Genomic DNA, 50,647 nt, shown 5'->3' with positions numbered 1-50,647 from the left:
TATGGTAAGTATGGTTGATAATTTGTTTGTTTGTGAGGCCCAAGGAAGAGGGAGTAGTAGTGCAATTTCTAGGTCAAATAGCAAGAATGTAATCGCTACTAAGAAAAATTTTATAGAGAAAGGCAGGCGGGCGGATCCTATGGGGTCAAATCCACATTCATAAGGACTTGCTTTTTCTGCATAGATATTTAGTTGGGGTAGTCAGAATGCGATGAGTGCAAGTAGTGTGGCTAGAAGTGTATTGGTGAGCAGGGCGAGTATTACGTTTATTATTCCCTTTCGGATTATACCGAAACTGGTTGATTGGAAGTCAACTGTACTTGTTAATACTAAAGGAATAGGATCCTCATCAATAAATAGAAACGTATAGGAATAGTCAAACCACGTCTAGGAAATGTCAATATCAAGCAGCGGCTTCAAATCCAAAGTGGTGGCTCGATGTGAAGTGATCTTTTCGTTGGCGCAAGAAGCATACAATTAGGAAGGTAGAGCCGATAATTACGTGTAGTCCGTGGAATCCTGTAGCCATGAAGAAGGTGGATCCGTAGACTCCGTCTGAGATTGTGAATGATGTTTCATAGTATTCGGAGGCTTGGAGGAGGGTGAAGTAGACTCCTAGGGAGATTGTAATAAATAGTGCTTGGAGTATGTGTTTTCGATTCCCTTCTATTAAACTATGGTGAGCTCAGGTGATTGACACTCCGGAAGCTAGAAGTACGGAGGTATTGAGTAGTGGGACTTCTAGGGGGTTTAGGGCAATAATACCTGTTGGTGGTCAGCATCCTCCCAATTCAGGAGTTGGGGCTAGACTTGAGTGGTAGAAGGCCCAGACAAAGCCTGCGAAGAAGAATACTTCTGAGGTGATAAAGAGAATTATTCCATAACGGAGACCGAGACCTTTTTGAACGATGGGTGTGTGGTGACCTTGGAATGTGCTTTCCCGAATAATGTCTCGTCACCATTGATATATAGTCAGTAGGTTAGTGGTTATACCTAGGGTCAATAATAGTATTGACTTGTAGTGAAATCATATGGCCAGACCTGAAGTTATCAGTAGGGCTGAAAGGGCTCCCGTAAGTGGCCATGGACTGGGGTTAACCATATGGTATGCGTGGGTTTGATGGGTCATTAAGTATTGTCATGTAGACACAGGCTTACAAGTAGGGTAAAGACGTAGGCTTGGATTAGAGCCACAGCAAATTCAAGGATTGTCAGTAGGATGAGGATAATAAAGGTAATTAAAGCAACAGAGGTACTAATGTTTGCTAGGGCCAGAGCAGCTCCTCCAATTAAGTGTATGAATAGGTGGCCTGCAGTAATGTTAGCTGTAAGTCGTACGGCCAGAGCCACGGGCTGGATAAAAAGGCTAATGGTTTCAATAATTACAAGCATAGGGATCAGGGGGATTGGTGTTCCTTGTGGTAGAAAAGTGGGCCAGGGACGCTTTAGTTTTGTGGCGAAACCCGGTGATTACGGTACCGGCTCATAGGGGAATAGCTATTCCTAAGTTTATTGATAATTGGGTAGTTGGAGTAAATGAGTGAGGCAGTCGACCTAACAGGTTTGTTGATCCAATAAATAAAATGAGAGATATGAGTATTAGGGCCCAAGTTTGTCCTTTGTGATTGTGAATGGCTAGTATTTGTTTTGATGTTAGTTGTACTAATCACTGTTGAAGTGAGACTAAACGGTTATTAATTAGTCGGTTAGGTGAGGGGAATAGAATGCTGGGGAACATAATAATTAATACGACAACAGGCAATCCTATTATTGTTGGGGTAGTGAAAGAGGTGAATAGATTTTCGTTCACTTTTTTTCTCAAGGGTTAGGCTGTTTTAGTGCAGCTGTAGATTTGGGTTCCGGGCTTGAAGGATACAGGTGTTTTGAGATTTTTAGTTGAAATATAATAAACAGTGTTATAATTATTGAAATAATAGTGATGAATCAGGTTGACGTATCTAACTGTGGCATGTCATTAAGGGGAGGTTTAAACTCCCAGTTTTTAACTTAAAAGGTTAACGCTAGTTTAGCTTCTTAATGAATTTACAGTATAGACGCAGATCATTTTTCAAAATATGATAATGGGACTAGTTCAAGAACAATGGGCATAAAACTGTGGTTTGAGCCGCAGATCTCTGAGCACTGACCATAATAGAGTCCAGGTCGTGTACCCATTAGGGTTGTTTGGCTTAGTCGGCCTGGAATAGCATCAGTTTTTAGGCCCAGGGATGGGACGGCTCATGAGTGTAGTACGTCTTCTGATGAGATTAACACGCGAATGGTCACTTCTATTGGTAGTACTACTCGGTTATCAACTTCTAATAGTCGGAGTTCTCCGGGCTTTAGCTCTTGAGTGGGAATTATATAGGAGTCAAAGCTTAGGTCTTCATAGTCAGTGTATTCATAGCTTCAATACCATTGATGTCCCATGGTCTTTACAGTAAGAGAGGGGCTATTAATCTCGTCTATTATATAGAGAATTCGTAAGGAGGGTAGGGCAATGAGAATTAAGATGATAGCTGGTAAAATGGTTCAGATGGTTTCTACTTCTTGGGCATCCATTGTGCTTGTGTGCGTGAGTTTGGTTGTTAGTATTAGTGAGATGATATAAAGGACTAGGGAGCTAATTAGGAATACAATTATTAGTGTGTGATCATGGAAGTGTAGGAGCTCTTCTATGATGGGGGATGTAGCATCTTGAAAACCTAGTTGGAAGGGGTATGCCATGGAAGTACATAGGGCTTAAACCTATAATTTAACCCTGACAAAGTTATGTAATTGTTTTACTAATACTTCTTGATGGAGAAAGACATAATGGTTATGGTGTTGGCTTGAAACCAGTCTAAGGAGGTTCGATTCCTTCCTTTCTTATTTTAACAGCACATAGGTTGGCTCTTCAAATGTGTGATATGGAGGGGGACATCCATGCAGCCATTCAAGATTAGTTGTGGTTAGTTCCACTATGGCCACTTCTCGCTTTGATGCAAAAGCTTCTCACGCTATAAAAACTATTCATATTACTGCTGTTAGTGAAATAAAAGAGCCTATTGAGGAGATTGTGTTTCAAGTTGTATATGCGTCTGGGTAGTCAGAATAACGTCGAGGCATTCCGGACAGGCCTAGAAAGTGCTGAGGGAAGAACGTTATATTGACACCTACGAGCATAATCGTAAAATGAATTTTTGCCCAAGTATTATCGAGAGTATACCCTGCGAATAGGGGGAACCAATGGACGAAGCCTCCCTGTGAGAGCAAATACTGCTCCTATTGACAAGACATAGTGGAAGTGGGCTACTACGTAGCATGTGTCGTGAAGAACAATATCTAATGAGGAATTTGCTAGTACAATTCCTGTTAAGCCTCCTACGGTGAATAGGAAAATGAATCCCAGAGCTCATAGCATAGCAGGGGACCATTTGATATTACCTCCATGAAGAGTGGCCAGTCAGCTAAATACTTTTACCCCAGTGGGAATAGCAATAATTATAGTAGCTGATGTAAAGTATGCTCGTGTGTCCACATCTATCCCCACAGTAAACATGTGATGGGCTCATACGATAAAGCCCAGAAAGCCAATTGATATTATAGCTCAGACTATTCCCATGTAGCCAAAAGGTTCTTTTTTACCTGAGTAGTAGGTAACAATATGTGAAATTATTCCAAACCCGGGTAAAATTAAAATGTAGACTTCTGGGTGACCGAAAAATCAGAATAGGTGTTGATATAAGATAGGATCCCCTCCTCCGGCGGGGTCAAAAAATGTGGTGTTCAGATTTCGATCTGTCAGCAGTATAGTGATGCCTGCTGCTAAAACTGGTAGTGATAGAAGTAGCAATACAGCAGTGATTAAAACCGATCAGACAAATAGGGGTGTTTGATATTGGGATAGAGCAGGGGGTTTTATATTAATAATAGTAGTAATAAAATTAATAGCACCTAAGATTGAGGAGACACCTGCTAGGTGTAGTGAAAAAATAGTTAGATCTACGGATGCTCCTGCATGAGCTAGGTTGCCGGCTAGAGGTGGGTATACTGTCCATCCAGTCCCTGCTCCAGCCTCTACCATAGATGATGCGAGCAAAAGTAGGAAAGACGGGGGAAGGAGTCAGAAGCTCATATTATTCATTCGAGGGAATGCTATATCGGGGGCTCCAATTATTAGTGGAACCAATCAGTTTCCGAATCCTCCAATCATAATAGGCATTACTATAAAGAAGATTATTACAAAGGCATGGGCGGTGACGACTACATTATAAATTTGGTCGTCCCCTAGTAGCGTGCCAGGTTGACCCAGTTCGGCTCGGATTAAGAGACTGAGAGCGGTCCCTACCATACCGGCCCAGGCGCCAAATAGAAGGTAAAGAGTTCCAATATCTTTGTGATTGGTTGACAATAGTCAGCGGTTTATGAACATAGGTAAAATGGCTGAGTAAGCATTAGACTGTAAATCTAAAGACAGAGGTTCAGTCCTCTTTTTACCAAGTCCTGCAGTGAATGCCATATTGAATTGCAAATTCAAAGAAGCAGCTTGACGCTGCCGGGGCTTCTCCCGCCTTTTTTTTCTAGACGGCGGGAGAAGTAGATTGAAGCCAGTGGACTAGGGTATTTAGCTGTTAACTAAAATTTCGTGGGGTTGGGGCCCACCAATCTAGTAAGGGCTTAGCTTAATTAAAGTGTTTGATTTGCAATCAATTGATGTAAGATAGATTCTTGCAGTCCTTAGGATTAATTGGTATGCAGAAGTTAAGTCTGTTAGGGCTTACTTAGAGCTTTGAAGGCTCTTGGTCTAATTTAACCTAAACTTCTAATCTAGGATGGATAGTATTGGTGCGAGTGGTAGTAGCATGGTGGATATTACAACTAAGGCGGGGGGGGGGGGGGGTAAAAGGATTGTTTTTTCTGTGCACTCGAATCGTCATTTTATTTTTATACAGTTGTTTGAGGGGAATATAGTCAGTGCAGTGGTATACGTTAGTCGTATGTAGAAGTACAGGTTAAGTAGTGCTGTTATAGCTAGTAGTGTGGGTATTATAATTATTTCGTTTTTCGTTAGTTCCTGAATGATTATTCATTTTGGGATGAAGCCGGAGAGTGGAGGAAGGCCGCCTAGAGACACTATTAGTACTAGGATAAATGAGGTGATTAGGGGTGTTTTGTTTCATGTTTGTGATAGGGAGGATGTTGTTGTGGTGGAGTTGTGTATGAATAATATGAAGGTGGTTAGTGTTATGATGATGTAGATGGTCAGGTTTAAAATTATTATTGTGGGGCTATATATTATGATGGCTGCTATTCAGCCTATGTGGGCAATTGAGGAATATGCCATAATTTTTCGTAGTTGGGTTTGGTTAAGTCCTCCTCAGCCTCCGACTATAACTGATATGATGGCTATTGTTAGGAGTAGGTTGGGATTGATGGTGGGTGAGATTTGGTATAGGATTGATAGTGGAGCAATTTTTTGTCATGTGAGTAGGATTAGGCCTGAGGATATGGAGATTCCTTGTGTAACTTCGGGCACTCAGAAGTGGAATGGGGCTAGTCCTAGTTTTATTGCTAAGGCGGTTGTTATTATGATAGATGCTATGGGGTTGAGATCTTTTGATACAGTTCATTGTCCTGAATGCAGTAGGTTGATGATGATTCCTATTATTTTTTTATGAGGATGGGAATAATGGCTAATAGGTTTATTTCGAGGCCGATTCAGACTGTAAGTCAATGGGAGGCTGTTATTACGATTATAGTTCCTGAAATAACGGTTGATATAATGATAATAAAACTAGGGGGTTTGATTAGTATGGGAAGGGTATAAACCAACATTTTCGGGGTATGGGCCCGATAGCTTATTTAGCTGACCTTACTTTAGAATGTGGTGTAATATTGGTAGCACGAAGATTTTTGGATTTTTGGATTCTTAGGATTAGGTTCGATTCCTATAATTCTAGAAATAAGAGGGTTTGAACCTCTAAGTTTTACTCTATCAAAGTAACTCTTTTGTCAGCCATATTTCTTATGTTTGAGGTGGAATGCTTGCTGTACTGATGGGTAGGGAGACGTGTCATATACATAGGGCTAGGGTAAGGGGTAGAAAGCTTTTTCATAAGAGGTGTATTAATTGGTCATATCGGAATCGTGGGTAAGATGCTCGGATTCATAGGAAGGTGGTTGAATGATTGAATGATTAGGAAATTTAAAGTCCCTGTTGTGTTTTGGATGTATAGTAGTGCGACTAGGAGGGGTAGTGAGCCTACCAAGGTGTAGAATAGAAAGTATAGGCCAGCGTTTAGTCGCTCCGTTTGATTACCCCATCGAGTGATAATAATGAGGGTGGGGATTAATGTGGCTTCAAATAGAATGTAGACTATAATTAGTTCTGTGGCGGTGAATGTTATAATTAAGAGAAGTTGTAAGATAATAAGTATTGTGATGTATAGTTTTTTTCGGGCTAAGGTCTCTTTTGACAGGTGTGATTGACTAGCCATGAGCATCAGTGGTAGGAGTCATGTTGTTAATACTAGTCGAGGTGCAGAGAGTGAGTCTGAGAAAAATAGTAATGAGAGATTTAGGCTGTTGTCGCCTAGTTGATTTAAATAGGAGAGGCTAATAAGGCTGATCAGAAGGCTATAGGTAGTTGAGTTAATTCAGATTATGTTGGGTTTTGATAGTCATGTTATCGGTATGAGTATGGCAGTAGGGACAATAATTTTTAGCATTGTAGGAGGTTTAAGTTTTGTACATAGTCGGTGCCATATGTGTTTGATACCATTACTAGTAGGGATAAGCCCAGTGCCGCCTCGCAGGCTGCAAATACGAGCAGGATGATAGGAGTCATGCTAGCTAGTGTGAAGTGATTATTTAGAATTGCCACGGTTATCATGATAAATAGGGATAGTATTATGCCTTCTAGACATAGGAGGGAAGATATTAGGTGGGATCGGTACATCAGTAGTCCTATAAGTGACATGATGAAAGCCAGGAAGATATTAATATAGACTATGGACATCTGATAATTATAGGGTAAGCTACAATCTAATGAGTCGAAATCATTTGTTTTAGTTTAAACTAATTATCATATTCAGTTCACTCTAGTCCTTTTTGGGTTCATTCGTAGGCTAGGCTTGCGGCTAATAGAGAGATTAGTAGAAGAGCTATGGTAAGTATGGTTGATAATTTGTTTGTTTGTGAGGCCCAAGGAAGAGGGAGTAGTAGTGCAATTTCTAGGTCAAATAGCAAGAATGTAATCGCTACTAAGAAAAATTTTATAGAGAAAGGCAGGCGGGCGGATCCTATGGGGTCAAATCCACATTCATAAGGACTTGCTTTTTCTGCATAGATATTTAGTTGGGGTAGTCAGAATGCGATGAGTGCAAGTAGTGTGGCTAGAAGTGTATTGGTGAGCAGGGCGAGTATTACGTTTATTATTCCCTTTCGGATTATACCGAAACTGGTTGATTGGAAGTCAACTGTACTTGTTAATACTAAAGGAATAGGATCCTCATCAATAAATAGAAACGTATAGGAATAGTCAAACCACGTCTAGGAAATGTCAATATCAAGCAGCGGCTTCAAATCCAAAGTGGTGGCTCGATGTGAAGTGATCTTTTCGTTGGCGCAAGAAGCATACAATTAGGAAGGTAGAGCCGATAATTACGTGTAGTCCGTGGAATCCTGTAGCCATGAAGAAGGTGGATCCGTAGACTCCGTCTGAGATTGTGAATGATGTTTCATAGTATTCGGAGGCTTGGAGGAGGGTGAAGTAGACTCCTAGGGAGATTGTAATAAATAGTGCTTGGAGTATGTGTTTTCGATTCCCTTCTATTAAACTATGGTGAGCTCAGGTGATTGACACTCCGGAAGCTAGAAGTACGGAGGTATTGAGTAGTGGGACTTCTAGGGGGTTTAGGGCAATAATACCTGTTGGTGGTCAGCATCCTCCCAATTCAGGAGTTGGGGCTAGACTTGAGTGGTAGAAGGCCCAGACAAAGCCTGCGAAGAAGAATACTTCTGAGGTGATAAAGAGAATTATTCCATAACGGAGACCGAGACCTTTTTGAACGATGGGTGTGTGGTGACCTTGGAATGTGCTTTCCCGAATAATGTCTCGTCACCATTGATATATAGTCAGTAGGTTAGTGGTTATACCTAGGGTCAATAATAGTATTGACTTGTAGTGAAATCATATGGCCAGACCTGAAGTTATCAGTAGGGCTGAAAGGGCTCCCGTAAGTGGCCATGGACTGGGGTTAACCATATGGTATGCGTGGGTTTGATGGGTCATTAAGTATTGTCATGTAGACACAGGCTTACAAGTAGGGTAAAGACGTAGGCTTGGATTAGAGCCACAGCAAATTCAAGGATTGTCAGTAGGATGAGGATAATAAAGGTAATTAAAGCAACAGAGGTACTAATGTTTGCTAGGGCCAGAGCAGCTCCTCCAATTAAGTGTATGAATAGGTGGCCTGCAGTAATGTTAGCTGTAAGTCGTACGGCCAGAGCCACGGGCTGGATAAAAAGGCTAATGGTTTCAATAATTACAAGCATAGGGATCAGGGGGATTGGTGTTCCTTGTGGTAGAAAAGTGGGCCAGGGACGCTTTAGTTTTGTGGCGAAACCCGGTGATTACGGTACCGGCTCATAGGGGAATAGCTATTCCTAAGTTTATTGATAATTGGGTAGTTGGAGTAAATGAGTGAGGCAGTCGACCTAACAGGTTTGTTGATCCAATAAATAAAATGAGAGATATGAGTATTAGGGCCCAAGTTTGTCCTTTGTGATTGTGAATGGCTAGTATTTGTTTTGATGTTAGTTGTACTAATCACTGTTGAAGTGAGACTAAACGGTTATTAATTAGTCGGTTAGGTGAGGGGAATAGAATGCTGGGGAACATAATAATTAATACGACAACAGGCAATCCTATTATTGTTGGGGTAGTGAAAGAGGTGAATAGATTTTCGTTCACTTTTTTTCTCAAGGGTTAGGCTGTTTTAGTGCAGCTGTAGATTTGGGTTCCGGGCTTGAAGGATACAGGTGTTTTGAGATTTTTAGTTGAAATATAATAAACAGTGTTATAATTATTGAAATAATAGTGATGAATCAGGTTGACGTATCTAACTGTGGCATGTCATTAAGGGGAGGTTTAAACTCCCAGTTTTTAACTTAAAAGGTTAACGCTAGTTTAGCTTCTTAATGAATTTACAGTATAGACGCAGATCATTTTTCAAAATATGATAATGGGACTAGTTCAAGAACAATGGGCATAAAACTGTGGTTTGAGCCGCAGATCTCTGAGCACTGACCATAATAGAGTCCAGGTCGTGTACCCATTAGGGTTGTTTGGCTTAGTCGGCCTGGAATAGCATCAGTTTTTAGGCCCAGGGATGGGACGGCTCATGAGTGTAGTACGTCTTCTGATGAGATTAACACGCGAATGGTCACTTCTATTGGTAGTACTACTCGGTTATCAACTTCTAATAGTCGGAGTTCTCCGGGCTTTAGCTCTTGAGTGGGAATTATATAGGAGTCAAAGCTTAGGTCTTCATAGTCAGTGTATTCATAGCTTCAATACCATTGATGTCCCATGGTCTTTACAGTAAGAGAGGGGCTATTAATCTCGTCTATTATATAGAGAATTCGTAAGGAGGGTAGGGCAATGAGAATTAAGATGATAGCTGGTAAAATGGTTCAGATGGTTTCTACTTCTTGGGCATCCATTGTGCTTGTGTGCGTGAGTTTGGTTGTTAGTATTAGTGAGATGATATAAAGGACTAGGGAGCTAATTAGGAATACAATTATTAGTGTGTGATCATGGAAGTGTAGGAGCTCTTCTATGATGGGGGATGTAGCATCTTGAAAACCTAGTTGGAAGGGGTATGCCATGGAAGTACATAGGGCTTAAACCTATAATTTAACCCTGACAAAGTTATGTAATTGTTTTACTAATACTTCTTGATGGAGAAAGACATAATGGTTATGGTGTTGGCTTGAAACCAGTCTAAGGAGGTTCGATTCCTTCCTTTCTTATTTTAACAGCACATAGGTTGGCTCTTCAAATGTGTGATATGGAGGGGGACATCCATGCAGCCATTCAAGATTAGTTGTGGTTAGTTCCACTATGGCCACTTCTCGCTTTGATGCAAAAGCTTCTCACGCTATAAAAACTATTCATATTACTGCTGTTAGTGAAATAAAAGAGCCTATTGAGGAGATTGTGTTTCAAGTTGTATATGCGTCTGGGTAGTCAGAATAACGTCGAGGCATTCCGGACAGGCCTAGAAAGTGCTGAGGGAAGAACGTTATATTGACACCTACGAGCATAATCGTAAAATGAATTTTTGCCCAAGTATTATCGAGAGTATACCCTGCGAATAGGGGGAACCAATGGACGAAGCCTCCCTGTGAGAGCAAATACTGCTCCTATTGACAAGACATAGTGGAAGTGGGCTACTACGTAGCATGTGTCGTGAAGAACAATATCTAATGAGGAATTTGCTAGTACAATTCCTGTTAAGCCTCCTACGGTGAATAGGAAAATGAATCCCAGAGCTCATAGCATAGCAGGGGACCATTTGATATTACCTCCATGAAGAGTGGCCAGTCAGCTAAATACTTTTACCCCAGTGGGAATAGCAATAATTATAGTAGCTGATGTAAAGTATGCTCGTGTGTCCACATCTATCCCCACAGTAAACATGTGATGGGCTCATACGATAAAGCCCAGAAAGCCAATTGATATTATAGCTCAGACTATTCCCATGTAGCCAAAAGGTTCTTTTTTACCTGAGTAGTAGGTAACAATATGTGAAATTATTCCAAACCCGGGTAAAATTAAAATGTAGACTTCTGGGTGACCGAAAAATCAGAATAGGTGTTGATATAAGATAGGATCCCCTCCTCCGGCGGGGTCAAAAAATGTGGTGTTCAGATTTCGATCTGTCAGCAGTATAGTGATGCCTGCTGCTAAAACTGGTAGTGATAGAAGTAGCAATACAGCAGTGATTAAAACCGATCAGACAAATAGGGGTGTTTGATATTGGGATAGAGCAGGGGGTTTTATATTAATAATAGTAGTAATAAAATTAATAGCACCTAAGATTGAGGAGACACCTGCTAGGTGTAGTGAAAAAATAGTTAGATCTACGGATGCTCCTGCATGAGCTAGGTTGCCGGCTAGAGGTGGGTATACTGTCCATCCAGTCCCTGCTCCAGCCTCTACCATAGATGATGCGAGCAAAAGTAGGAAAGACGGGGGAAGGAGTCAGAAGCTCATATTATTCATTCGAGGGAATGCTATATCGGGGGCTCCAATTATTAGTGGAACCAATCAGTTTCCGAATCCTCCAATCATAATAGGCATTACTATAAAGAAGATTATTACAAAGGCATGGGCGGTGACGACTACATTATAAATTTGGTCGTCCCCTAGTAGCGTGCCAGGTTGACCCAGTTCGGCTCGGATTAAGAGACTGAGAGCGGTCCCTACCATACCGGCCCAGGCGCCAAATAGAAGGTAAAGAGTTCCAATATCTTTGTGATTGGTTGACAATAGTCAGCGGTTTATGAACATAGGTAAAATGGCTGAGTAAGCATTAGACTGTAAATCTAAAGACAGAGGTTCAGTCCTCTTTTTACCAAGTCCTGCAGTGAATGCCATATTGAATTGCAAATTCAAAGAAGCAGCTTGACGCTGCCGGGGCTTCTCCCGCCTTTTTTTTCTAGACGGCGGGAGAAGTAGATTGAAGCCAGTGGACTAGGGTATTTAGCTGTTAACTAAAATTTCGTGGGGTTGGGGCCCACCAATCTAGTAAGGGCTTAGCTTAATTAAAGTGTTTGATTTGCAATCAATTGATGTAAGATAGATTCTTGCAGTCCTTAGGATTAATTGGTATGCAGAAGTTAAGTCTGTTAGGGCTTACTTAGAGCTTTGAAGGCTCTTGGTCTAATTTAACCTAAACTTCTAATCTAGGATGGATAGTATTGGTGCGAGTGGTAGTAGCATGGTGGATATTACAACTAAGGCGGGGGGGGGGGGGGGGTAAAAGGATTGTTTTTTCTGTGCACTCGAATCGTCATTTTATTTTTATACAGTTGTTTGAGGGGAATATAGTCAGTGCAGTGGTATACGTTAGTCGTATGTAGAAGTACAGGTTAAGTAGTGCTGTTATAGCTAGTAGTGTGGGTATTATAATTATTTCGTTTTTCGTTAGTTCCTGAATGATTATTCATTTTGGGATGAAGCCGGAGAGTGGAGGAAGGCCGCCTAGAGACACTATTAGTACTAGGATAAATGAGGTGATTAGGGGTGTTTTGTTTCATGTTTGTGATAGGGAGGATGTTGTTGTGGTGGAGTTGTGTATGAATAATATGAAGGTGGTTAGTGTTATGATGATGTAGATGGTCAGGTTTAAAATTATTATTGTGGGGCTATATATTATGATGGCTGCTATTCAGCCTATGTGGGCAATTGAGGAATATGCCATAATTTTTCGTAGTTGGGTTTGGTTAAGTCCTCCTCAGCCTCCGACTATAACTGATATGATGGCTATTGTTAGGAGTAGGTTGGGATTGATGGTGGGTGAGATTTGGTATAGGATTGATAGTGGAGCAATTTTTTGTCATGTGAGTAGGATTAGGCCTGAGGATATGGAGATTCCTTGTGTAACTTCGGGCACTCAGAAGTGGAATGGGGCTAGTCCTAGTTTTATTGCTAAGGCGGTTGTTATTATGATAGATGCTATGGGGTTGAGATCTTTTGATACAGTTCATTGTCCTGAATGCAGTAGGTTGATGATGATTCCTATTATTTTTTTATGAGGATGGGAATAATGGCTAATAGGTTTATTTCGAGGCCGATTCAGACTGTAAGTCAATGGGAGGCTGTTATTACGATTATAGTTCCTGAAATAACGGTTGATATAATGATAATAAAACTAGGGGGTTTGATTAGTATGGGAAGGGTATAAACCAACATTTTCGGGGTATGGGCCCGATAGCTTATTTAGCTGACCTTACTTTAGAATGTGGTGTAATATTGGTAGCACGAAGATTTTTGGATTTTTGGATTCTTAGGATTAGGTTCGATTCCTATAATTCTAGAAATAAGAGGGTTTGAACCTCTAAGTTTTACTCTATCAAAGTAACTCTTTTGTCAGCCATATTTCTTATGTTTGAGGTGGAATGCTTGCTGTACTGATGGGTAGGGAGACGTGTCATATACATAGGGCTAGGGTAAGGGGTAGAAAGCTTTTTCATAAGAGGTGTATTAATTGGTCATATCGGAATCGTGGGTAAGATGCTCGGATTCATAGGAAGGTGGTTGAATGATTGAATGATTAGGAAATTTAAAGTCCCTGTTGTGTTTTGGATGTATAGTAGTGCGACTAGGAGGGGTAGTGAGCCTACCAAGGTGTAGAATAGAAAGTATAGGCCAGCGTTTAGTCGCTCCGTTTGATTACCCCATCGAGTGATAATAATGAGGGTGGGGATTAATGTGGCTTCAAATAGAATGTAGACTATAATTAGTTCTGTGGCGGTGAATGTTATAATTAAGAGAAGTTGTAAGATAATAAGTATTGTGATGTATAGTTTTTTTCGGGCTAAGGTCTCTTTTGACAGGTGTGATTGACTAGCCATGAGCATCAGTGGTAGGAGTCATGTTGTTAATACTAGTCGAGGTGCAGAGAGTGAGTCTGAGAAAAATAGTAATGAGAGATTTAGGCTGTTGTCGCCTAGTTGATTTAAATAGGAGAGGCTAATAAGGCTGATCAGAAGGCTATAGGTAGTTGAGTTAATTCAGATTATGTTGGGTTTTGATAGTCATGTTATCGGTATGAGTATGGCAGTAGGGACAATAATTTTTAGCATTGTAGGAGGTTTAAGTTTTGTACATAGTCGGTGCCATATGTGTTTGATACCATTACTAGTAGGGATAAGCCCAGTGCCGCCTCGCAGGCTGCAAATACGAGCAGGATGATAGGAGTCATGCTAGCTAGTGTGAAGTGATTATTTAGAATTGCCACGGTTATCATGATAAATAGGGATAGTATTATGCCTTCTAGACATAGGAGGGAAGATATTAGGTGGGATCGGTACATCAGTAGTCCTATAAGTGACATGATGAAAGCCAGGAAGATATTAATATAGACTATGGACATCTGATAATTATAGGGTAAGCTACAATCTAATGAGTCGAAATCATTTGTTTTAGTTTAAACTAATTATCATATTCAGTTCACTCTAGTCCTTTTTGGGTTCATTCGTAGGCTAGGCTTGCGGCTAATAGAGAGATTAGTAGAAGAGCTATGGTAAGTATGGTTGATAATTTGTTTGTTTGTGAGGCCCAAGGAAGAGGGAGTAGTAGTGCAATTTCTAGGTCAAATAGCAAGAATGTAATCGCTACTAAGAAAAATTTTATAGAGAAAGGCAGGCGGGCGGATCCTATGGGGTCAAATCCACATTCATAAGGACTTGCTTTTTCTGCATAGATATTTAGTTGGGGTAGTCAGAATGCGATGAGTGCAAGTAGTGTGGCTAGAAGTGTATTGGTGAGCAGGGCGAGTATTACGTTTATTATTCCCTTTCGGATTATACCGAAACTGGTTGATTGGAAGTCAACTGTACTTGTTAATACTAAAGGAATAGGATCCTCATCAATAAATAGAAACGTATAGGAATAGTCAAACCACGTCTAGGAAATGTCAATATCAAGCAGCGGCTTCAAATCCAAAGTGGTGGCTCGATGTGAAGTGATCTTTTCGTTGGCGCAAGAAGCATACAATTAGGAAGGTAGAGCCGATAATTACGTGTAGTCCGTGGAATCCTGTAGCCATGAAGAAGGTGGATCCGTAGACTCCGTCTGAGATTGTGAATGATGTTTCATAGTATTCGGAGGCTTGGAGGAGGGTGAAGTAGACTCCTAGGGAGATTGTAATAAATAGTGCTTGGAGTATGTGTTTTCGATTCCCTTCTATTAAACTATGGTGAGCTCAGGTGATTGACACTCCGGAAGCTAGAAGTACGGAGGTATTGAGTAGTGGGACTTCTAGGGGGTTTAGGGCAATAATACCTGTTGGTGGTCAGCATCCTCCCAATTCAGGAGTTGGGGCTAGACTTGAGTGGTAGAAGGCCCAGACAAAGCCTGCGAAGAAGAATACTTCTGAGGTGATAAAGAGAATTATTCCATAACGGAGACCGAGACCTTTTTGAACGATGGGTGTGTGGTGACCTTGGAATGTGCTTTCCCGAATAATGTCTCGTCACCATTGATATATAGTCAGTAGGTTAGTGGTTATACCTAGGGTCAATAATAGTATTGACTTGTAGTGAAATCATATGGCCAGACCTGAAGTTATCAGTAGGGCTGAAAGGGCTCCCGTAAGTGGCCATGGACTGGGGTTAACCATATGGTATGCGTGGGTTTGATGGGTCATTAAGTATTGTCATGTAGACACAGGCTTACAAGTAGGGTAAAGACGTAGGCTTGGATTAGAGCCACAGCAAATTCAAGGATTGTCAGTAGGATGAGGATAATAAAGGTAATTAAAGCAACAGAGGTACTAATGTTTGCTAGGGCCAGAGCAGCTCCTCCAATTAAGTGTATGAATAGGTGGCCTGCAGTAATGTTAGCTGTAAGTCGTACGGCCAGAGCCACGGGCTGGATAAAAAGGCTAATGGTTTCAATAATTACAAGCATAGGGATCAGGGGGATTGGTGTTCCTTGTGGTAGAAAAGTGGGCCAGGGACGCTTTAGTTTTGTGGCGAAACCCGGTGATTACGGTACCGGCTCATAGGGGAATAGCTATTCCTAAGTTTATTGATAATTGGGTAGTTGGAGTAAATGAGTGAGGCAGTCGACCTAACAGGTTTGTTGATCCAATAAATAAAATGAGAGATATGAGTATTAGGGCCCAAGTTTGTCCTTTGTGATTGTGAATGGCTAGTATTTGTTTTGATGTTAGTTGTACTAATCACTGTTGAAGTGAGACTAAACGGTTATTAATTAGTCGGTTAGGTGAGGGGAATAGAATGCTGGGGAACATAATAATTAATACGACAACAGGCAATCCTATTATTGTTGGGGTAGTGAAAGAGGTGAATAGATTTTCGTTCACTTTTTTTCTCAAGGGTTAGGCTGTTTTAGTGCAGCTGTAGATTTGGGTTCCGGGCTTGAAGGATACAGGTGTTTTGAGATTTTTAGTTGAAATATAATAAACAGTGTTATAATTATTGAAATAATAGTGATGAATCAGGTTGACGTATCTAACTGTGGCATGTCATTAAGGGGAGGTTTAAACTCCCAGTTTTTAACTTAAAAGGTTAACGCTAGTTTAGCTTCTTAATGAATTTACAGTATAGACGCAGATCATTTTTCAAAATATGATAATGGGACTAGTTCAAGAACAATGGGCATAAAACTGTGGTTTGAGCCGCAGATCTCTGAGCACTGACCATAATAGAGTCCAGGTCGTGTACCCATTAGGGTTGTTTGGCTTAGTCGGCCTGGAATAGCATCAGTTTTTAGGCCCAGGGATGGGACGGCTCATGAGTGTAGTACGTCTTCTGATGAGATTAACACGCGAATGGTCACTTCTATTGGTAGTACTACTCGGTTATCAACTTCTAATAGTCGGAGTTCTCCGGGCTTTAGCTCTTGAGTGGGAATTATATAGGAGTCAAAGCTTAGGTCTTCATAGTCAGTGTATTCATAGCTTCAATACCATTGATGTCCCATGGTCTTTACAGTAAGAGAGGGGCTATTAATCTCGTCTATTATATAGAGAATTCGTAAGGAGGGTAGGGCAATGAGAATTAAGATGATAGCTGGTAAAATGGTTCAGATGGTTTCTACTTCTTGGGCATCCATTGTGCTTGTGTGCGTGAGTTTGGTTGTTAGTATTAGTGAGATGATATAAAGGACTAGGGAGCTAATTAGGAATACAATTATTAGTGTGTGATCATGGAAGTGTAGGAGCTCTTCTATGATGGGGGATGTAGCATCTTGAAAACCTAGTTGGAAGGGGTATGCCATGGAAGTACATAGGGCTTAAACCTATAATTTAACCCTGACAAAGTTATGTAATTGTTTTACTAATACTTCTTGATGGAGAAAGACATAATGGTTATGGTGTTGGCTTGAAACCAGTCTAAGGAGGTTCGATTCCTTCCTTTCTTATTTTAACAGCACATAGGTTGGCTCTTCAAATGTGTGATATGGAGGGGGACATCCATGCAGCCATTCAAGATTAGTTGTGGTTAGTTCCACTATGGCCACTTCTCGCTTTGATGCAAAAGCTTCTCACGCTATAAAAACTATTCATATTACTGCTGTTAGTGAAATAAAAGAGCCTATTGAGGAGATTGTGTTTCAAGTTGTATATGCGTCTGGGTAGTCAGAATAACGTCGAGGCATTCCGGACAGGCCTAGAAAGTGCTGAGGGAAGAACGTTATATTGACACCTACGAGCATAATCGTAAAATGAATTTTTGCCCAAGTATTATCGAGAGTATACCCTGCGAATAGGGGGAACCAATGGACGAAGCCTCCCTGTGAGAGCAAATACTGCTCCTATTGACAAGACATAGTGGAAGTGGGCTACTACGTAGCATGTGTCGTGAAGAACAATATCTAATGAGGAATTTGCTAGTACAATTCCTGTTAAGCCTCCTACGGTGAATAGGAAAATGAATCCCAGAGCTCATAGCATAGCAGGGGACCATTTGATATTACCTCCATGAAGAGTGGCCAGTCAGCTAAATACTTTTACCCCAGTGGGAATAGCAATAATTATAGTAGCTGATGTAAAGTATGCTCGTGTGTCCACATCTATCCCCACAGTAAACATGTGATGGGCTCATACGATAAAGCCCAGAAAGCCAATTGATATTATAGCTCAGACTATTCCCATGTAGCCAAAAGGTTCTTTTTTACCTGAGTAGTAGGTAACAATATGTGAAATTATTCCAAACCCGGGTAAAATTAAAATGTAGACTTCTGGGTGACCGAAAAATCAGAATAGGTGTTGATATAAGATAGGATCCCCTCCTCCGGCGGGGTCAAAAAATGTGGTGTTCAGATTTCGATCTGTCAGCAGTATAGTGATGCCTGCTGCTAAAACTGGTAGTGATAGAAGTAGCAATACAGCAGTGATTAAAACCGATCAGACAAATAGGGGTGTTTGATATTGGGATAGAGCAGGGGGTTTTATATTAATAATAGTAGTAATAAAATTAATAGCACCTAAGATTGAGGAGACACCTGCTAGGTGTAGTGAAAAAATAGTTAGATCTACGGATGCTCCTGCATGAGCTAGGTTGCCGGCTAGAGGTGGGTATACTGTCCATCCAGTCCCTGCTCCAGCCTCTACCATAGATGATGCGAGCAAAAGTAGGAAAGACGGGGGAAGGAGTCAGAAGCTCATATTATTCATTCGAGGGAATGCTATATCGGGGGCTCCAATTATTAGTGGAACCAATCAGTTTCCGAATCCTCCAATCATAATAGGCATTACTATAAAGAAGATTATTACAAAGGCATGGGCGGTGACGACTACATTATAAATTTGGTCGTCCCCTAGTAGCGTGCCAGGTTGACCCAGTTCGGCTCGGATTAAGAGACTGAGAGCGGTCCCTACCATACCGGCCCAGGCGCCAAATAGAAGGTAAAGAGTTCCAATATCTTTGTGATTGGTTGACAATAGTCAGCGGTTTATGAACATAGGTAAAATGGCTGAGTAAGCATTAGACTGTAAATCTAAAGACAGAGGTTCAGTCCTCTTTTTACCAAGTCCTGCAGTGAATGCCATATTGAATTGCAAATTCAAAGAAGCAGCTTGACGCTGCCGGGGCTTCTCCCGCCTTTTTTTTCTAGACGGCGGGAGAAGTAGATTGAAGCCAGTGGACTAGGGTATTTAGCTGTTAACTAAAATTTCGTGGGGTTGGGGCCCACCAATCTAGTAAGGGCTTAGCTTAATTAAAGTGTTTGATTTGCAATCAATTGATGTAAGATAGATTCTTGCAGTCCTTAGGATTAATTGGTATGCAGAAGTTAAGTCTGTTAGGGCTTACTTAGAGCTTTGAAGGCTCTTGGTCTAATTTAACCTAAACTTCTAATCTAGGATGGATAGTATTGGTGCGAGTGGTAGTAGCATGGTGGATATTACAACTAAGGCGGGGGGGGGGGGGGGTAAAAGGATTGTTTTTTCTGTGCACTCGAATCGTCATTTTATTTTTATACAGTTGTTTGAGGGGAATATAGTCAGTGCAGTGGTATACGTTAGTCGTATGTAGAAGTACAGGTTAAGTAGTGCTGTTATAGCTAGTAGTGTGGGTATTATAATTATTTCGTTTTTCGTTAGTTCCTGAATGATTATTCATTTTGGGATGAAGCCGGAGAGTGGAGGAAGGCCGCCTAGAGACACTATTAGTACTAGGATAAATGAGGTGATTAGGGGTGTTTTGTTTCATGTTTGTGATAGGGAGGATGTTGTTGTGGTGGAGTTGTGTATGAATAATATGAAGGTGGTTAGTGTTATGATGATGTAGATGGTCAGGTTTAAAATTATTATTGTGGGGCTATATATTATGATGGCTGCTATTCAGCCTATGTGGGCAATTGAGGAATATGCCATAATTTTTCGTAGTTGGGTTTGGTTAAGTCCTCCTCAGCCTCCGACTATAACTGATATGATGGCTATTGTTAGGAGTAGGTTGGGATTGATGGTGGGTGAGATTTGGTATAGGATTGATAGTGGAGCAATTTTTTGTCATGTGAGTAGGATTAGGCCTGAGGATATGGAGATTCCTTGTGTAACTTCGGGCACTCAGAAGTGGAATGGGGCTAGTCCTAGTTTTATTGCTAAGGCGGTTGTTATTATGATAGATGCTATGGGGTTGAGATCTTTTGATACAGTTCATTGTCCTGAATGCAGTAGGTTGATGATGATTCCTATTATTTTTTTATGAGGATGGGAATAATGGCTAATAGGTTTATTTCGAGGCCGATTCAGACTGTAAGTCAATGGGAGGCTGTTATTACGATTATAGTTCCTGAAATAACGGTTGATATAATGATAATAAAACTAGGGGGTTTGATTAGTATGGGAAGGGTATAAACCAACATTTTCGGGGTATGGGCCCGATAGCTTATTTAGCTGACCTTACTTTAGAATGTGGTGTAATATTGGTAGCACGAAGATTTTTGGATTTTTGGATTCTTAGGATTAGGTTCGATTCCTATAATTCTAGAAATAAGAGGGTTTGAACCTCTAAGTTTTACTCTATCAAAGTAACTCTTTTGTCAGCCATATTTCTTATGTTTGAGGTGGAATGCTTGCTGTACTGATGGGTAGGGAGACGTGTCATATACATAGGGCTAGGGTAAGGGGTAGAAAGCTTTTTCATAAGAGGTGTATTAATTGGTCATATCGGAATCGTGGGTAAGATGCTCGGATTCATAGGAAGGTGGTTGAATGATTGAATGATTAGGAAATTTAAAGTCCCTGTTGTGTTTTGGATGTATAGTAGTGCGACTAGGAGGGGTAGTGAGCCTACCAAGGTGTAGAATAGAAAGTATAGGCCAGCGTTTAGTCGCTCCGTTTGATTACCCCATCGAGTGATAATAATGAGGGTGGGGATTAATGTGGCTTCAAATAGAATGTAGACTATAATTAGTTCTGTGGCGGTGAATGTTATAATTAAGAGAAGTTGTAAGATAATAAGTATTGTGATGTATAGTTTTTTTCGGGCTAAGGTCTCTTTTGACAGGTGTGATTGACTAGCCATGAGCATCAGTGGTAGGAGTCATGTTGTTAATACTAGTCGAGGTGCAGAGAGTGAGTCTGAGAAAAATAGTAATGAGAGATTTAGGCTGTTGTCGCCTAGTTGATTTAAATAGGAGAGGCTAATAAGGCTGATCAGAAGGCTATAGGTAGTTGAGTTAATTCAGATTATGTTGGGTTTTGATAGTCATGTTATCGGTATGAGTATGGCAGTAGGGACAATAATTTTTAGCATTGTAGGAGGTTTAAGTTTTGTACATAGTCGGTGCCATATGTGTTTGATACCATTACTAGTAGGGATAAGCCCAGTGCCGCCTCGCAGGCTGCAAATACGAGCAGGATGATAGGAGTCATGCTAGCTAGTGTGAAGTGATTATTTAGAATTGCCACGGTTATCATGATAAATAGGGATAGTATTATGCCTTCTAGACATAGGAGGGAAGATATTAGGTGGGATCGGTACATCAGTAGTCCTATAAGTGACATGATGAAAGCCAGGAAGATATTAATATAGACTATGGACATCTGATAATTATAGGGTAAGCTACAATCTAATGAGTCGAAATCATTTGTTTTAGTTTAAACTAATTATCATATTCAGTTCACTCTAGTCCTTTTTGGGTTCATTCGTAGGCTAGGCTTGCGGCTAATAGAGAGATTAGTAGAAGAGCTATGGTAAGTATGGTTGATAATTTGTTTGTTTGTGAGGCCCAAGGAAGAGGGAGTAGTAGTGCAATTTCTAGGTCAAATAGCAAGAATGTAATCGCTACTAAGAAAAATTTTATAGAGAAAGGCAGGCGGGCGGATCCTATGGGGTCAAATCCACATTCATAAGGACTTGCTTTTTCTGCATAGATATTTAGTTGGGGTAGTCAGAATGCGATGAGTGCAAGTAGTGTGGCTAGAAGTGTATTGGTGAGCAGGGCGAGTATTACGTTTATTATTCCCTTTCGGATTATACCGAAACTGGTTGATTGGAAGTCAACTGTACTTGTTAATACTAAAGGAATAGGATCCTCATCAATAAATAGAAACGTATAGGAATAGTCAAACCACGTCTAGGAAATGTCAATATCAAGCAGCGGCTTCAAATCCAAAGTGGTGGCTCGATGTGAAGTGATCTTTTCGTTGGCGCAAGAAGCATACAATTAGGAAGGTAGAGCCGATAATTACGTGTAGTCCGTGGAATCCTGTAGCCATGAAGAAGGTGGATCCGTAGACTCCGTCTGAGATTGTGAATGATGTTTCATAGTATTCGGAGGCTTGGAGGAGGGTGAAGTAGACTCCTAGGGAGATTGTAATAAATAGTGCTTGGAGTATGTGTTTTCGATTCCCTTCTATTAAACTATGGTGAGCTCAGGTGATTGACACTCCGGAAGCTAGAAGTACGGAGGTATTGAGTAGTGGGACTTCTAGGGGGTTTAGGGCAATAATACCTGTTGGTGGTCAGCATCCTCCCAATTCAGGAGTTGGGGCTAGACTTGAGTGGTAGAAGGCCCAGACAAAGCCTGCGAAGAAGAATACTTCTGAGGTGATAAAGAGAATTATTCCATAACGGAGACCGAGACCTTTTTGAACGATGGGTGTGTGGTGACCTTGGAATGTGCTTTCCCGAATAATGTCTCGTCACCATTGATATATAGTCAGTAGGTTAGTGGTTATACCTAGGGTCAATAATAGTATTGACTTGTAGTGAAATCATATGGCCAGACCTGAAGTTATCAGTAGGGCTGAAAGGGCTCCCGTAAGTGGCCATGGACTGGGGTTAACCATATGGTATGCGTGGGTTTGATGGGTCATTAAGTATTGTCATGTAGACACAGGCTTACAAGTAGGGTAAAGACGTAGGCTTGGATTAGAGCCACAGCAAATTCAAGGATTGTCAGTAGGATGAGGATAATAAAGGTAATTAAAGCAACAGAGGTACTAATGTTTGCTAGGGCCAGAGCAGCTCCTCCAATTAAGTGTATGAATAGGTGGCCTGCAGTAATGTTAGCTGTAAGTCGTACGGCCAGAGCCACGGGCTGGATAAAAAGGCTAATGGTTTCAATAATTACAAGCATAGGGATCAGGGGGATTGGTGTTCCTTGTGGTAGAAAAGTGGGCCAGGGACGCTTTAGTTTTGTGGCGAAACCCGGTGATTACGGTACCGGCTCATAGGGGAATAGCTATTCCTAAGTTTATTGATAATTGGGTAGTTGGAGTAAATGAGTGAGGCAGTCGACCTAACAGGTTTGTTGATCCAATAAATAAAATGAGAGATATGAGTATTAGGGCCCAAGTTTGTCCTTTGTGATTGTGAATGGCTAGTATTTGTTTTGATGTTAGTTGTACTAATCACTGTTGAAGTGAGACTAAACGGTTATTAATTAGTCGGTTAGGTGAGGGGAATAGAATGCTGGGGAACATAATAATTAATACGACAACAGGCAATCCTATTATTGTTGGGGTAGTGAAAGAGGTGAATAGATTTTCGTTCACTTTTTTTCTCAAGGGTTAGGCTGTTTTAGTGCAGCTGTAGATTTGGGTTCCGGGCTTGAAGGATACAGGTGTTTTGAGATTTTTAGTTGAAATATAATAAACAGTGTTATAATTATTGAAATAATAGTGATGAATCAGGTTGACGTATCTAACTGTGGCATGTCATTAAGGGGAGGTTTAAACTCCCAGTTTTTAACTTAAAAGGTTAACGCTAGTTTAGCTTCTTAATGAATTTACAGTATAGACGCAGATCATTTTTCAAAATATGATAATGGGACTAGTTCAAGAACAATGGGCATAAAACTGTGGTTTGAGCCGCAGATCTCTGAGCACTGACCATAATAGAGTCCAGGTCGTGTACCCATTAGGGTTGTTTGGCTTAGTCGGCCTGGAATAGCATCAGTTTTTAGGCCCAGGGATGGGACGGCTCATGAGTGTAGTACGTCTTCTGATGAGATTAACACGCGAATGGTCACTTCTATTGGTAGTACTACTCGGTTATCAACTTCTAATAGTCGGAGTTCTCCGGGCTTTAGCTCTTGAGTGGGAATTATATAGGAGTCAAAGCTTAGGTCTTCATAGTCAGTGTATTCATAGCTTCAATACCATTGATGTCCCATGGTCTTTACAGTAAGAGAGGGGCTATTAATCTCGTCTATTATATAGAGAATTCGTAAGGAGGGTAGGGCAATGAGAATTAAGATGATAGCTGGTAAAATGGTTCAGATGGTTTCTACTTCTTGGGCATCCATTGTGCTTGTGTGCGTGAGTTTGGTTGTTAGTATTAGTGAGATGATATAAAGGACTAGGGAGCTAATTAGGAATACAATTATTAGTGTGTGATCATGGAAGTGTAGGAGCTCTTCTATGATGGGGGATGTAGCATCTTGAAAACCTAGTTGGAAGGGGTATGCCATGGAAGTACATAGGGCTTAAACCTATAATTTAACCCTGACAAAGTTATGTAATTGTTTTACTAATACTTCTTGATGGAGAAAGACATAATGGTTATGGTGTTGGCTTGAAACCAGTCTAAGGAGGTTCGATTCCTTCCTTTCTTATTTTAACAGCACATAGGTTGGCTCTTCAAATGTGTGATATGGAGGGGGACATCCATGCAGCCATTCAAGATTAGTTGTGGTTAGTTCCACTATGGCCACTTCTCGCTTTGATGCAAAAGCTTCTCACGCTATAAAAACTATTCATATTACTGCTGTTAGTGAAATAAAAGAGCCTATTGAGGAGATTGTGTTTCAAGTTGTATATGCGTCTGGGTAGTCAGAATAACGTCGAGGCATTCCGGACAGGCCTAGAAAGTGCTGAGGGAAGAACGTTATATTGACACCTACGAGCATAATCGTAAAATGAATTTTTGCCCAAGTATTATCGAGAGTATACCCTGCGAATAGGGGGAACCAATGGACGAAGCCTCCCTGTGAGAGCAAATACTGCTCCTATTGACAAGACATAGTGGAAGTGGGCTACTACGTAGCATGTGTCGTGAAGAACAATATCTAATGAGGAATTTGCTAGTACAATTCCTGTTAAGCCTCCTACGGTGAATAGGAAAATGAATCCCAGAGCTCATAGCATAGCAGGGGACCATTTGATATTACCTCCATGAAGAGTGGCCAGTCAGCTAAATACTTTTACCCCAGTGGGAATAGCAATAATTATAGTAGCTGATGTAAAGTATGCTCGTGTGTCCACATCTATCCCCACAGTAAACATGTGATGGGCTCATACGATAAAGCCCAGAAAGCCAATTGATATTATAGCTCAGACTATTCCCATGTAGCCAAAAGGTTCTTTTTTACCTGAGTAGTAGGTAACAATATGTGAAATTATTCCAAACCCGGGTAAAATTAAAATGTAGACTTCTGGGTGACCGAAAAATCAGAATAGGTGTTGATATAAGATAGGATCCCCTCCTCCGGCGGGGTCAAAAAATGTGGTGTTCAGATTTCGATCTGTCAGCAGTATAGTGATGCCTGCTGCTAAAACTGGTAGTGATAGAAGTAGCAATACAGCAGTGATTAAAACCGATCAGACAAATAGGGGTGTTTGATATTGGGATAGAGCAGGGGGTTTTATATTAATAATAGTAGTAATAAAATTAATAGCACCTAAGATTGAGGAGACACCTGCTAGGTGTAGTGAAAAAATAGTTAGATCTACGGATGCTCCTGCATGAGCTAGGTTGCCGGCTAGAGGTGGGTATACTGTCCATCCAGTCCCTGCTCCAGCCTCTACCATAGATGATGCGAGCAAAAGTAGGAAAGACGGGGGAAGGAGTCAGAAGCTCATATTATTCATTCGAGGGAATGCTATATCGGGGGCTCCAATTATTAGTGGAACCAATCAGTTTCCGAATCCTCCAATCATAATAGGCATTACTATAAAGAAGATTATTACAAAGGCATGGGCGGTGACGACTACATTATAAATTTGGTCGTCCCCTAGTAGCGTGCCAGGTTGACCCAGTTCGGCTCGGATTAAGAGACTGAGAGCGGTCCCTACCATACCGGCCCAGGCGCCAAATAGAAGGTAAAGAGTTCCAATATCTTTGTGATTGGTTGACAATAGTCAGCGGTTTATGAACATAGGTAAAATGGCTGAGTAAGCATTAGACTGTAAATCTAAAGACAGAGGTTCAGTCCTCTTTTTACCAAGTCCTGCAGTGAATGCCATATTGAATTGCAAATTCAAAGAAGCAGCTTGACGCTGCCGGGGCTTCTCCCGCCTTTTTTTTCTAGACGGCGGGAGAAGTAGATTGAAGCCAGTGGACTAGGGTATTTAGCTGTTAACTAAAATTTCGTGGGGTTGGGGCCCACCAATCTAGTAAGGGCTTAGCTTAATTAAAGTGTTTGATTTGCAATCAATTGATGTAAGATAGATTCTTGCAGTCCTTAGGATTAATTGGTATGCAGAAGTTAAGTCTGTTAGGGCTTACTTAGAGCTTTGAAGGCTCTTGGTCTAATTTAACCTAAACTTCTAATCTAGGATGGATAGTATTGGTGCGAGTGGTAGTAGCATGGTGGATATTACAACTAAGGCGGGGGGGGGGGGGGGGGTAAAAGGATTGTTTTTTCTGTGCACTCGAATCGTCATTTTATTTTTATACAGTTGTTTGAGGGGAATATAGTCAGTGCAGTGGTATACGTTAGTCGTATGTAGAAGTACAGGTTAAGTAGTGCTGTTATAGCTAGTAGTGTGGGTATTATAATTATTTCGTTTTTCGTTAGTTCCTGAATGATTATTCATTTTGGGATGAAGCCGGAGAGTGGAGGAAGGCCGCCTAGAGACACTATTAGTACTAGGATAAATGAGGTGATTAGGGGTGTTTTGTTTCATGTTTGTGATAGGGAGGATGTTGTTGTGGTGGAGTTGTGTATGAATAATATGAAGGTGGTTAGTGTTATGATGATGTAGATGGTCAGGTTTAAAATTATTATTGTGGGGCTATATATTATGATGGCTGCTATTCAGCCTATGTGGGCAATTGAGGAATATGCCATAATTTTTCGTAGTTGGGTTTGGTTAAGTCCTCCTCAGCCTCCGACTATAACTGATATGATGGCTATTGTTAGGAGTAGGTTGGGATTGATGGTGGGTGAGATTTGGTATAGGATTGATAGTGGAGCAATTTTTTGTCATGTGAGTAGGATTAGGCCTGAGGATATGGAGATTCCTTGTGTAACTTCGGGCACTCAGAAGTGGAATGGGGCTAGTCCTAGTTTTATTGCTAAGGCGGTTGTTATTATGATAGATGCTATGGGGTTGAGATCTTTTGATACAGTTCATTGTCCTGAATGCAGTAGGTTGATGATGATTCCTATTATTTTTTTATGAGGATGGGAATAATGGCTAATAGGTTTATTTCGAGGCCGATTCAGACTGTAAGTCAATGGGAGGCTGTTATTACGATTATAGTTCCTGAAATAACGGTTGATATAATGATAATAAAACTAGGGGGTTTGATTAGTATGGGAAGGGTATAAACCAACATTTTCGGGGTATGGGCCCGATAGCTTATTTAGCTGACCTTACTTTAGAATGTGGTGTAATATTGGTAGCACGAAGATTTTTGGATTTTTGGATTCTTAGGATTAGGTTCGATTCCTATAATTCTAGAAATAAGAGGGTTTGAACCTCTAAGTTTTACTCTATCAAAGTAACTCTTTTGTCAGCCATATTTCTTATGTTTGAGGTGGAATGCTTGCTGTACTGATGGGTAGGGAGACGTGTCATATACATAGGGCTAGGGTAAGGGGTAGAAAGCTTTTTCATAAGAGGTGTATTAATTGGTCATATCGGAATCGTGGGTAAGATGCTCGGATTCATAGGAAGGTGGTTGAATGATTGAATGATTAGGAAATTTAAAGTCCCTGTTGTGTTTTGGATGTATAGTAGTGCGACTAGGAGGGGTAGTGAGCCTACCAAGGTGTAGAATAGAAAGTATAGGCCAGCGTTTAGTCGCTCCGTTTGATTACCCCATCGAGTGATAATAATGAGGGTGGGGATTAATGTGGCTTCAAATAGAATGTAGACTATAATTAGTTCTGTGGCGGTGAATGTTATAATTAAGAGAAGTTGTAAGATAATAAGTATTGTGATGTATAGTTTTTTTCGGGCTAAGGTCTCTTTTGACAGGTGTGATTGACTAGCCATGAGCATCAGTGGTAGGAGTCATGTTGTTAATACTAGTCGAGGTGCAGAGAGTGAGTCTGAGAAAAATAGTAATGAGAGATTTAGGCTGTTGTCGCCTAGTTGATTTAAATAGGAGAGGCTAATAAGGCTGATCAGAAGGCTATAGGTAGTTGAGTTAATTCAGATTATGTTGGGTTTTGATAGTCATGTTATCGGTATGAGTATGGCAGTAGGGACAATAATTTTTAGCATTGTAGGAGGTTTAAGTTTTGTACATAGTCGGTGCCATATGTGTTTGATACCATTACTAGTAGGGATAAGCCCAGTGCCGCCTCGCAGGCTGCAAATACGAGCAGGATGATAGGAGTCATGCTAGCTAGTGTGAAGTGATTATTTAGAATTGCCACGGTTATCATGATAAATAGGGATAGTATTATGCCTTCTAGACATAGGAGGGAAGATATTAGGTGGGATCGGTACATCAGTAGTCCTATAAGTGACATGATGAAAGCCAGGAAGATATTAATATAGACTATGGACATCTGATAATTATAGGGTAAGCTACAATCTAATGAGTCGAAATCATTTGTTTTAGTTTAAACTAATTATCATATTCAGTTCACTCTAGTCCTTTTTGGGTTCATTCGTAGGCTAGGCTTGCGGCTAATAGAGAGATTAGTAGAAGAGCTATGGTAAGTATGGTTGATAATTTGTTTGTTTGTGAGGCCCAAGGAAGAGGGAGTAGTAGTGCAATTTCTAGGTCAAATAGCAAGAATGTAATCGCTACTAAGAAAAATTTTATAGAGAAAGGCAGGCGGGCGGATCCTATGGGGTCAAATCCACATTCATAAGGACTTGCTTTTTCTGCATAGATATTTAGTTGGGGTAGTCAGAATGCGATGAGTGCAAGTAGTGTGGCTAGAAGTGTATTGGTGAGCAGGGCGAGTATTACGTTTATTATTCCCTTTCGGATTATACCGAAACTGGTTGATTGGAAGTCAACTGTACTTGTTAATACTAAAGGAATAGGATCCTCATCAATAAATAGAAACGTATAGGAATAGTCAAACCACGTCTAGGAAATGTCAATATCAAGCAGCGGCTTCAAATCCAAAGTGGTGGCTCGATGTGAAGTGATCTTTTCGTTGGCGCAAGAAGCATACAATTAGGAAGGTAGAGCCGATAATTACGTGTAGTCCGTGGAATCCTGTAGCCATGAAGAAGGTGGATCCGTAGACTCCGTCTGAGATTGTGAATGATGTTTCATAGTATTCGGAGGCTTGGAGGAGGGTGAAGTAGACTCCTAGGGAGATTGTAATAAATAGTGCTTGGAGTATGTGTTTTCGATTCCCTTCTATTAAACTATGGTGAGCTCAGGTGATTGACACTCCGGAAGCTAGAAGTACGGAGGTATTGAGTAGTGGGACTTCTAGGGGGTTTAGGGCAATAATACCTGTTGGTGGTCAGCATCCTCCCAATTCAGGAGTTGGGGCTAGACTTGAGTGGTAGAAGGCCCAGACAAAGCCTGCGAAGAAGAATACTTCTGAGGTGATAAAGAGAATTATTCCATAACGGAGACCGAGACCTTTTTGAACGATGGGTGTGTGGTGACCTTGGAATGTGCTTTCCCGAATAATGTCTCGTCACCATTGATATATAGTCAGTAGGTTAGTGGTTATACCTAGGGTCAATAATAGTATTGACTTGTAGTGAAATCATATGGCCAGACCTGAAGTTATCAGTAGGGCTGAAAGGGCTCCCGTAAGTGGCCATGGACTGGGGTTAACCATATGGTATGCGTGGGTTTGATGGGTCATTAAGTATTGTCATGTAGACACAGGCTTACAAGTAGGGTAAAGACGTAGGCTTGGATTAGAGCCACAGCAAATTCAAGGATTGTCAGTAGGATGAGGATAATAAAGGTAATTAAAGCAACAGAGGTACTAATGTTTGCTAGGGCCAGAGCAGCTCCTCCAATTAAGTGTATGAATAGGTGGCCTGCAGTAATGTTAGCTGTAAGTCGTACGGCCAGAGCCACGGGCTGGATAAAAAGGCTAATGGTTTCAATAATTACAAGCATAGGGATCAGGGGGATTGGTGTTCCTTGTGGTAGAAAAGTGGGCCAGGGACGCTTTAGTTTTGTGGCGAAACCCGGTGATTACGGTACCGGCTCATAGGGGAATAGCTATTCCTAAGTTTATTGATAATTGGGTAGTTGGAGTAAATGAGTGAGGCAGTCGACCTAACAGGTTTGTTGATCCAATAAATAAAATGAGAGATATGAGTATTAGGGCCCAAGTTTGTCCTTTGTGATTGTGAATGGCTAGTATTTGTTTTGATGTTAGTTGTACTAATCACTGTTGAAGTGAGACTAAACGGTTATTAATTAGTCGGTTAGGTGAGGGGAATAGAATGCTGGGGAACATAATAATTAATACGACAACAGGCAATCCTATTATTGTTGGGGTAGTGAAAGAGGTGAATAGATTTTCGTTCACTTTTTTTCTCAAGGGTTAGGCTGTTTTAGTGCAGCTGTAGATTTGGGTTCCGGGCTTGAAGGATACAGGTGTTTTGAGATTTTTAGTTGAAATATAATAAACAGTGTTATAATTATTGAAATAATAGTGATGAATCAGGTTGACGTATCTAACTGTGGCATGTCATTAAGGGGAGGTTTAAACTCCCAGTTTTTAACTTAAAAGGTTAACGCTAGTTTAGCTTCTTAATGAATTTACAGTATAGACGCAGATCATTTTTCAAAATATGATAATGGGACTAGTTCAAGAACAATGGGCATAAAACTGTGGTTTGAGCCGCAGATCTCTGAGCACTGACCATAATAGAGTCCAGGTCGTGTACCCATTAGGGTTGTTTGGCTTAGTCGGCCTGGAATAGCATCAGTTTTTAGGCCCAGGGATGGGACGGCTCATGAGTGTAGTACGTCTTCTGATGAGATTAACACGCGAATGGTCACTTCTATTGGTAGTACTACTCGGTTATCAACTTCTAATAGTCGGAGTTCTCCGGGCTTTAGCTCTTGAGTGGGAATTATATAGGAGTCAAAGCTTAGGTCTTCATAGTCAGTGTATTCATAGCTTCAATACCATTGATGTCCCATGGTCTTTACAGTAAGAGAGGGGCTATTAATCTCGTCTATTATATAGAGAATTCGTAAGGAGGGTAGGGCAATGAGAATTAAGATGATAGCTGGTAAAATGGTTCAGATGGTTTCTACTTCTTGGGCATCCATTGTGCTTGTGTGCGTGAGTTTGGTTGTTAGTATTAGTGAGATGATATAAAGGACTAGGGAGCTAATTAGGAATACAATTATTAGTGTGTGATCATGGAAGTGTAGGAGCTCTTCTATGATGGGGGATGTAGCATCTTGAAAACCTAGTTGGAAGGGGTATGCCATGGAAGTACATAGGGCTTAAACCTATAATTTAACCCTGACAAAGTTATGTAATTGTTTTACTAATACTTCTTGATGGAGAAAGACATAATGGTTATGGTGTTGGCTTGAAACCAGTCTAAGGAGGTTCGATTCCTTCCTTTCTTATTTTAACAGCACATAGGTTGGCTCTTCAAATGTGTGATATGGAGGGGGACATCCATGCAGCCATTCAAGATTAGTTGTGGTTAGTTCCACTATGGCCACTTCTCGCTTTGATGCAAAAGCTTCTCACGCTATAAAAACTATTCATATTACTGCTGTTAGTGAAATAAAAGAGCCTATTGAGGAGATTGTGTTTCAAGTTGTATATGCGTCTGGGTAGTCAGAATAACGTCGAGGCATTCCGGACAGGCCTAGAAAGTGCTGAGGGAAGAACGTTATATTGACACCTACGAGCATAATCGTAAAATGAATTTTTGCCCAAGTATTATCGAGAGTATACCCTGCGAATAGGGGGAACCAATGGACGAAGCCTCCCTGTGAGAGCAAATACTGCTCCTATTGACAAGACATAGTGGAAGTGGGCTACTACGTAGCATGTGTCGTGAAGAACAATATCTAATGAGGAATTTGCTAGTACAATTCCTGTTAAGCCTCCTACGGTGAATAGGAAAATGAATCCCAGAGCTCATAGCATAGCAGGGGACCATTTGATATTACCTCCATGAAGAGTGGCCAGTCAGCTAAATACTTTTACCCCAGTGGGAATAGCAATAATTATAGTAGCTGATGTAAAGTATGCTCGTGTGTCCACATCTATCCCCACAGTAAACATGTGATGGGCTCATACGATAAAGCCCAGAAAGCCAATTGATATTATAGCTCAGACTATTCCCATGTAGCCAAAAGGTTCTTTTTTACCTGAGTAGTAGGTAACAATATGTGAAATTATTCCAAACCCGGGTAAAATTAAAATGTAGACTTCTGGGTGACCGAAAAATCAGAATAGGTGTTGATATAAGATAGGATCCCCTCCTCCGGCGGGGTCAAAAAATGTGGTGTTCAGATTTCGATCTGTCAGCAGTATAGTGATGCCTGCTGCTAAAACTGGTAGTGATAGAAGTAGCAATACAGCAGTGATTAAAACCGATCAGACAAATAGGGGTGTTTGATATTGGGATAGAGCAGGGGGTTTTATATTAATAATAGTAGTAATAAAATTAATAGCACCTAAGATTGAGGAGACACCTGCTAGGTGTAGTGAAAAAATAGTTAGATCTACGGATGCTCCTGCATGAGCTAGGTTGCCGGCTAGAGGTGGGTATACTGTCCATCCAGTCCCTGCTCCAGCCTCTACCATAGATGATGCGAGCAAAAGTAGGAAAGACGGGGGAAGGAGTCAGAAGCTCATATTATTCATTCGAGGGAATGCTATATCGGGGGCTCCAATTATTAGTGGAACCAATCAGTTTCCGAATCCTCCAATCATAATAGGCATTACTATAAAGAAGATTATTACAAAGGCATGGGCGGTGACGACTACATTATAAATTTGGTCGTCCCCTAGTAGCGTGCCAGGTTGACCCAGTTCGGCTCGGATTAAGAGACTGAGAGCGGTCCCTACCATACCGGCCCAGGCGCCAAATAGAAGGTAAAGAGTTCCAATATCTTTGTGATTGGTTGACAATAGTCAGCGGTTTATGAACATAGGTAAAATGGCTGAGTAAGCATTAGACTGTAAATCTAAAGACAGAGGTTCAGTCCTCTTTTTACCAAGTCCTGCAGTGAATGCCATATTGAATTGCAAATTCAAAGAAGCAGCTTGACGCTGCCGGGGCTTCTCCCGCCTTTTTTTTCTAGACGGCGGGAGAAGTAGATTGAAGCCAGTGGACTAGGGTATTTAGCTGTTAACTAAAATTTCGTGGGGTTGGGGCCCACCAATCTAGTAAGGGCTTAGCTTAATTAAAGTGTTTGATTTGCAATCAATTGATGTAAGATAGATTCTTGCAGTCCTTAGGATTAATTGGTATGCAGAAGTTAAGTCTGTTAGGGCTTACTTAGAGCTTTGAAGGCTCTTGGTCTAATTTAACCTAAACTTCTAATCTAGGATGGATAGTATTGGTGCGAGTGGTAGTAGCATGGTGGATATTACAACTAAGGCGGGGGGGGGGGGGGGTAAAAGGATTGTTTTTTCTGTGCACTCGAATCGTCATTTTATTTTTATACAGTTGTTTGAGGGGAATATAGTCAGTGCAGTGGTATACGTTAGTCGTATGTAGAAGTACAGGTTAAGTAGTGCTGTTATAGCTAGTAGTGTGGGTATTATAATTATTTCGTTTTTCGTTAGTTCCTGAATGATTATTCATTTTGGGATGAAGCCGGAGAGTGGAGGAAGGCCGCCTAGAGACACTATTAGTACTAGGATAAATGAGGTGATTAGGGGTGTTTTGTTTCATGTTTGTGATAGGGAGGATGTTGTTGTGGTGGAGTTGTGTATGAATAATATGAAGGTGGTTAGTGTTATGATGATGTAGATGGTCAGGTTTAAAATTATTATTGTGGGGCTATATATTATGATGGCTGCTATTCAGCCTATGTGGGCAATTGAGGAATATGCCATAATTTTTCGTAGTTGGGTTTGGTTAAGTCCTCCTCAGCCTCCGACTATAACTGATATGATGGCTATTGTTAGGAGTAGGTTGGGATTGATGGTGGGTGAGATTTGGTATAGGATTGATAGTGGAGCAATTTTTTGTCATGTGAGTAGGATTAGGCCTGAGGATATGGAGATTCCTTGTGTAACTTCGGGCACTCAGAAGTGGAATGGGGCTAGTCCTAGTTTTATTGCTAAGGCGGTTGTTATTATGATAGATGCTATGGGGTTGAGATCTTTTGATACAGTTCATTGTCCTGAATGCAGTAGGTTGATGATGATTCCTATTATTTTTTTATGAGGATGGGAATAATGGCTAATAGGTTTATTTCGAGGCCGATTCAGACTGTAAGTCAATGGGAGGCTGTTATTACGATTATAGTTCCTGAAATAACGGTTGATATAATGATAATAAAACTAGGGGGTTTGATTAGTATGGGAAGGGTATAAACCAACATTTTCGGGGTATGGGCCCGATAGCTTATTTAGCTGACCTTACTTTAGAATGTGGTGTAATATTGGTAGCACGAAGATTTTTGGATTTTTGGATTCTTAGGATTAGGTTCGATTCCTATAATTCTAGAAATAAGAGGGTTTGAACCTCTAAGTTTTACTCTATCAAAGTAACTCTTTTGTCAGCCATATTTCTTATGTTTGAGGTGGAATGCTTGCTGTACTGATGGGTAGGGAGACGTGTCATATACATAGGGCTAGGGTAAGGGGTAGAAAGCTTTTTCATAAGAGGTGTATTAATTGGTCATATCGGAATCGTGGGTAAGATGCTCGGATTCATAGGAAGGTGGTTGAATGATTGAATGATTAGGAAATTTAAAGTCCCTGTTGTGTTTTGGATGTATAGTAGTGCGACTAGGAGGGGTAGTGAGCCTACCAAGGTGTAGAATAGAAAGTATAGGCCAGCGTTTAGTCGCTCCGTTTGATTACCCCATCGAGTGATAATAATGAGGGTGGGGATTAATGTGGCTTCAAATAGAATGTAGACTATAATTAGTTCTGTGGCGGTGAATGTTATAATTAAGAGAAGTTGTAAGATAATAAGTATTGTGATGTATAGTTTTTTTCGGGCTAAGGTCTCTTTTGACAGGTGTGATTGACTAGCCATGAGCATCAGTGGTAGGAGTCATGTTGTTAATACTAGTCGAGGTGCAGAGAGTGAGTCTGAGAAAAATAGTAATGAGAGATTTAGGCTGTTGTCGCCTAGTTGATTTAAATAGGAGAGGCTAATAAGGCTGATCAGAAGGCTATAGGTAGTTGAGTTAATTCAGATTATGTTGGGTTTTGATAGTCATGTTATCGGTATGAGTATGGCAGTAGGGACAATAATTTTTAGCATTGTAGGAGGTTTAAGTTTTGTACATAGTCGGTGCCATATGTGTTTGATACCATTACTAGTAGGGATAAGCCCAGTGCCGCCTCGCAGGCTGCAAATACGAGCAGGATGATAGGAGTCATGCTAGCTAGTGTGAAGTGATTATTTAGAATTGCCACGGTTATCATGATAAATAGGGATAGTATTATGCCTTCTAGACATAGGAGGGAAGATATTAGGTGGGATCGGTACATCAGTAGTCCTATAAGTGACATGATGAAAGCCAGGAAGATATTAATATAGACTATGGACATCTGATAATTATAGGGTAAGCTACAATCTAATGAGTCGAAATCATTTGTTTTAGTTTAAACTAATTATCATATTCAGTTCACTCTAGTCCTTTTTGGGTTCATTCGTAGGCTAGGCTTGCGGCTAATAGAGAGATTAGTAGAAGAGCTATGGTAAGTATGGTTGATAATTTGTTTGTTTGTGAGGCCCAAGGAAGAGGGAGTAGTAGTGCAATTTCTAGGTCAAATAGCAAGAATGTAATCGCTACTAAGAAAAATTTTATAGAGAAAGGCAGGCGGGCGGATCCTATGGGGTCAAATCCACATTCATAAGGACTTGCTTTTTCTGCATAGATATTTAGTTGGGGTAGTCAGAATGCGATGAGTGCAAGTAGTGTGGCTAGAAGTGTATTGGTGAGCAGGGCGAGTATTACGTTTATTATTCCCTTTCGGATTATACCGAAACTGGTTGATTGGAAGTCAACTGTACTTGTTAATACTAAAGGAATAGGATCCTCATCAATAAATAGAAACGTATAGGAATAGTCAAACCACGTCTAGGAAATGTCAATATCAAGCAGCGGCTTCAAATCCAAAGTGGTGGCTCGATGTGAAGTGATCTTTTCGTTGGCGCAAGAAGCATACAATTAGGAAGGTAGAGCCGATAATTACGTGTAGTCCGTGGAATCCTGTAGCCATGAAGAAGGTGGATCCGTAGACTCCGTCTGAGATTGTGAATGATGTTTCATAGTATTCGGAGGCTTGGAGGAGGGTGAAGTAGACTCCTAGGGAGATTGTAATAAATAGTGCTTGGAGTATGTGTTTTCGATTCCCTTCTATTAAACTATGGTGAGCTCAGGTGATTGACACTCCGGAAGCTAGAAGTACGGAGGTATTGAGTAGTGGGACTTCTAGGGGGTTTAGGGCAATAATACCTGTTGGTGGTCAGCATCCTCCCAATTCAGGAGTTGGGGCTAGACTTGAGTGGTAGAAGGCCCAGACAAAGCCTGCGAAGAAGAATACTTCTGAGGTGATAAAGAGAATTATTCCATAACGGAGACCGAGACCTTTTTGAACGATGGGTGTGTGGTGACCTTGGAATGTGCTTTCCCGAATAATGTCTCGTCACCATTGATATATAGTCAGTAGGTTAGTGGTTATACCTAGGGTCAATAATAGTATTGACTTGTAGTGAAATCATATGGCCAGACCTGAAGTTATCAGTAGGGCTGAAAGGGCTCCCGTAAGTGGCCATGGACTGGGGTTAACCATATGGTATGCGTGGGTTTGATGGGTCATTAAGTATTGTCATGTAGACACAGGCTTACAAGTAGGGTAAAGACGTAGGCTTGGATTAGAGCCACAGCAAATTCAAGGATTGTCAGTAGGATGAGGATAATAAAGGTAATTAAAGCAACAGAGGTACTAATGTTTGCTAGGGCCAGAGCAGCTCCTCCAATTAAGTGTATGAATAGGTGGCCTGCAGTAATGTTAGCTGTAAGTCGTACGGCCAGAGCCACGGGCTGGATAAAAAGGCTAATGGTTTCAATAATTACAAGCATAGGGATCAGGGGGATTGGTGTTCCTTGTGGTAGAAAAGTGGGCCAGGGACGCTTTAGTTTTGTGGCGAAACCCGGTGATTACGGTACCGGCTCATAGGGGAATAGCTATTCCTAAGTTTATTGATAATTGGGTAGTTGGAGTAAATGAGTGAGGCAGTCGACCTAACAGGTTTGTTGATCCAATAAATAAAATGAGAGATATGAGTATTAGGGCCCAAGTTTGTCCTTTGTGATTGTGAATGGCTAGTATTTGTTTTGATGTTAGTTGTACTAATCACTGTTGAAGTGAGACTAAACGGTTATTAATTAGTCGGTTAGGTGAGGGGAATAGAATGCTGGGGAACATAATAATTAATACGACAACAGGCAATCCTATTATTGTTGGGGTAGTGAAAGAGGTGAATAGATTTTCGTTCACTTTTTTTCTCAAGGGTTAGGCTGTTTTAGTGCAGCTGTAGATTTGGGTTCCGGGCTTGAAGGATACAGGTGTTTTGAGATTTTTAGTTGAAATATAATAAACAGTGTTATAATTATTGAAATAATAGTGATGAATCAGGTTGACGTATCTAACTGTGGCATGTCATTAAGGGGAGGTTTAAACTCCCAGTTTTTAACTTAAAAGGTTAACGCTAGTTTAGCTTCTTAATGAATTTACAGTATAGACGCAGATCATTTTTCAAAATATGATAATGGGACTAGTTCAAGAACAATGGGCATAAAACTGTGGTTTGAGCCGCAGATCTCTGAGCACTGACCATAATAGAGTCCAGGTCGTGTACCCATTAGGGTTGTTTGGCTTAGTCGGCCTGGAATAGCATCAGTTTTTAGGCCCAGGGATGGGACGGCTCATGAGTGTAGTACGTCTTCTGATGAGATTAACACGCGAATGGTCACTTCTATTGGTAGTACTACTCGGTTATCAACTTCTAATAGTCGGAGTTCTCCGGGCTTTAGCTCTTGAGTGGGAATTATATAGGAGTCAAAGCTTAGGTCTTCATAGTCAGTGTATTCATAGCTTCAATACCATTGATGTCCCATGGTCTTTACAGTAAGAGAGGGGCTATTAATCTCGTCTATTATATAGAGAATTCGTAAGGAGGGTAGGGCAATGAGAATTAAGATGATAGCTGGTAAAATGGTTCAGATGGTTTCTACTTCTTGGGCATCCATTGTGCTTGTGTGCGTGAGTTTGGTTGTTAGTATTAGTGAGATGATATAAAGGACTAGGGAGCTAATTAGGAATACAATTATTAGTGTGTGATCATGGAAGTGTAGGAGCTCTTCTATGATGGGGGATGTAGCATCTTGAAAACCTAGTTGGAAGGGGTATGCCATGGAAGTACATAGGGCTTAAACCTATAATTTAACCCTGACAAAGTTATGTAATTGTTTTACTAATACTTCTTGATGGAGAAAGACATAATGGTTATGGTGTTGGCTTGAAACCAGTCTAAGGAGGTTCGATTCCTTCCTTTCTTATTTTAACAGCACATAGGTTGGCTCTTCAAATGTGTGATATGGAGGGGGACATCCATGCAGCCATTCAAGATTAGTTGTGGTTAGTTCCACTATGGCCACTTCTCGCTTTGATGCAAAAGCTTCTCACGCTATAAAAACTATTCATATTACTGCTGTTAGTGAAATAAAAGAGCCTATTGAGGAGATTGTGTTTCAAGTTGTATATGCGTCTGGGTAGTCAGAATAACGTCGAGGCATTCCGGACAGGCCTAGAAAGTGCTGAGGGAAGAACGTTATATTGACACCTACGAGCATAATCGTAAAATGAATTTTTGCCCAAGTATTATCGAGAGTATACCCTGCGAATAGGGGGAACCAATGGACGAAGCCTCCCTGTGAGAGCAAATACTGCTCCTATTGACAAGACATAGTGGAAGTGGGCTACTACGTAGCATGTGTCGTGAAGAACAATATCTAATGAGGAATTTGCTAGTACAATTCCTGTTAAGCCTCCTACGGTGAATAGGAAAATGAATCCCAGAGCTCATAGCATAGCAGGGGACCATTTGATATTACCTCCATGAAGAGTGGCCAGTCAGCTAAATACTTTTACCCCAGTGGGAATAGCAATAATTATAGTAGCTGATGTAAAGTATGCTCGTGTGTCCACATCTATCCCCACAGTAAACATGTGATGGGCTCATACGATAAAGCCCAGAAAGCCAATTGATATTATAGCTCAGACTATTCCCATGTAGCCAAAAGGTTCTTTTTTACCTGAGTAGTAGGTAACAATATGTGAAATTATTCCAAACCCGGGTAAAATTAAAATGTAGACTTCTGGGTGACCGAAAAATCAGAATAGGTGTTGATATAAGATAGGATCCCCTCCTCCGGCGGGGTCAAAAAATGTGGTGTTCAGATTTCGATCTGTCAGCAGTATAGTGATGCCTGCTGCTAAAACTGGTAGTGATAGAAGTAGCAATACAGCAGTGATTAAAACCGATCAGACAAATAGGGGTGTTTGATATTGGGATAGAGCAGGGGGTTTTATATTAATAATAGTAGTAATAAAATTAATAGCACCTAAGATTGAGGAGACACCTGCTAGGTGTAGTGAAAAAATAGTTAGATCTACGGATGCTCCTGCATGAGCTAGGTTGCCGGCTAGAGGTGGGTATACTGTCCATCCAGTCCCTGCTCCAGCCTCTACCATAGATGATGCGAGCAAAAGTAGGAAAGACGGGGGAAGGAGTCAGAAGCTCATATTATTCATTCGAGGGAATGCTATATCGGGGGCTCCAATTATTAGTGGAACCAATCAGTTTCCGAATCCTCCAATCATAATAGGCATTACTATAAAGAAGATTATTACAAAGGCATGGGCGGTGACGACTACATTATAAATTTGGTCGTCCCCTAGTAGCGTGCCAGGTTGACCCAGTTCGGCTCGGATTAAGAGACTGAGAGCGGTCCCTACCATACCGGCCCAGGCGCCAAATAGAAGGTAAAGAGTTCCAATATCTTTGTGATTGGTTGACAATAGTCAGCGGTTTATGAACATAGGTAAAATGGCTGAGTAAGCATTAGACTGTAAATCTAAAGACAGAGGTTCAGTCCTCTTTTTACCAAGTCCTGCAGTGAATGCCATATTGAATTGCAAATTCAAAGAAGCAGCTTGACGCTGCCGGGGCTTCTCCCGCCTTTTTTTTCTAGACGGCGGGAGAAGTAGATTGAAGCCAGTGGACTAGGGTATTTAGCTGTTAACTAAAATTTCGTGGGGTTGGGGCCCACCAATCTAGTAAGGGCTTAGCTTAATTAAAGTGTTTGATTTGCAATCAATTGATGTAAGATAGATTCTTGCAGTCCTTAGGATTAATTGGTATGCAGAAGTTAAGTCTGTTAGGGCTTACTTAGAGCTTTGAAGGCTCTTGGTCTAATTTAACCTAAACTTCTAATCTAGGATGGATAGTATTGGTGCGAGTGGTAGTAGCATGGTGGATATTACAACTAAGGCGGGGGGGGGGGGGGGTAAAAGGATTGTTTTTTCTGTGCACTCGAATCGTCATTTTATTTTTATACAGTTGTTTGAGGGGAATATAGTCAGTGCAGTGGTATACGTTAGTCGTATGTAGAAGTACAGGTTAAGTAGTGCTGTTATAGCTAGTAGTGTGGGTATTATAATTATTTCGTTTTTCGTTAGTTCCTGAATGATTATTCATTTTGGGATGAAGCCGGAGAGTGGAGGAAGGCCGCCTAGAGACACTATTAGTACTAGGATAAATGAGGTGATTAGGGGTGTTTTGTTTCATGTTTGTGATAGGGAGGATGTTGTTGTGGTGGAGTTGTGTATGAATAATATGAAGGTGGTTAGTGTTATGATGATGTAGATGGTCAGGTTTAAAATTATTATTGTGGGGCTATATATTATGATGGCTGCTATTCAGCCTATGTGGGCAATTGAGGAATATGCCATAATTTTTCGTAGTTGGGTTTGGTTAAGTCCTCCTCAGCCTCCGACTATAACTGATATGATGGCTATTGTTAGGAGTAGGTTGGGATTGATGGTGGGTGAGATTTGGTATAGGATTGATAGTGGAGCAATTTTTTGTCATGTGAGTAGGATTAGGCCTGAGGATATGGAGATTCCTTGTGTAACTTCGGGCACTCAGAAGTGGAATGGGGCTAGTCCTAGTTTTATTGCTAAGGCGGTTGTTATTATGATAGATGCTATGGGGTTGAGATCTTTTGATACAGTTCATTGTCCTGAATGCAGTAGGTTGATGATGATTCCTATTATTTTTTTATGAGGATGGGAATAATGGCTAATAGGTTTATTTCGAGGCCGATTCAGACTGTAAGTCAATGGGAGGCTGTTATTACGATTATAGTTCCTGAAATAACGGTTGATATAATGATAATAAAACTAGGGGGTTTGATTAGTATGGGAAGGGTATAAACCAACATTTTCGGGGTATGGGCCCGATAGCTTATTTAGCTGACCTTACTTTAGAATGTGGTGTAATATTGGTAGCACGAAGATTTTTGGATTTTTGGATTCTTAGGATTAGGTTCGATTCCTATAATTCTAGAAATAAGAGGGTTTGAACCTCTAAGTTTTACTCTATCAAAGTAACTCTTTTGTCAGCCATATTTCTTATGTTTGAGGTGGAATGCTTGCTGTACTGATGGGTAGGGAGACGTGTCATATACATAGGGCTAGGGTAAGGGGTAGAAAGCTTTTTCATAAGAGGTGTATTAATTGGTCATATCGGAATCGTGGGTAAGATGCTCGGATTCATAGGAAGGTGGTTGAATGATTGAATGATTAGGAAATTTAAAGTCCCTGTTGTGTTTTGGATGTATAGTAGTGCGACTAGGAGGGGTAGTGAGCCTACCAAGGTGTAGAATAGAAAGTATAGGCCAGCGTTTAGTCGCTCCGTTTGATTACCCCATCGAGTGATAATAATGAGGGTGGGGATTAATGTGGCTTCAAATAGAATGTAGACTATAATTAGTTCTGTGGCGGTGAATGTTATAATTAAGAGAAGTTGTAAGATAATAAGTATTGTGATGTATAGTTTTTTTCGGGCTAAGGTCTCTTTTGACAGGTGTGATTGACTAGCCATGAGCATCAGTGGTAGGAGTCATGTTGTTAATACTAGTCGAGGTGCAGAGAGTGAGTCTGAGAAAAATAGTAATGAGAGATTTAGGCTGTTGTCGCCTAGTTGATTTAAATAGGAGAGGCTAATAAGGCTGATCAGAAGGCTATAGGTAGTTGAGTTAATTCAGATTATGTTGGGTTTTGATAGTCATGTTATCGGTATGAGTATGGCAGTAGGGACAATAATTTTTAGCATTGTAGGAGGTTTAAGTTTTGTACATAGTCGGTGCCATATGTGTTTGATACCATTACTAGTAGGGATAAGCCCAGTGCCGCCTCGCAGGCTGCAAATACGAGCAGGATGATAGGAGTCATGCTAGCTAGTGTGAAGTGATTATTTAGAATTGCCACGGTTATCATGATAAATAGGGATAGTATTATGCCTTCTAGACATAGGAGGGAAGATATTAGGTGGGATCGGTACATCAGTAGTCCTATAAGTGACATGATGAAAGCCAGGAAGATATTAATATAGACTATGGACATCTGATAATTATAGGGTAAGCTACAATCTAATGAGTCGAAATCATTTGTTTTAGTTTAAACTAATTATCATATTCAGTTCACTCTAGTCCTTTTTGGGTTCATTCGTAGGCTAGGCTTGCGGCTAATAGAGAGATTAGTAGAAGAGCTATGGTAAGTATGGTTGATAATTTGTTTGTTTGTGAGGCCCAAGGAAGAGGGAGTAGTAGTGCAATTTCTAGGTCAAATAGCAAGAATGTAATCGCTACTAAGAAAAATTTTATAGAGAAAGGCAGGCGGGCGGATCCTATGGGGTCAAATCCACATTCATAAGGACTTGCTTTTTCTGCATAGATATTTAGTTGGGGTAGTCAGAATGCGATGAGTGCAAGTAGTGTGGCTAGAAGTGTATTGGTGAGCAGGGCGAGTATTACGTTTATTATTCCCTTTCGGATTATACCGAAACTGGTTGATTGGAAGTCAACTGTACTTGTTAATACTAAAGGAATAGGATCCTCATCAATAAATAGAAACGTATAGGAATAGTCAAACCACGTCTAGGAAATGTCAATATCAAGCAGCGGCTTCAAATCCAAAGTGGTGGCTCGATGTGAAGTGATCTTTTCGTTGGCGCAAGAAGCATACAATTAGGAAGGTAGAGCCGATAATTACGTGTAGTCCGTGGAATCCTGTAGCCATGAAGAAGGTGGATCCGTAGACTCCGTCTGAGATTGTGAATGATGTTTCATAGTATTCGGAGGCTTGGAGGAGGGTGAAGTAGACTCCTAGGGAGATTGTAATAAATAGTGCTTGGAGTATGTGTTTTCGATTCCCTTCTATTAAACTATGGTGAGCTCAGGTGATTGACACTCCGGAAGCTAGAAGTACGGAGGTATTGAGTAGTGGGACTTCTAGGGGGTTTAGGGCAATAATACCTGTTGGTGGTCAGCATCCTCCCAATTCAGGAGTTGGGGCTAGACTTGAGTGGTAGAAGGCCCAGACAAAGCCTGCGAAGAAGAATACTTCTGAGGTGATAAAGAGAATTATTCCATAACGGAGACCGAGACCTTTTTGAACGATGGGTGTGTGGTGACCTTGGAATGTGCTTTCCCGAATAATGTCTCGTCACCATTGATATATAGTCAGTAGGTTAGTGGTTATACCTAGGGTCAATAATAGTATTGACTTGTAGTGAAATCATATGGCCAGACCTGAAGTTATCAGTAGGGCTGAAAGGGCTCCCGTAAGTGGCCATGGACTGGGGTTAACCATATGGTATGCGTGGGTTTGATGGGTCATTAAGTATTGTCATGTAGACACAGGCTTACAAGTAGGGTAAAGACGTAGGCTTGGATTAGAGCCACAGCAAATTCAAGGATTGTCAGTAGGATGAGGATAATAAAGGTAATTAAAGCAACAGAGGTACTAATGTTTGCTAGGGCCAGAGCAGCTCCTCCAATTAAGTGTATGAATAGGTGGCCTGCAGTAATGTTAGCTGTAAGTCGTACGGCCAGAGCCACGGGCTGGATAAAAAGGCTAATGGTTTCAATAATTACAAGCATAGGGATCAGGGGGATTGGTGTTCCTTGTGGTAGAAAAGTGGGCCAGGGACGCTTTAGTTTTGTGGCGAAACCCGGTGATTACGGTACCGGCTCATAGGGGAATAGCTATTCCTAAGTTTATTGATAATTGGGTAGTTGGAGTAAATGAGTGAGGCAGTCGACCTAACAGGTTTGTTGATCCAATAAATAAAATGAGAGATATGAGTATTAGGGCCCAAGTTTGTCCTTTGTGATTGTGAATGGCTAGTATTTGTTTTGATGTTAGTTGTACTAATCACTGTTGAAGTGAGACTAAACGGTTATTAATTAGTCGGTTAGGTGAGGGGAATAGAATGCTGGGGAACATAATAATTAATACGACAACAGGCAATCCTATTATTGTTGGGGTAGTGAAAGAGGTGAATAGATTTTCGTTCACTTTTTTTCTCAAGGGTTAGGCTGTTTTAGTGCAGCTGTAGATTTGGGTTCCGGGCTTGAAGGATACAGGTGTTTTGAGATTTTTAGTTGAAATATAATAAACAGTGTTATAATTATTGAAATAATAGTGATGAATCAGGTTGACGTATCTAACTGTGGCATGTCATTAAGGGGAGGTTTAAACTCCCAGTTTTTAACTTAAAAGGTTAACGCTAGTTTAGCTTCTTAATGAATTTACAGTATAGACGCAGATCATTTTTCAAAATATGATAATGGGACTAGTTCAAGAACAATGGGCATAAAACTGTGGTTTGAGCCGCAGATCTCTGAGCACTGACCATAATAGAGTCCAGGTCGTGTACCCATTAGGGTTGTTTGGCTTAGTCGGCCTGGAATAGCATCAGTTTTAGGCCCAGGGATGGGACGGCTCATGAGTGTAGTAGTCGTCCTATCTGATGAGATTAACACGCGAATGGTCACTTCTAGGCTTGTTGAAGTACTACTCGGTTATCAACTTCTAATAGTCGGAGTTCTCCGGGCTTTAGCTCTTGAGTGTTAAGGAATTATATAGAAGTCAAAGCTGTAGGTCTTCATAGTCAGATGTATTCATAGCTTCAATACCATAGATGACCCATGTACTTTACAGTAAGAGAGGGGCTATTAATCTCGTCTATTATATAGAGAATACGTAAAGGAGGGTATGGGCAATGAGAATTACATATGATAGCTGGTAAAAATATTCATATGGTTTACAACTTCTTGGGCATGCCATTGTGCTTGTGTGCGTGAGTTTGGTTGTTAGATATTAGTGAGATTATATAAAGGGACTATGGGAGCTAATTGGAAATACAATTAATAGTGGTGTTATCATGGAAGTTGTAGGAGCTCTTCAATTAAGGGTGGATGTAGCATCTTGAAAACCTCGTTGGAAGGGGTCTGTGTGCCAAGGAAGTTACATAGGGCTTAAACCTATAATTTAACCCTGACAAAGTTATGTAATTGTTTTACTAATACTTCTTGATGGAGAAAGACATAATGGTTATGGTGTTGGCTTGAAACCAGTCTAAGGAGGTTCGATTCCTTCCTTTCTTATTTTAACAGCACATAGGTTGGCTCTTCAAATGTGTGATATGGAGGGGGACATCCATGCAGCCATTCAAGATTAGTTGTGGTTAGTTCCACTATGGCCACTTCTCGCTTTGATGCTATAAAGCTATCATATAATATATTACTGCTTAGTGAAATAAAAGAGCCTATTGAGGAGATTTTTTTTCATATCTTATTTACTCCCTATATACGTCAAACCTACAATATAAAAATCCCTAACATCTCTAAATGAATTTTTGCCCAAGTATTATCGAATATACCAATGGACGAAGCCTCCCACTATTCCTATTGACACATACTACTACTATAACAAAACATATTCAAATCTAAAACAATTAATTAGTCCAATTTGTTAACTCCTCTTTTAAATCACAACAATTTATTTATACCACAAAAATTTGAATCCAAAATAGCATAATATACCTAAATATATTAAAATAAATATCTTTAAATATCCCTCATACAAAATATAAATTTCTCATTAACAAAAAAATTGATATTACCCACTATTCCCATTGTAGCCAAAAGGTCTTTTATTAATCAACTTATATAATATGTAAAATTATTTTTACAATATTATAAATGTATCCTCCTGACAAAAAAAAAATTAATATACTTTATAAGATGATAGATCTCCCCCAAAAAAAAAAATTTCGATCTCAGCTTTTATATTAATAACTAATAATAAAATAAATAAATAAATATTCTAATATTCTATATAGTAAAAAAAATTATATAATCTAATATCATTAGACCACTGCTAAAAATAGATCCTACCTATAAGAGTAGATTCCTATAATTCCCTCGCTTCTACCTCCATCAAAAACAAACTCTTTCATCGAAATTTTTCACCCAATATATTACAGTTTCCGAATAATCATGCATTACTATAAAATTATTTCCATTGACAACACAATTATAAATACTTATCTATAATTATTACTTAACATTCCATTCTCTTACCAGACTTAACCGGTCCCTTTAAACAAATAATTAATAATATTAAACATACTTATTATCTACAATATAAATTTTTAACAACACAAAATAATCCTATTACAATCTAACCTCCTCCAATCCCATTTTTAAATCAAAAAAAAGCACTCTTTTTTCTCCTACTAATTCTATTTTTACAAACTTAACCAAAAAGATTTTAATTTTACAATATTTAAATAAAATATAAATCAAATAAATCTTAATTCAAAATTACCAACTTAAATTACATCTCCTACCTAATAATTTAAATTAAATCCTTCACAATTAACCAAAACCAAAAACTTCATTAATACAATTATCTCTATTATTCATTATTCACAAACCTTCTTTTTTTTTTTTTTTTTTTTATTCAATAAAAAACATATACTCCACTAAAAAAAAAAACATAATATTTTTACACTACCTATCCTATTTTATAACTATACATTTTTAACCTACTATCATTCATACTATATATTTACAAAAAACAAACTAAAAAGACTACTATTATAACAACCAAAATTTCATTTTTATTTTTCCTTTTCAACTACACTTCACCCATCTTATCAACTTTTATATAAACATAAATATCACTTTTTCATAATAATATTATTCTAATATACATCCACCACATCCTTATTAACTATAAATCATCATAATCATTACCTTAAACAACAATATTTTCACAAACATTATCATATACAAATCCACATATTAATCTTACATCCACCAAAAACTACTAATTTAAATTAAGTCCACCCTCACCTCCACACATCACATCATTACAATAACTTCTATTAATTTCAATCATTATTTATCTCAAATTACACTTCAATCACTATTCTAAAAAATACATATCTACTTCAACTTCATCTTGTAACTTCTCAACCAATATACCAACTTTATCCTATTCCATATTTTACTACACTAAAACAATCACCTTTTTAACAACATCACTCATACATTTTAATCTCATACAAAATCACCCTAACCAATACATCCATCCTACTTAATCATCATCAAACAACAAAAAAACATCTTCATTTCCACCATTCACCACTTAAACAAACTCTTCCTCAACCTCATACCTATTTCTTTTAAATCAACATAAATCCCATTAATCACACCATCACCACCCACTTTTTAAATAAATACATTTCCTTTACACCCCCCCCAAAATTTTACATTTTACTCAAAAAATTCATAACAAATCCATATTATACCACAATTACTCCTCAAAAATTCAAAAATTCAAAACTTCAACTTAACTCAAAACCAAACTCCCATCTTTAAATACACCTAAAACAACACCCCTACCAAAAAAATACTCCACAAAACATAAATCTTATTCCATCAATCATACATCATTTAATTTCTCTATACACACCCACTTTCACTTTACCTTTTACTCCTCAAAAACACCTCTTATACAACCAATTACACTTCCATATTTACTCATACTTCAACACTTCCTTATTAATCCATCAATCCATCAACTTCCCAAACCCTACCCATAATATAAAATTCATACACTACTATCTCCACTTCTTTACTATCTACCCCTTATACTCACTCCCTACACTTCCCTCTAAACTACTCACTAAATCAACCCCACTCTATCACCACCATCTTTATTTTCAACCATATTCAACCCACTCCATACTCAACCAAACTAACATATTCTTATCCATAACACAACCTCTCCTAATACCTCACACTACAATATCATACACTAAAAAAACTTACCTTACACAAAATCCTTATATCAATCCACTCCATCTCCACCTATTACTTCTACATAATAACCACTACTCTTATCCTCTCTATCTAATCTCCCCACTACCATCTCTCAAACTTCATAATACTCCACTAATCAAACCCACTTCTCTTACCACCTTTATCACCTCCTTACAACTTACTAATCTAACCAATCAACATAATTTAAAATCACTACATAACTTACATCTACATTCCTACTTTACCAAAAACTCCAATACTTCTTAAACCTAAAATACCCACTACTTATCCACATATAAATCACAAACACTACTTTCACCTATATTATCCTTATCCCACCTCTCCTTCATCACTTCTACATCACTACTATATCCTATCAACAAACTCCAATCCCCTTAACACATCACCCACTTTCACTACAACATCCAACTTCCCACTTCTTTCCTCACAACTTATTTCACTTACACTACTACACTATCCATCATCCCTCTTCCTCACAACCACACTCCACATTCCAATCACCAACACTTTACCTCACCCCACACCATCTACTCCCACCAATAAAACTAAACCCACCAACACACAACCTAACCCACACTACCAAAAATTTAACAACTTCACTTCAATCTTCACCACTCTCTCAACTACTCCTCTCACATTACCTACATTAATCACCAAATAAATAAATATCTTCTTCCTCTTTATACTACTATCCAAAACTTAACTCCTCCATACCATCACCTCCCCCAAAACACTCTCCCTTCTTTTTTTCACACATTTTACCCCACCCCCAACACCTTCCAATCAAAACATCCACTCACAAACTAATTTTACTACTCCATCTCATCTATCCTACTATATTACTCCTATACAATTATCTCTTCTCTACAACTAAACAACAACCAAACTTCAACACCCCCCATTAATCAATTCCTACCCATACAATAACCACACCCTTCCACTTCAACAACCCTCCCCTACACTTCCACTCCCCCCCCTAACTTCCCATACCACACACCCTCTCAACCCACCCTATTATACTCCTATCCTATCAAAACTAATTCTCCTCCTCCCCCAACTTCCTTACTCTCTCACCAACTATACTACTATTCCACATACTCCATCCTCCTTATTCACCTACTCACTACATCTCAATATCCATCATAAACACTACAACTTCTTCAATTCTTCTTTATCCTACTCCACACTTTCTCAATACCACCCACTATCAATTCTACATATAAAAACTCAAACAACCCCACATTATCTCACTTATCAATCCCACCTTCCTCACTCCTACCTTCTTACAATCTACTATTTCCAAACTTTTTAAACTTTCCCACCACCCATAATTATTACCTCACACCCCCCAACTTCTAATTTTCACTCAATCTATTACTCCTTCCCCTCCCTCATCTCCTCCTCACCAACATCTTATCACCCTCTCCAACAACCCACCCTTCTCCTCTCAAAAATCCCTCATTTATATATTATCCAATTCCATATCAAACCTCCACCATACACTACCCCCAATCACACACTACCTACTTAACTATTAACACCCACTTTACCCACCACTACAATCCAATACTATCCCACCACATTCCTCCATCCTAACACCTACTTTCATCCTTTCACCCTACCTATTCCCATTCCATTTTAACCCCACATTACATCTATTTAAATCATTTACCAACCTACAATACATACTCCCCTTCAACCCCTACTTTACCCTCCTACTTCAATTCAACTCTCCCCTCCCCAACCCTTCAATACCTACTTCATCTTCACCACCCTTACCAACCCTCCCCCCTCTTACCACCATAAATACTTTCCCTCTCTCCCACCCAACCTATACATCCACTTATTCCATCCTACCATAACTCATACCTATACCTTCCTCTCCCTTTCATTCACCCCCTTACCATTAAACCACCAACCCCTCCACTTTCACCTTTTTCAATTATAACCAATATTACTCCCCTATTTCCTTTCCTCAAACTAAAATATTCTCCCCCTTATCAACCCTTACCCTTACCACTTTTCCACTCACAACACCTAAACAATCACCAATTTACTAATTCTACCCATCTATCTTCCTACTCCCACCCTTAAATAATCACCACCCACCCCATCTCTC

General features: G+C 40.0%; 6 pseudogenes; all 6 read right to left on the bottom strand.

The window, feature by feature from the left end:
* Positions 1-2,799: 2,799 nt before the first annotated feature.
* LOC122210517 lies at positions 2,800-4,828 on the bottom strand (annotated as a pseudogene).
* A 5,117-nt stretch (positions 4,829-9,945) lies between these two features.
* On the bottom strand, positions 9,946-11,974 carry LOC122210516 (annotated as a pseudogene).
* Positions 11,975-17,092: 5,118 nt separating this feature from the next.
* Positions 17,093-19,121, bottom strand: LOC122210515 (annotated as a pseudogene).
* Positions 19,122-24,238: 5,117 nt separating this feature from the next.
* Positions 24,239-26,267, bottom strand: LOC122210514 (annotated as a pseudogene).
* Positions 26,268-31,386: 5,119 nt separating this feature from the next.
* LOC122210513 lies at positions 31,387-33,415 on the bottom strand (annotated as a pseudogene).
* A 5,117-nt stretch (positions 33,416-38,532) lies between these two features.
* LOC122210512 lies at positions 38,533-40,561 on the bottom strand (annotated as a pseudogene).
* Positions 40,562-50,647: the final 10,086 nt, after the last annotated feature.

Source organism: Panthera leo, chromosome F2 (genome assembly GCF_018350215.1).
Source record: "Panthera leo isolate Ple1 chromosome F2, P.leo_Ple1_pat1.1, whole genome shotgun sequence".
NCBI lineage: Eukaryota > Metazoa > Chordata > Mammalia > Carnivora > Felidae > Panthera > Panthera leo.
This window is presented reverse-complemented; position numbering and strand designations above follow the sequence as displayed.